The following is a 66,759-nucleotide window of genomic DNA, read 5'->3' as shown; positions in this document are numbered from 1 at the left end:
GGTGGAGCTAGCTGGTGGAGCTAGCTGGTGGAGCTAGCTGGTGGAGCGTGGAGGGCGGGAGTGGTGGGTGTTCAGAGGAGGTGGAGGAAGCTCTGAGAAGTCACTCAGAGTGGCATTCCGGGTACAAGCTCCGGGTTGGGGTTGAGGAAGGCGTTTAGAAGGTGATGCTCTTTGCGCAGCCCATGCCCCTGGGCTAAAGAAGCCGAGTAAAAAACAAGGAGGATGGTTCGCAGCTCCAGGACAGCTTCGGATCGTCTGGGGCCTTTTCGGAAGATGTGTGACCCCTTGTTTATCGATGCAGTTAGACTAGCAGGGAGATACTGAGGGTTGCTAATCCCGTCTCCTCATTCTAGACGCTCGGAATCTCTGATCCAGAAAGGAGATTTACTTGAGGTTGCACAGCTGTTTTGGACGGATTTAGGACGAGGGCTCGGTGTTCTTTCCCCTGTATCCTTTACTTCTTAACCTAAAATAACTAGGTCTAGACACCGGAGCCTTCCGGTTTCAGGTGGGAAATCACCCTTGTATAGCCACTCCTGTGTTCTTTCACCATATGATACTGAAGTCGCTGGGTGTAGTAATCCAGAACACCAATTCCAGATTTGCTTTTACTTTCTCTTGTTTCACTTATCCATTCCTCCCACACACGCCTCAGCAGGACTGTTTGACTAATCCCTCCCCGCCTTATCATTTGTATTAGGCATCTTTCTCATTTAATACCTATAGGTCCCTTGTTGATAGTGTTTTAGTGCATTTTTAAGTCAAAACATTGTAACAAATTAAAAGATGCCTTACTAGGACAATGACTCTCAATTCAATTACCTAAAGTTGAATCACCTGTAAAGCTTTAAAAATGCTGATGCCGAGGCACTACTTTGAGATTCTGATTCAATTCGCCGGCGATGCCGAGAAACAGTGAACCATGGGCTCTCAACTGAAGCTTCTGAAAGCCTGGTGTTAGACAAGTTCACTACTATCTGTGAATCTACTACTCAGACCCAGGCTGACTTGGACCTAGAAGGGAAGCTTTGTATAGTCTGTTTCTCTGCCTAGGCATGATGGTGAGACTACTCCAGACCCGAAAGTTATTTTTTCTTCCACAATTGATTTTATATCTGTAAATCTGCTTGTTATGGGATGCTTCCCTGCTTTGGTGCTTTAGTCAATTCAAGCCTGAGGCAATTACAGGATTATCCCTTCTTACACCACAATTTACGACATGATTATCGAGTTGTAGGGGCACCTCACTGTGTAGCTTCTATGAATACTTCTTTTTTTTAAAGATTTATTTATTTATTTGAGAGCGCGTGCCCCCGAGTAGGGGAGGATCAGAGGGAGAGGGACAGGATCTCAAAGAGACTCCACGCTCTGCTGGGACCCCAGGGAGGGCGGGGCTCAATCGCAGGACTCTGAGATCAAGACCTAAGTGGAATCAAGAGCCCGACACTTAACAAACTGAGCCACCCAGGAGTCCCTTTTTGGTTTTGTTTTAACCGTAATTCTTTAGTTCTGCCAACCATCTTGGTATGATTGCTTAGGGGAAGGGTAATGCTAGTCCCACCCCTTAATCACCTGAACAAAGTCCTTTGACTGCCCCCAACATTTCTGAAAGCTCAGAAAATGTCATTTTACAGTTACTATGAATTAGATATACCAATAAACTGAAAGAATATAAATAGCACGGGATATAGGGTCAGAAGAGGGTTCCAGTCTCACCAACTTGAATTATTTGGTTATTTTTACCCTATTTTCTCTGTCTTGAGTTTCAAGTATTCAGATGTTGGTCCTCTATCATTTCTCTTTCAACATCAGACCTTCTGCCTTACCTGGGCCTGGTGTCCTCTGAGCCAGAGATCTTTTGTTTTACCCTCTTCTAATACTAAATCTCTGGGCTTCTACTGGACTGGAGAAGGGATTCTGAGCATTTGATTCTTAAACAAATTGTCTATTATTCCTCCTGTCTTTAGTTCACATCAGTCTCAGAGTTACCTAGCACTTCCAATTCCTGAGCCTTATGCAGGGTTTAGCTATGCAAATCAGGTTGCTTCATGGCCTGCTTAGGATTCTTGTTTCTTAAGTCTGCTAAGGTAATTGTCAATTATAAGCATGTGAACAACTGTTCAACATCAAAGTGTAAATCAAAATAAATACCATTTTTCATCTATCAGTGACCAGGAAGGAAGGAGTTAAGCAGCAGATCTGCAATCCATTCTCTCCCATTATAGAGGAATACTCCTAGAAAGCAAGCAAGCATTTGATTCTTAGAAATATGGTAATAACAGACTTCCTGGTAAACAAACTAGTATCCCCTAGTAGGAGAGTTCATATCTATAGAATTCCTTTAGCAGGATAGCCCTGGACTGAGACTGTTGATGGTAAACACAGCAGAAATCTGTGGATTTGAGGTGCATGACTGGAAAATATCATGTAAGTTAGGTAACTTAGCATATAATGGAGATATGTTTCATAACTGAGTTGGTTCCTTCTGTGTAAGTGAGGAGACTGCATACCTTATTTAGAAACCACATCAATTATCTTGGGTGGAGGTGCATCCAAAGGAAGAAAGGACCTGAGGAGCAGCACCAAGAGTCCTGGACCTCTTCCTATTTTGTCTGTGCCCCTTGGTTACTGGTGTCTTTGAAATTAGTGAACCTTGAAATTAGGTAAGATCTCTGATTTCTGAGTTGTGAGTCTAATTTGAAACTTTGATCCTTTAGTTAGCTCAGTGGCAAAGATTAAAAAGTTTGACAATACAGTGTTGGAGATATGTACATGTGGTATTATGGGTAGGAGGCTAAGGAGGTGGGAAGAACAAGCTTTCTTAAACACTGTTGGTGGAAGTATAAATTGGTACAAATTTTTTTAAAGTTCAGGGTGACAATACATGTCAAAAATTTATACGAAGTTCCTTTTGACCTAATAATTCCACTTCTAAAATTTATCCCATAGATTAACTTACACAAATTGTATAAAGGCATTTTCTAAGAATATTCTTTAAAAGATTTTTGGAACAAGACTAAAAAAAAAAAGAAAGAAACTTTAACTGTCCCACAATAGGAAATAAGTTTGGTATATCCAATTCAGTAGAACAGTATACAGCCATTAAGATGAAGTAGCTCTACCTGCACTGACTTGGAATATCTCTGTATGTTATTGTAAGGTGAGAAAAGCAAGGTGCAGAACAATATGAGACTTTGCTTCCACGTGAGCATCACAAACAAACAAACAAAAAAACAAAAACAAAAACCCAGAAGGGCTGGGAATCTAGAATGGAAGATGATGTTATGGACTGAATTGTGTCCTCCCCACCCCCTCCCAATCCATATGTTGAAGCCCTAATCCAGAGTGTGACTGTATGTAGGTAATTAAGTTTAAATGTGGTTGGTCATAAGGGTGAGGCCCTAATCTGATAGGGCTGGTGTCCATATGTATGGGCACAGAGATGAGGCCATGTGAGGACACTTTGAGAAAGTGGCCTTCTACAAGCCAGGAAGAGAGGTTTCACGAGAAACCAACTCTGATGGCACCTTGATCTGGGACTGCTAGCCCCTAGAACTGTGAGAAAATTTCTGTTGTTTAAGCCATCTGGTCTGTGGCATTTTGTTATAACAACCCTAGCAGACTAGTAGAGAAAAGAAACCTTTCCTAATTGTGTGGTTATTTTGTGCCATTAGAATATTTTACCATGTGTATCACTTTTTTAATTAAAAAAAAAACATACACTAGAGATTCTCTTTCCCATTGAAATTGGGACTAGTTGTTGGCTGGTTAATTTAAAAAGTTGGTTAAAGTGGTAAAGATCATTTAAAAAGGCAGATATACTTAACCTTTTTTTTTTTTTTTAAAGATTTTATTTATTTATTTGACACACAGAGAGAAAGCACAAGTAGGCAGAGAGGCAGGCAGAGAGAGAGGCAGAAGCAGGCTCTCCACTGAGCAGGGAGCCCGATGCGGGACTCGATCCCGGGACTCCAGGATCATGACCTGAGCCGAAGGCAGTCGCTTAACCAACTGAGCCACCCAGGCGCCCAACCTTTTTATTTTGACTCAAATGTATCATTATACATTTACTCACTAATCTTTGAAATAGGGCCAAGACCTTTTATCTGAAAATGAATCTGTTGGTTGGAGGACCCCAGTGTCTTTATTATGAATTGCACTGTTTAAATTATTTACAATTTTCGGGGCGCCTGGGTGGCTCAGTCGTTAAGCGTCTGCCTTCGGCTCAGGTCATGATTCCAGGGTCCTGGGATCGAGCCCCGCATCGGGCTCCCTGCTCGGGTGGGAAGCCTGCTTCTCCCTCTCCCAGTCCCCCTGCTTGTGTTCCCTCTCTCGCTGTGTCTCTCTCTGTCAAATAAATAAATAAAATCTTAAAAAATAAATAAATAAATAGTTTACAATTTTCAGTTTCTTTTTTTTTCAAAATACAGCAAGAATTTTTAAAAGACACCTTTTTTTTTTTTTTTTTTTTAAAAATTTTTTTTTTTTATTTTACAGAGACAGAGACAGCGAGAGCAGGAACACAAGCAGGGGGAGTGGGAGAGGGAGAAGCAGGCTTCCTGCTGAGCAGGGAGCCCGATGTAGGACTCGATCCCAGGACCCTGGGACCATGACCTGAGCCGAAGGCAGTCGCTTAACCAACTGAGCCACCCAGGCGCCCTTAAAAGACACCTTTGAAAAAGTTTGAATGCCAAGTCAGTCTAGATTTTATACAATTTTTTCCCCAAAGTTTTATGCATTTTTCTTACCCACATCTAATTCTATAGTAACTTCTGTTCACCTTCAATTTAGTTTTCATAAAAAACAACTTTCTATTTGTACTTCATTAGTTTGAATATTTAAACTCCAGAGGTATAATAAGAGGTGTAAATATTTATATTACAAATACAAATTGACTCTAGGGGTGCCTGGCTGGCTCAGCTAGAAGAGTATGCAATTTCTGATCTCGGGGTTATAAGTTCGAGCCCCACATTGGGCAGAGAGTTTATTTAAAAAAAAAAAAATACAAATTGACTCTTGATAAGCATATAGCTCAACTGTTTTGGTGAGGAAGTACATAGGTGCATCATTTAGCTAACCTATTAGCCTCTTGTGCTCAGAGAGTCTCGTATTGTGTAAATATAGTTAGCTTATTTTACTTTTAATTTTGAAAGAATCTCAAACTTAAGAATATGCACAAGAAGTCTTGCAAATCCTTCATCTAGATTCACTGGTTAACATTTTTTTCTAATGCTAGTCTCAACTCCTAATTGAATTTCATGACTCACAGCATAAATGATACTGAAATAGTCCAGGCCAGTCTCTCTTTCTTCAAATAGATGAAGAAACAGGGCCAGAGAGTTTACATGACTTAACTCAAGGGGGTTGTTAACATTTCACTTCATTTGTTTTATTCTCTCAAAATATATAACTTCCCCACCCAATTATTTGAGTTGGTTACAGATATCATGTCTCTTTACCCCTCAATACTTCAATGGTATTTCCGAAGAACAGAACATTTCTTTTCATAACAACAATTCAATTAAAAAAATTTAACATTGACACAATATTATTTTCTAATAAAGCATCCATATTCTAAATTTGTCGGTGGTTCCAATTATGTCCTATGTGGCATCAGTGAGTGATTCTACACAGAGAGAATGAAGAGTAAATAGTAACAGAGCAAGCAGGCTAAGTGGAGTCTGGTTTTTAAAGACAGATTCTACTGTAGTTTTTGTTAAAAATTTGCAATAAAATGGGAATGTCCTCTGTGCTTCTCTCATGGAATTTTAGATGTGACATTATAAGATGGACTCATAGAGATGCTTTTTTTCTTCTCCTAACTCTTATTTGATATGACCTGTTATAAGAATTTTATCTTTGAGAAATTGCCTCCTATAAAGATGACAAGAACAGAGAAACCTGTGCAGGAATATGCTCTAATTGTGTTAAAAAATTTATGACTTCTCTGAAAGTTAAAAATGGCTAACATTTAGGGACGCCTGGGTGGCTCAGTCAAGTGTCTGCCTTCAGCTCAGGTCATGATACCAGGGTCCTGAGATCGAGCCCCGCATCGGGCTCCTTGCTCAGCAGGGAGCTGGCTTCTCCCTCTGCCTGCCTCTCCCCCTGCTTGTACTCTCACTCTCTCTCACTCTCCCTTCTGGCAAATAAATAACTAAAATCTTTAAAAAAATGGCTACCATTTATTAAATGCCTACTTTTATTTATTTTAAATATTTTATTTATTTGAGAGAGCGCATGCGTGCATGAGGGGAAAGGCTGAGGGAGAGAGAATCCCAAGCAGACTCCCTGTTGAACACAGAGCCCGACTGCGGGCTCGATCCCACAACCCTGAGATCACAACCTGAGCCGAAACCAAGAGTCAGATGCTTAACTGACTGAGCCACCCAACTGCCCCTAAATGCCTACTTTTAAAAGCACTATGCTTAATGATTAGCATGTTACAATTTTATTTCTGCACAACAACCCTCTGATAACAAGTGTCATTTTCCTAATTTTATCTATGTGGAAACTAAGGTTTTGAGATGAACTGTGTAACTTGTTGAAGGCAAGAGAATTGTGAAGCTGGGCACATTAGTAAATACTGCAGAGCTATATGTTTAAGGTGAGATCAATATTTTATCGAAATGGGCTGCATGATTTTCCCTTATAATAGAAATTAGGCAGTTTATTCTTAAAGCATTGTATAGATGGAATCCGTCAGGTCTAATGTCTTGTGATAATCTCATTTGATGCAGGAGGCTTTAGTCTGTTGATGGTCAACTACAATTTTAATTTCTTGCTCAAGATGGTTAATACTAATCTTGGGTGCTATATCAAGGTAAATAAATTCACCCATCAGATAAGTGACAGGCATTCTGTAAAAGTCTGGGGATATAAAGATAGTGAACAGTGTTAGCTGTCTTTCAAGACCTCACAAACTTACATAGAAACACAAGACTAAGCAACTATTAAAACTGAATGTATTATAGGGGCGCCTGGCTGGCTCAGTTGGTAGAATCTGTGACTCTTGATCTCAGGGTTGAGTTTGAGCCCCACATTGGGTGTAGAGATTACTTAAAAATAAAATCTTAAAAAAAATTTGAGGGCGCCTGGGTGGCTCAGTTGGTTAAGCGACTGCCTTCAGCTCAGGTCATGATCCTGGAGTCCCAGGATTGAGTCCCGCATCGGGCTCCCCGCTCAGTGGGGAGTCTGCTTCTCCCTCTGACCCTCTCCCCTCTCATGCTCTCTCTCACTCTCTCCCTCTCAAATAAATAAATAAAATCTTAAAAAAAAAAAAAGATTCGGGCGCCTGGGTGGCTCAGTTGGTTAAGCGACTGCCTTCGGCTCAGGTCATGATCCTGGAGTCCCGGGATCGAGTCCCGCATTGGGCTCCCTGCTCGGCAGGGAGTCTGCTTCTCCCTCTGACCCTCCTCCCTCTCATGCTGTCTGTCTCTCATTCTCTCTGTCTCAAATAAATAAATAAAATCTTTAAAAAAATAAAAAAAATAAAAAAGATTCGTTAAAAAAAATTTGAGTAAAGTTATAGATTCAAGTCAACAACGGAATATATATATATGTGTATACACACACACACACACACACACACGAATACTTTAGCAAATAGAAGAATTGCCTAAGGTGATCTAGTAATATCAAAAGTGAATTACTTTATTAGAGTTTAACAATAAATTAAAACCACAAGAGGAATCAAGCTGAGATGCTGATATACCTCAGGAAGAGAAGCCACCATTACTATTTCTAGGTATGAAGAGGCAAGGGAAGGGTCAACAGAACAAGGCAAGAGCCACAGTTGTAGGAGAGGGGCTGTCTCACAGGATGGTCATAGACAGAGGAATGATGCCATTGCTAAGACAGCTCAGACCTATTTCTCCTACCTCTCTTGCCAACTAAGTGAGCCCCATGCAAAAACAAAAGCAAGGTGGTCAAGTCTGCCCTTTTGTTTATATACACTTTTCTTTGGAGAGGGTATTTTAGCATTCTCAGAGCATGGGAATCCTCAGCTTCAACTACCATCTCTATGAAGAATCCCAGGAAGAGTGTATACAAAGAAAAGGGCACTTAGGGGAATGAGGGGATTAGAGGATAAGGAGAGCAGCCAATAAGAAGTGGTTAGAGTGGGGCACCTGGCTGCCTCAGTGGGTAGAGCATGTGATTCTTGATCTTGAGGTCATGAGTTCAAGCCCCACAATGGGGGTAGTGTTTACTTAATAATAAAAATTAGAAAAAGAAGTGGACAGCAGTAGACATAACAATGAAGACAGGGCAATGTAAAACAAAGAGGAATGGTTATTAACATCAAAAACTTCAGGGGTGCCTGGCTGGCTCTGTCAGAACAGCATACGACTCTTGATCTTGGGGTTGTGAGTTTGAGCCCCACGTTGCATAGAGAGATTACTAAAAGAAAAAAAAAAACTTAAAAAAATTTTTTTAAAAACTTCAGAGGCCCCACATCTGGCTGCCTGCTCAGCAGGAAGCCTGTTTCTCCCTCTCCCACTCCCCCTGCTTATGTTCCCTCTCTCGCTGTGTCTCTCTCTGTCAAATAAATAAAATCTTTAAAAATAAAATAAAATAAAATAAAAAAAGTAAAATAAAAACTTCAGAGAAATTGGTGGGGGTGGAGGAAGGTGGGAATGAAGGCTAGAAAAAAGCCATTAAATTTGCTGACTCACAATTACTGATTTTTTTTTTTTTTAAGATTTTATTTATTTGACAGCAAGAGAAGGAACACAAGCAGGAGGAGTGGGAGAGGGAGAAGCAGGCTTCCTGCTGAGCAGGGAGACCGAAGCGGGGCTCAATCCCAGGACCCTGGGATCATGACCTGAGCCGAAGGCAGACGCTTAACCAACTGAGCCACTCAGGCGCCCCAATTATTGATTTTCAAGGAGTATTTTAATGGGCGCCTGGCTGGCTCAGATGGTTAAGCGTCTGCCTTCGGCTCAGGTCATGATCTCAGGGTCCTGGGATCGAGTCCCACATCGGGTTCCCTGCTCAGTGCAGAGCCTGCTTCTCCCTCTCCCTCTGCCACTCCCTCTGCTTGTGCTCTTCTGTCTATCTCTCTGTCAAGTAAATAAATAAAATCTTAAAAAAAAAAAAAAAGTATTTTAATAACATTATGGATGCGGAATCCATATTGTAAGAGTTACTTTTTAGTGGAATTGCAGATTATAGATTCCACTTTCAAGAAATTTAATGGTAAAGGGAAATGACACACGAGTTGCAGTCCAAGCAGCAGTAAGATCAAGGTACGATCAGAAATAACCAAGTTATACTTAGGAATGCGGAGTAAGGAGCCAGGATGAGAGTGAGATTGAAATGCAAATCAAAAAGGAAACAAGGATGGGTGATGTCCCTGCAGAGGTATGAGGATCAGGGTTGGAAGAGCACCAGAGGTGAGTTCTGGGCAAGATGGAGACAGAATCCTTTCTTGGAGGCAAGAGGGAAGGAAGTGCCTGATGATAAAGCTATAGAGGTGATTTTGAAATGGAAAAGAGAGAAGTTAAGGGAAACTCACAAGATAACTTCAAAATGGCCAGTAAAACTCAAGCAAGGTCTTATGTGAAGGGTCAAGGAAGCAATGTTGGAGTTGGGAGTGTAAAGAAAATGGAGAAGGTTTGGAACTTAGCAACTCAGTGAACAAAAGGATGGCTCAGCAGCTGAGAAGATCCAGGCTAGAATCGTGATTTTGACTGCTCCTTTAAATCAAGGACGCAGTCTTAGATTCCTTTTTATTCTCCATTGTACCTTGCACAGGGCAAGTAAACAATAAATTTATTACCTGGATTATGCTTTTTAAAGCTTGCTTTTGAATGAGCAGAAAAGACAAAAGAAAGAAAATAAGGGAAGTGATAGTAAGAGAAAATATTTTAGCCTTCCCAGGGCATGGGAATCCTGGAAGTACTCTGCTTGCCTAATGACCTTTAAGTCACTTACTTTCAATACTGGTTTCATTTCCCAGGCAGCAAAAGAGGAAGAATAAGCTCAGCCTCCTTATTTTCTTCTAAGAATATCACAAACTCTTCATAAAATAATATTTACACATTCTCTTGGTCACCTTATAAACAATATAGACACTGTCCATTTTTATAGATTTGCTTTTTTCTGAACTGTTTCATTATTATTATAGATGGACTCACAAGAGTTTGGCCTACTGGCATTGATTTTCTTCTGGCATTTCAAGATAACAGGAGGGGAAAAAAGAATATGAGCAGTGGAAATTTGTGACTTATAAAAATAAAATGAAGAAATGAAAGGAAACAGAGGCAGCTTGATTACCTTAAACCTCAGTCAATATCATTGCCTTTAAATATTTCAGTAAATATTTATTTTGGGATTCTACAGTCATTTCAGCTCATCAGTATATCTGAAGTTGCATTTGAATTTCATAATGCATTTCTTGGAGGCACTTTATCTTTGTATCTTACTTACAAAGTGTAAACAAGCAAAGTAATTTAAACAAGTATTAACTAGAAGACAATTCCGAATCATCCATGGCTTGCCATGTCATATCCAATTTTTCCCTATGTTGTGGTAGATTGCATGTCTATTTTTAACATTAATAATAAATGAGTTTTCCTTCTGGCCCTGGTTATGTTGTTGTTTTGAGTTTATTAAGCATCCAACTCTATCCACTTTAAAAGAAAAAAAAATTAAGCAGAGAAATTCACAGCATCTTTTCTGTGACTCTGAATTCATCGTTATCAGCTTAGAAGGTATACTTTAATATTAAGCAGACCCAGATCTGAAACATGGCATATGAGATTATCTGTCTGGCATCAAACTCAATGATAACCATCCCTATGGAATAATTTTAAGAAAACTCTTTGGCAATCACTGAACCACCCTCCTCCATCCTTTATAGAAAGGGCAATAACAAGTTTTCCAATTATTTTCTAAAATGTCATGATAGTAAACTTAAAAACATACCTGTGCTTAGAATTATTTTGGAGAATTCTTGAGAAATTATTCTCGAAAAAAGAACTCATCTTTATGTTCTGGAGCATGTTTACTGCAACACAGTACTAAGAGTATACTCTTTTTTTTTTTTTTTAAGTTTTATTTATTTAAGTAATCTCTACACCCAACATGGGGCTTGAACTCATGACCCCGACATTAAGAGGCCCATGCTCTTCCAACTGAGCCAGCCAGGTGCCCTGAGAGTATATTCTTGAAGACAAATATATGAACTTACATTTTAAGTTTGGTTTTTTTAAATGTGTGTACCCATTCTTTGAGTCTACACTAGATCTTAGGATTCCGGCACTAACAACATGCTCCAGAGATGCAACTGAGGCATGCCCTAAGTCACTGTCAACATCCGCGTAGACAGACACATTTCCCCATTTGCTTCCTAACTCCCCAGGCTACTCTTAACTTCAGTTACTGTATTTTTGGTTCCAGAATTTCCATTAAAAAATAGATTCTAATCCTCTTGTGAAATTATCCATGTTTCGTCTATTTTTTTGAACATTTTAATCAGAGTCCTCGTCTGCTTATCTAATCCTAGATTACCTATGGGCTGGCTTCTACTGTATTTTTTCTTGGTTTTTGGTCATATAACTTTTATCTCTTGGCATACCTAATAGTTTCAGATACTCAATATTGATTATTGAGTATAAAATAGTTATGTATTAAAAATTAAGTATAAATTATTAAGTGTAAGAAATACTGTGTACATATGTGATATTATCCTTCTCCAAAGACGATTCACTCATCTTTGCTGACAAAGATGCTAAACAAAAAGCCTCTGAAAAACAGTGATTTTATCATCTCAGCCTCCTACAATATAGTTTCAGAATTCAGCAAAATTTTGGGAAGAAAACTATCTGAGTCTCCCAACTCTCCACTATTCCCTTATTCCTGAGATCCTGGCTCTCTAAGACTGCAGTTTTGTCTTTCCAGTCCTGTGAGACCCCAGAGTGTAACTGGTTTGCTTGTTTTGTTCCCCAACACTGGTCCTTGGCCTAGGTAAAGCCCAGATGTTCAGTATCTTTCCTTGCACCCAGAATCCATAAGCGCCTTCAGGGAAAAAGCAGCTGGAAGAGGTCAGCTCACCTTTTTGCAGTTCTTTCCCTGGAATCTTGGCCCTTCCAGTCTTATTGCTTTGCTTAAATAGTTCTCTGACTGCTTTATAGAGATGTTTCTGGTGTTTATCTGGTTTTTCTATTTATTTTTAGAGGGAGCAATGGTCTGCCTCAATTTACTCCATCATACCTGAAAGTGGAACTATACCTAAGGCACTCTTAAAAGTACTGTAAAGAGATAAGCTCATTTGCCAGTGACTATGCAAGAAAATAGAGGGTTTTCTAAAAGGGAGAGTTTCGTAGGTCCTTTCAGATACACCTCGGTAGTCAGAACTCACTATTCTTCATAGGCTCTGACCAGAGGGTGAGCAAGCGTGAGAAGAGGATCCTGGTTTCTTCTGGAAATGAAGGCACATTTATTTAGAGATACTTGAACCAGCTCCCCTTCTGCCATATATCGCAGATTTAGTGAAAAGATAAGAAGAATCTACTTTTGGGGCGCCTGGGTGGCTCAGTCGTTAAGCGTCTGCCTTCGGCTCAGGTCATGGTCCCAGGGTCCTGGGATCGAGCCCCGTATCGGGCTCCCTGCTCGGTGGGAAGCCTGCTTCTCCCTCTCCCACTCCCCCTGCTTGTGTTCCCTCTCTCGCTGTGTCTCTCTCTGTCAAATAAATAAAATCTTTAAAAAAAAAAAAAAAAGAAGAATCTACTTTTATATTTCTATATGTACATATTCTCTAAACTTTTATATGTATGATATATACACATTTATCATTCCTCTTTTCCTTTATTACAGTTGCGAATATTTTTGTTTTTCATTTTCAGTCTTTTTTTTTTTTTTAAGCAAAGAAGATTCTGCATCACTGCTCACACTCATTTCAAAGCTCAGGATACAATCCATGAAAAGTTGGGTCTTAGAACCACAGTCACACGTCACTGAATTAAAGTGACATCACAAATCATAGTTCCCTGCTTTACATGCTATGGTCACAAGTATAGAGCAGTTATTTAAAAGGAATGGAATGGGGGTGCCTGGGTGGCTCAGTTGGTTAAGCGACTGCCTTCAGCTCAGGTCATGATCCTGGAGTCCTGGGATGGAGTCCCACATCGGGCTCCCAGCTCAGCGGGGAGCCTGCTTCTCCCTCTGACCCTCTCCCCTCTCATAACTGTTTCTCACTCTCTCTCTCATATAAAAACTTAAAAAAAAAAAAAAAAAAGGAATGGAATGATGTCGTCAGAATACCTTCAATAGATATATTTCAAACTTTCTTCAGAGAATGAAAAGTTAAAGTGAAATAATAAATCATTCTCTAACAATGTTTTTTTAAAAGAATGTAGTCAGGTTTTCCCTAAGGACCTAGCCAGCCTTTCTGGTTTATTCTTTACATAATTATAGACTCAAGACAATACCAAAAGTACAGGAAAATTGTCACAACCATGAAGAAACATTTACAACACTCCTGTTAAGTGACAGGCATTGTGTACCAAGAACCTTTGCCATTCTGGTGAAGTCTAGGGACCTCTTATTAGAATAATGTTTCTAAATGCATCAAAATAAAATACACAGAATTGCAAAGGAAGGCAATTTATCATGTTATAAAATATTTTAAAAGCAAGATTTATGATACACTAAGATATGTGCTTTATTAATTCATTAAACAACAAAATCTAATGTCAGACCTAACATCTACCATGATTTTGAATTAGTAAGGAGCATAAACAATATTTTAAGATATCTATTATTGTAATGTGATACAAAAATCTTAGTGATTCCAATTGGTAATAAAATCACAGGTACAGCTACTACTGACGGTTATTTTGTGGAGATGGGTCTCCACTTACTCCATTTAGAGGTGAAAGAAATGCTAAATTTGTTTGAGGTTAGTGAAAATAAAGATGTAATTTTTTTCCCATCCAAGTTCACACACCCTCTGAATTCTATCCACAGATCCTCAAGGGTCCCCAGATTTGGAACTCCTGCTTTAAGTATTCCATCGTCTTCTACAAGGCATGAATGGCCCTGAGGGTACTGGGAAGTTCTGAGCAAAGAACAAACAACTACTTCTGCACCTGTTTGTCCCAGGCATGAAAGATCCTACTTGTTGGTAAGGTTGCTCTCACTAACTAGAATACAGGTGTTTTGCTTACTAATATGCACACAGCTCTGCCTTGCAAAGGGCCCTTGTACCATTCCTGAGAATCTTGGAGCTGGACTGGACTTGAAAGGTCATCTGGTACAAAAATGTCTGTCCCTAGAACTAGAGTTATTATGTGCCAGGCCCTCTGCCATATATGTTACTGCACCTGATTCTTGAAGCAACCCCATGAGGCAGATGTTATTATTCCAAGTTTATATAGACTCATCTGTTCATTCACAAAAAAGTATATTGGACACTTATTGTATAACTCTTAATAAACTAGGTGTGTGCCTTAAATATAAGCACAGAGTACAGCAGGAAAGAAAAGCATAAATTCTATATTGTGATAAGTACTTTGAAAAGAACAAACAAGTGGTTGAGAATGGACTCAAGGGGAACCTATTTCAAAAGACAGGGTTGGGGCGCCTGGGTGGCTCAGTTGGTTAAGCGACTGCCTCCGGCTCAGGTCATGATCCTGGAGTCCCGGGATCGAGTCCCGCATCGGGCTCCCTGCTCGGCAGGGAGTCTGCTTCTCCTTCTGACCCTCCTCCCTCTCATGCTCTCTGTCTCTCATTCTCTCTGTCTCAAATAAATAAATAAAATCTTTAAAAAAAAAAAAAAAAAGACAGGGTTGTCAGTGGGGATCTCTCTGGGGAGGTAACATTTAAGCTGAAACCAGAGAAGGAACCAGTCATGCAAAAAGCAAGGGGAAGAGTGTTCCAGGCCAAAAGAACAGCAGGAACAAAGGCTGTTAGGCAGGAAAATTTAACATTTTAAAAACATATATATTGTTTTAATTTCCTATTTTAAAAAAATTTTTAAATTTTTTTTTTTTTTAGATTTTATTTATTTATTTGACAGAGAGAGACACAGCGAGAGATGGAACACAAGCCGGGGGAGTGGGAGAGGAGAAGCAGGCTTCCTGCGGAGCAGGGAGCCCTATGCGGGGCTCAATCCCAGGACCCTGGGACCACGACCCCAGCCGAAGGCAGACGCTTAATGACTGAGCCACCCAGGCGCCCCTAAAATTTTTAAGTAAGCTCTGCACCCAAAGTGGGGCTCAAACTCATGACCCTGAGATCAAGAGTCACATGCTCTACCGACCGAGCCAGGCAGGTGCCCTCCCTCTTAACCATTTTAAACTATATAGTTGAGTAGTGTTAGCAATATCCACATTATTGTGCAACAGATCTCTAGTATTTTTTCATGTAAAACGGAAACTATAGCCATTGAACAACTCCCCATCTTACCCTCTCCCAAAACCTGGGCAATGAAAAATTCTACTTTCTATTTCTATGAATGTGACTACTTCAGATACCCCATACGAGTGGAGCCATATGTTATTTGTCTTTTTGTGATTAGCCCAGTATCCTCAAGGATGATCCATGTTGTAGCGTATGTGACGATTTCCTTCTTTTTCAAGGCTGATTAGCATCCTACGACGTCTATGCATCCACCCACACAGTGGATATTTGGGTTGCTCCACCTCTTAGCTACTGTGAATAGTACTGCTATGAACATGGGGGTGCAAATACCTCTTCAAGATACTGCTTTCAGTTCTTTTGGATATATACCCAGAAATGAGATATCTTGATCATAGGGTAATTCTATCAATTTTTTGAGGAGCCCCCATACTGTTTTCCATAGTGGCTGCCACATTTTACGTTCCCAACAGTGCGCAAGGGTTCTGAATTATCAACATCCTCCAAAACCCTTATGAGGGACCCAGCTTCCCAAGGCCTGCTACAGGAGTGCTTGCTACACATGCACATGAAGTGCAGTTCAGAGGTGACAGGCATCTGGAAGAGGGCAAGGCTCTGTATAGGCCAGGTCATGGGAGCAGGGGTGGGGGGGGTGTCAAGGCATATGCCTAACCTTCAATGGTAACCTGCTCAATGGTAATACTCCCTCCTGAAGGCAGAGATCCAAATTACTCAACTGCCTCCTTATGGAAGGGCTGGGGAAACTTGCAGGGGTATCCTTCAATATGAGAAACCCAAGACTTGATCAAGCAACAAGTCCAAATGCGGACTGATTTAAATTGGTGATAGTCCCCATTTGGACTTGTTGCTTGACTGGATCCTGGGCTTCTCCAATAATCAAGGCTACCAGGTGTCTCTAATTAGAGTATACTCTGGCCAGCCCCCGCTCCCCACCTCCCCTTGGCAAAGCAGACCAGATTCTTCCAGCCTGCCTTCAGGGGACATTCCTCATATGGAAGTTAGAGCCCACAATTAGCTATATGCCTTGAATCCAAAGAGCCCACACCATGACGTGACCTCTCCATGCCCTTGCCCTGTTCTAGGTACCTAGCTACCCTGACCTCTGCACCTGCACAGTAGGAACTCTGTCAGCCACCTTTGGACATCTGGGGCCCTCAAGGCCTGTGGAGTAAGGGGCAATCCTCAACACCTGCATTCCTTCATATGAGGAGGAAACCTATCTCCCTCTCCCCAAATCGCTGTGAGGCAGAAGCTGAAATGAGCTACAGTCAGTCCCCATGTGGACTGGCTGTGAGAATGGGTCCCAGGTTTCTCTAAACAAAAGGTTCCTAAGCATCTCAGAGCATACAACCAGACTCCTCCACCTCTGCCTTCAGGGCAATTAAGTACATTTGCTTAGGTTAAGGCACGGAATAGGTAGATTCCAGGGACCTGTGAGAGCCCCCTCTTGTGACCCAGCCTTGCTTGACGTTGTCCTGGTCCAGGTCCCTGGCTCCCCTGACCTATGCCACCTGTGCATGCAGTCCTCACTGTGTCAGCAGGTCTTTGTCCATTGGGGGCCCTCCAGGACTCTGGAGCTCAGACTGGATGGTAAACACCTCAGTAACTCCAAGGTGGAGGAAGCCCACAGCCCAAAAATCTTTATGAGGTGGCAGCTTTAAAGTGTTGACAGTAAGTCCCTATTTGGACGGGCTGCCTGGTGGGTTCCCAGGCTTTTCCAGGATTCCAGGCTCCCAAGCTGTCTCTTATTGGAGTACCCTGGCCCTCTATCCAGCCTTGATGTGGCAACACCATCAAGACTCCTCCAGCTCTGCCTTCTTGTGGAATATGGACATTTGTGTAGGTTAGGTCTTGGAATTAGGCAGATAACCTTGTATCCCCAAAAACCCGCTCCTGTGAACCAGCCTTAGGGTGGGGGAGAGCCCAGCCCCCTAAAATCACTCTGAAGCAGCCACTGGGCATGGACCTGTAGAGGCTGGCCCACAGGAACAGACTCTTGGGGGACAGGCCTATGCCTAGAAGCTAGCCCTTCCTGCACAGATGCCCATATTCCCCCTTAAGCAGAACTGGAGTATATTAGACTGCCTTGTCGGGTTGGGCTGGGCTGTTGTCTGATGAATTCTCCAATTCTCCAATAAGAAACCCAAGGCCTGCTGAAGGGATATGTATGGCACATATGGGCACAGTGCATTTAAGGGTGCCAGGGATCTTGACCAGGGTAAGGGTCTGGAAAGTCGAGATCACAGGATCAAGCTCTTGTGGAACAAGGTATGGGCATAACTATAAGCCCTAGCCTACACAAACACCCATAATCCTCATGAAGGCAGAGGAGGATGCTGGACTACCTTGCCAGGGTGGGCTGGACAGCCGGCTCACGTATCCTCCAATAAAAGATACCTGGAAGCCCTGGATGCAAAAGCAGCCCAGAACTGGATCAAGAAGGAAGTCCAAATGGGGACTGACTGTTGCCAATTTGCAGCTGCCTCTCAGTGATTTCTAGGGGTGGGCTCCCTCCAAGCTGGAGGCATGCAGGTGGTTAGGGGAGGTCAGTTTCCCAGGTTAGCCTGGGCTACCCACAGCCTGCTACAGGGGTGTGTACTGTGTATGCACGTGCAGGGGAGGGGGGGTGGGGTCAGGGTTGCCAGGTATCTGTACTGTAGCAAGGGTCAAGAGGCTGACACAAATGTAGATGTGTAAAGAACAAGGAATGGGCTTAATTTTAAGTCTTAGGCTATACAAATACACGTACTGCCCCTGGAGACAGAGTTGCAGCATACTGCATTCCTTCTGTCATTGTGGGCTGGGTGTCTAGCAGGTGTACCTCAGTAGGAGACACCTGGGAGTCCCATTTGCTAAAGAAGCCAGAGCCTGATCAAGTAGCAAGTGCAAATGGGGACGATCAGCAATCTGTTGCCTCAGTGTGATTATTGGGGGGTGGACTCATTCCTTCCTGGAGGCTATGCAGCTGGTTGGGTCCAGTCCTAGTTCTCTGTGACTCTAGGACTCTGCTGTCCAAAGCCTGCTGAATGTGTGCATACAGCATATGCATATGCAGTGCTATTCAGGGAAGCCAGGGATCTAGAACAGGACAGGGGTTGGGAGATGCTAGAGCACAGGAGCAAACTCTTAGGGGATAGGGTTTATGCCTAATTGAAAGCCCTACAGGCCAGATAGGGAATTCCCCATGAAGGCAGCCCTAAAGGTTATTCAACTGGCCTGCCATGGAGCATCCAAGCAGTCTGGCCAGGATATCCTCCAATAGGAGACACCTGGGAGCCCTGGTCACTGGAGAAAGCCGGGATCCCAGTAGGCAGCCAGTCTAAATGGGGACTGTTGTCCATTTGCAGCTGCTCCCTCAGAAGGATTTGGTGGGGGTTGGCTTCCTCCATGCAGGAGGCTATGTCGTGGTTGAGCTTGGCCAGAGATCCACAAGACAGTGTGGTCAGCACGTCCATGGGCTAAGCAGGTCAGGGTAGCCGGAAACCCGGAAAGGATCGAGTGCTGAAGAGGCCAGGTGACAGGAGCAGGCTCCTACGGGTACAAAATGTCAGCCTAATCACAAAGGTTTATCTACACATTGTGGAATATCCCCGACGATGGCAGAGCTGGAGTTTTTTTTAACTGTCTCATGATGAAGAGGCATGAACAGGCAGAACAAGGTATCCTCCATTAAGAAATACCTGGGAGTCTTACTTCTTAGAATTCTAAGCCTGGGGTCCCTTCAAATAGCAACTCCACATGGAGCCTGATTTACACTCATTTCAGCAGCTACCTCAGGGCAATTTTCAGTGGATGGGCTCCCTCCCCTTGCGATAATGCAGATGGTTCTGGATGGGTCCTAGACCCACATACTTTAAGAGTTCCCACTGCCTAAAGGCAGCTGATGGGGTACACACTATCCATGTGTCAGAACGAAAGGTCTGGGGGCGCCTGGGTGGCTCAGCCGTTAAGCGTCTGCCTTCGGCTCAGGTCATGATCTCAGGGTCCTGGGATCGAGCCCCGCCTCGGGCTCCCTGCTCGGCGGGAAGCCTGCTTCTCCCTCTCCCACTCCCCCTGCTTGTGTTCCCTCTCTCGCTGTGTCTCTCTCTGTCAGATAAATAAATAAAATCTTTAAAAAAAAAAAAAAAGAACGAAAGGTCAGGGTAGCCAGGAACCTAGAACAGGGCAAGTGTCCAGAAGACTGAGATGAAGGAACGGACTCTTGGAATTACAAGGTATCTGACTAATTGCAACCTAACCTACACAAATGTGCATACCACCACTGAAGGCAGAGCTAGAGTAACCTGGCCTGCCTTGCCAGGGCTGAATCTGATGGCTTGTTGGGGTATCCTCTAATAGGAGATATGTGAGAACGTTGACTGCTATAGAAGCCAGGGACCCTGGCAGATAGTCCACACGGGGACAGACGGCCACTCTTTTCAGCAACTGCCTCCAAGTAACTTTCAGTGGGTGGGTTCATTCCAATGCAGGTGGTTGAAGATGGGCCCTAGCTCTACAGGCCTGGAGGGCTCCAGCTGCCCTAGGGCAGCAAACAGGGATGTACTTAGCAAGCACAGGTTGCTTAAGTCAGGGAAGCCAGAAACGTGGGACGGAGTAAGTGTCTTCAAAGGACAGGACACAGATTGGGATAACAGGGGTACATGGGATCTGCCTATTATAGAGTTTAACTTACACAAATAGGTATTATACTCCTAAAAGTAAAGCTCGGGGAATATGGACTTCCTTGCCAAGACATGATGGCCTGGATAACCTCCAATAACAGAAACCCAGAAGCATTGCTTGCTGGAGAATCCTGGGATACCATTAGACAGCAAGTATCAATGGGACGATTACCAATTTAAAGCTCCATTGCTGAAATATTTTGGGTGAGAGATTGCTTCACCCTGAGGACATTCAGGTGGTTGAGATCTGGCCAAAGCTCCATAGGCCTGGAGTAGCCCTGGCAGCCCAAGGCCAGCCGTCAGGGCACAGAGAGCACAAACTCAGGATAGTAGAAGACCTAAAACAAGGCAATGTCTGGTAAGCACGGTCGGAGAAGAGGGCTATTTGGGGATAATGACATTTGCTTTATCCCAAGCCATAATTTCAAAAAATGTAAATATTCCCCTTGAAGACAAAGCAGGAAAACTCTAGACTCTATGCCAGGGCTGCATCTGGTGAGGTGGCCTGGCTATCTCCCAAAAGAATACATCAGGGAGCATTGATTACCAAAGAAGCAGAAAACCTGATCATGCAGTCAGTCCAAATGTGAACTGAATGTTTCATAATGGTTTCTGGGGTGTAAGATCCTATCACCTTGGAGGTTGAGCACATGGTTCTTCACTAAGAAGCCCACAGTCCTGTAAAGTTACAGCTGCAGACAAAGTGCATACTGGGCCCTCACCTGGCACCCAGCACAGGAGAAGTGCCTGCAGAGGCCAGGTAGCTGGTGCCTGCTTTCAGGTGTGTGAAAACTCTGCCTAATTCCAAGCACAAATATTCAAAAATATGAAAGATCCCAATGAAGGCAGAGCTAAAAGATCTGGATTGCCTTGCAAGGGCAGGTATGAGTAAGTCACACAGGATAACCTCTAACAGAGACACCTGAAAGCCTGACTGGGCACCTGAGGAGCCCAGGACACAATCAAGTAGTTGGTCCAAATGGGGACTGAAAGTTCCCAGTATCAAAAGGAGCCTAAGAAATATTTTTCAGGGTATAAGCTCTTCACACCCTGAGTCCATTCAGTTGCCAGAGATCATTCAAAACTTTAGGGACCTGGGATGTTCCCTGAAAACCAAGTCTTGCTAACAGGCTACAGACTGCCCATGCATAGGAGGTGGCAGCTGAGAGGAGCAAAATGACAAGACAGGCTTGGCTCAGAAAAGGGGGCTATTTAGGGCCCTTGGCATCTGCCTCATTCTAAGCCTTACCCTACATCGATGCTCATAGTTCCCCAGAAGGCAGAGCTGGAGAAAATGGCCTACCCTGCTGGACTGGGGCTAGAGCCTGGACCCCAGGCCCCACCAAGCATTGGTGCTACCTTCCAGTAGGACACACCCGGCACTACAGAGTGGTGGAGAAGCCAGCAACCCAGCCTGGGACTGGCTGCCTTCAGTTTCCAGCTGCTACCTCGGAAGGCCTCTTGGGGCCGGGATCCCTACGCCCACAAGGATCAGCAGGTAACTGCACAAGCAGGGGCTCCACAGGCCTGGAGGGCCCGTAGTGCACATGCACGAGCCGCCCAAGTCAGGGCAGTCAGAGGCTGGGAGGAGGGCAAGTGTCTGGAGAAGCAGCCGGGGAATGGGCTGTCCCGGCTACAAGGCATATATATAAATCCCAGATGCAACCTACTCCAGTGTGCACAATCGCCCTGAAGGGAAAGCTGGAGGACGACTGGACTGCCAGGTGGCCACCTGGGGCAGTGTTCAACAAGACACACCTGGAAGCCTCATTACTGGTAAACCTGGAGTCTCTGGCAGCCGGTCCAAAGGGGGACCAACTGCTGTCCAAAGAAAGCAGCGCCCTAAAAAAGGTTTGCTGGGTGCAGTGGGCTCCTACAGGACTGGAGGCTTGGCAGGTCCTTAGGGACCAACCACAACTCCCCTGCTGGAGGGCCCCAGGTGCAGGCTACCCGGATGCATACTGCACCTGGGCCAGCTGAGGAAGTCAGGGGAGAAGGGCCCTGGATCAAGGCCAGTGTCTGGTGATGCCAGGTCACTAGTGCAGCCTCTGAGGGGCTGGGAGGCACGTCTCATGCTCATGGCAAGCACCAACCTTTCAAATACACAGATTCCTTTTGGGGGCAGAGATGGAGGAGTCTGGACTTCCATCACCAGAGCGGGGACTACTTTTAAAAGCCCCAAACGGGAAACAATCCAAATACCAATGACAGAATGGAGAAATGAATGTGGTAATAGTCACATAAGGATACTACACCACACTATAAAGGAACAATGTACACACTATGGATGAAACAAAGATCATGTTAATGAAAGAAAAAAACACAAAGAATACATTTTTTAAGATTCCATTTATACAAAGAACAAAAATGGGCAAAACTAAGCTGTACTGACTGAAGTTAGGATATGGGTTATCCTTGACAGGAGGAGGAGTTACTGGAAGGAGGTAAGAGGTGGACTTTCTGGGGGGCTAAAAGTGTTCTGTGTTTGATGAGAGTAAAAGGGTGTGTTCAATTCAGGGAAATTCATCGAGCTACACACTTATGACAGACCCATTTTTCATTAAAAGAAAACAATTTTTAAAGGACCCATCCCTCCTCCCTCCCCAACCTTTTGTACCTCCTACCTTCAGGAGTCAAGATGCTTTTGACCTTCTGCAGGAAAGGCTGGTCCACAAAAGCTGGTGGTGGACAACTCATTCCCAGTGTTGGGTCCTTACTGTTGACATCAAACATGACGACATTGTAGTGGGGCCATCCTGGGAAAGAGAAGCAAACAAGTCTTTGTCTAAGACCATCTACTTTTCCCTGTGACCTGTGGTGGTCTCAGGTGGCTAAGTCAGAAGGATGACATGGAGGTTGTGGTTTGTCTGTGTAAGGGCACTGACGTCACTGTCCAGGGGAGTCACTGTCCATTAGGGTTCTGCTGTGAGCACCCCACATGACAGACAGGGCTTTTTTTTTTTTTTAAAGATTTTATTTATTTATTTGACAGAGAGAGACACAGCGAGAGAGGGAACACAAGCAGGGGGAGTGGGAGAGGGAGAAGCAGGCTTTCAGCTGAGCAGTGAGCCCGATGCGGGGCTCGATCCCAGAACCCTGGGATCATGACCTGAGCCAAAGGCAGATGCTTAATGACTGAGCCACCCAGGCGCCCTGACAGACAGGGCTTTTACTTGATCTTTTCCTCCACATTTAAAAGCACCTTCCATAAGCACACACATTCATGGGATCCGTGCTAGCATGATTACTACTTGGTTAAGAGTCCATCTATACCAGTAATATTCAATCCCAGCAGAACATTACGGTCACCTGGGAATATTCAAAATACTTCAATATTTCAGGGTCAAAAACCCTGGTGTGGGAAAGAACAGGTGGAAGGGGAGATAGGAAACCTCAGGTATTTTTCTTAAACTCCCAGGTAATTCGAAATACAGGCAGAATTAAGAACTATTGATTTAGGCAAAGCAGCTGCCTAAGTCTTTTGGAGCTGACCCAGCAAATGCTTGCAGGAGAAAATGTTCTCAAATTAAAGTTAGTGTATCTTTTCTAGTACTTGAACAATAGCTGGCTCAAGAAAGATTTTGCTAAATGGGTGAGAAAGAACTGATGAAGGATCAGATGCACTCCTTGCTATAATGGAAATAGTTTTTACAAGGGGTAAGCTTGCAATGCTACGGACTTTCAGCAAACTCTGAGACTATGATAATGATTATTCAATAATTAATAAATACTGACACAGGACTACTGCATGCCCATTACTGTGCATGGCACAGATCTCGTTTTGGTTTCTTAGAGAGCAGAACACGTTGGCTCGTCAAAGTCCAAGGATAACCACTGCCCACATTTGTAGCAGTGAGCCCTCCAATAATGTGGAAGGTGGCTGTTAGAGACGATTGCCAGGCTGTTCAAAACTGACTGATGGGCAGTAACGATGGCAACACATCACAGACTGAGTGCCTGCCATGAGCCTAGTGCAGTTTTAAATATTTCCCATGTACTAGCTGTGTTGGGCCTGGGCCCCCACACTGGCCCCAGCCTCAGAGAGGTAACCTGTGAGACTCTTGATATATACTTAAGTTCAGTTTGCAATTAAAATTCCTGCACCATCTGTCCATCCCAGTACCAAAGTACTCACTCTAGGAAGTTCAGTTTGCAATTAAAATTCCTGCACCATCTGTCCATCCCAGCACCAAAGTACTCACTCCGGGCATCCTGTTTTGCCATACCCTAACTGGGAGATGCTCTAATCCAGTGAGAACCAGAGGATCAGTTATGGAATGGGCAGACCAGGAAGGGTGGGTGGCCCGAGCTCCCAGGTTCACTTAACTGAACCAACCTGACTGACTTCTCCCTGAGGGACTCCTGCTCTGGTATGCACCAGTCCCCAGAAGCCTACATACAAAGAGGCAAAAGAAGCACAGGAGCTATTGCAGAACATTAATATGCCTTTTGTCCTAAGTCCTAAGGAAATAGTAGAGCAAAATGGAGCCCTAACTCCAGCAGCAGCACGGCCTCCAGAATTCCCACTGAGTAGCATCTGCTTCAGGGTTTCTCAACCTCAGCACTACTGACATTGGGGACAGATAATTCTTTGTCAGGGGTGGCTGTCCTGTGCACAGTAGGATGTTTAGCAGGATCTTTGGTCTCTACTCACTCACTGTCAGAAGCACCCTCACCCTGTGGTTATAAGGACCAAAGACGTGTGTGTAGACACTGCCCGATGCCCCCAGGTGTACAGCCACTGATCTACACGAATGCTGTTTGGCTCTCTCTCTGCTTCACCCGCAGCTCAAAGACTAAAAAACAGGGCGCCTGGGTGGCTCAGTTGGTTAATCGACTGCCTTCGAGGCTCAGGTCATGATCCTGGAGTCCCGGGATCGAGTCCCACATCAGGCTCCCTGCTCAGCAGGGAGTCTGCGTCTCCCTCTGACCCTTCTCCCTCTCATGCTCTCTGTCTCTCATTCTCTCTCTCGCAAATAAATAAAATCTTAAAAAAAAAAAAAAAATTAAAAAAAAAAAGACTAAAAAACAACTCCCAACACACACCCCAACTTTTCTTCCCCTTTTCCTCACCCGGCTACAGACCTTAGGTTCCTTGGGAGGATGAGGAAGTGGCAAGGACACAGAGTCAGAAGAGAACCAGGAGAAAAGACCACTGAGCTGTCAGTACCCCAAGGGCAGAAATGGTCGGTTTTATGTGCTGCTGTACCCCAGCCCCTAGCACAGTGCTGGGCACATGGCTGGCACTCTAGATTTACTGAGGCAATACATCAACCGATGAATGAACAAATCAATGGGGGAAAGACTGGGACAATGCTAATTGTTCAAGATGAATTCTAGAGGCCCTTGCAGGCCTGCCGACTTTGGATGACTCTTCTCTCAACACCCCTCCAAATTCTCCAACAGCAGTACCTTCTCTTCCTGCCAGGCTGGTAATATAGTCCAGTCCATCTGCAATATGGACCTTCATCCGGTCGCTCTGGGAAAAGCCAAACCACCGGCTGGCCACTTCCAACATGGAGGGGTCGATCTCCACAGCATCAATGTAGGTCTTCGGGAAATGATCGTGGACAAACAGGGAGAGGCTGCCCCAGCCAGTCCTACCACCAACAATGCCAGTGGGGTCTCTGCAATAAAGGAATAAAGCATCATTTGACAATCTGCTCACTGAAAGCTTTATACCAGCCTTGGGGAGGGTAAAGGAGGGAGCTGGATTATTGGCTCTGCCCAGGGGATACAAGATTTAGAGGCCCAGCCTCTCTGTCTCATCCCAGAGATTTAGGGGCAAATCTGACATCTGAAAACTCAACTGTGGCCTCACAATCCTTCTTTTACAGATCCAGAAGCTGTGTGTTATTATTACAGACCCTTAAAGATCCCAAAGCACTCAGCTGACATCATACCAAGAGTCCCCACCATAAGCATTATTAGACTTCCCCTAAGAACTGGGAGGGACAATGGCCAACATCTCGCTCATGATCACAAGGCAATGTAGATGCAATGCCCTCTGCCCAGCTTTCAACTCAAAGGCCACAGCTGCCGTCTCAGACACATCAACCAACCGAAGGCAATCCTTCCAAGTTCCAGAAATCACAGGAAAACAAAGGCCCAAATCCTAGTCCTAAGTACAGAGAAACCTCAGCAATCACAGGCAGGCAGAAGACAAGAAATAAGAAAGAATCACTGAAAGGAGACATTAAATGTAAGAGTAATATCTGAGGATTAAACCTAAGAACTGAGACTCCAGGGACATACATCAACACCAAGAAAGGCCAAAAGTACAGGATGTTTCAGTAACACATCCTCAGGACTTTGGGTGAACAGTTACAAGCCTAGACAGAAAAATGAACATTTTTGCTACTGTGGTCAGATCCAAACCTGTTATTAGTAATAAGGCTATGACTGTTCTGCCTATAATATAGATTTTTTAATTAAGTAGAAATTTAAGAAATAATTGCATCTGGTGCTCAAATAATGCATTACTGAAAGCCAGAAATTCTTCTCAAGCGCACAAGAATTTCTGGAGTCATGATTTTTAAATGTTCCTTCTGGTTACATGGGTAGACACATATGCAAACACTCATCAAACTGAACAACTTAAAATCTGTACTTTATGTATCTCATTAAATACATTTTATACTTTAGTATTTTAAATAAATGAATAAAGAAAATATTTAGACATCCACAGGTGCAGCCATTTTGAGATTACAACCTGAGCTTCAGGGAAAAGCTACTGGATGTTTATTAACTTAGAAGAAGATTGGGAAGAAGAAAACTATGAATATATGTGCATTTGTTGGTCTGTAACCGCTGTGCTCAAACCACAAGACAGCCGTCATCTTACACGCCCCCTCCTGTGGCAGGCAGCGGAGTGTCCCTCACCTAGGAGCAGCTCCGGGTTTCTGAGCAGGGCAAGGCCCGCAACCATTGCTTTGTGGTGTTCACAGCACAGGTAACTCTTGTCAATGGACTGCCCTGGGGCCGTGGGGAGGTCCTCTGGAGCGTCAGCAGGCCGCTGCTTCTTCCTGTCCTTTTTCCGTTTCTTCTGGGCTAAAGAGAGATAGAGATGATGAGGTCCTATGCTTGGCACTCTAGTCCGTGGAAAGCAAGCCATACCAGCAGCACTGTGCCGTAGCGAGCTTGATCAGACTCAAGAACCCACGCCACGAGGTGTGGAGCCTACTTTAAGAAAAAAAAAAAGGATCCTAGAGGACATGGCCTAGATCTACACTGTCCAATACCATAGCCACTAGCCATTTGTGGCTATTGAAATGTAAACATAAATTACAATTTAAAAACATTAAAGATTCAGTGCCTTACTTGCACCAGCCACACTCTATGTGCTCAGGAGGCACATATGGTTAATGGTTACCATATTGGGCAGCTAAGTGGATATTAAACATTCCCTCCAATGCAGAAAGTTCTACTGAATAGCACCGGACCAGGTGACCTCTAAGGTACCCACCAACTCTAAAGCCCTTCTGAAACATATGCTAGTGGCTGGCAGTATGGAGAAGGTGGGGTTCACCTGCACCCGTAACGTTTCTGGCTCACCTCACAGAAGTTTACTGAATTAATACAAAACAGATGCATATGGAGCAACGTACAAAAGGGATGGCCTCTAAACGGAAGGCATTAAAGTGATAACCACATCTATTTGGTAAACCACCACCCCAGCCCCTTATCATTTGAGACCCAGGCTTCGCTCAAGAACAACGTAAACCTCCATTCTGCTTATTGCCGTTTACACTTGAAGAGCCCAGATGGTAACAGGACAACTTGCAGAGCCATGTGCCTCTGATCACAGGTACCCAGGTCTGTCCTACATCTTGGCCAATCTCCCAGGTCAGTCTGACCACCCCAGATGGAGAGTCCAGGCCACGTCCACTTGGGTCCCACCAGTGTGCGGATGACACCTCACCTCTGTGAGACACATCCTTCAGCAACCTGGCTTCTGACTGCACCACATTCCTGTTGCTGAGGAAGATCAGCCGCCGGAAGTAGTGCTTGTCATCCCCCTGCACGTCCTCGACCACATAGCTGCCACTCAAGGGACTGCAGTCTTGGTGCTGAACGGTCCGGACCCCGATGTCCCCACCCACAGACAGAAAGGGCACCTGAAGATATAACAGAGATGTGGTCAACCACCAGCGCAATTAAGAACAATGAGAAATGATAATCGTTTCCCTTTGTGTGTGTATGAGGAATCCCCATACCAAGGTTCAGGACAGCAAGAACTTCCAAGATTTGCCATTCTATTAAAGAACTTTCCTGGGGCCTTTCGGCAGATCACAAAAGGTTTAATTCACTCTTTGGAAAACCAACTGAACACATAAAGATCCCCCAAACCCTTACTGAAATGCAAGGGTTCTCCCTCACAAAAACATGATGTTCTCCTTAGGAATCCTCAAAGGATTTTCCATAAAAGCTAGAGGGAACCCTCCGGAGGGAACTATAACTATGAGAGAAGGAATCTGAACAGGGATAAAGAGAACAAAATCCAGAGAGAAAGCAACCATTCCAAGTTTGGAGAAATCTCTCCCTTCCCCCAATTACTCTCATCTTTTTCCCCATTTTTCTAAACAGGAGAAAAAATTAGGAGAAAAATACATTTTCCCCCTAGACTTTTCCATTTCCCTTCCCAATCTTTGCTTCTATTTCTTTTAAAGACCTCCAAGAGTATTTAATAATCACCAGGGACCCCTGACTTTGCAGAGATGCAGGCACTGGAGAGGAGGTCCCAAATGACCTCCCCACAGGATCTACATCTCTTTTATGGACACCAACCCCAAATTCTGCCAGGAAGAATCAAACACACATTCATCTGCAAACACAAGACAGCATAGTGGGCAGAACCACAGGCTAGAACCTGCAAGTCTAGGTTCATCTTTTCAGATCTGTTACTACAGCAACGAGCCCCTAGGGACCTTGGCTTTCCTATCTACCACGGATAAAGTACCTGTAATGCACTCACCTGTCAACTGCCATCAGCAGGATGGAATGAGACAATGTCAGCAAAAACCCTGTTTCCTTCCCAGGAAAATACCAGACCAGCAATGCTAATATCCTGAAAACTAATCTGAGCTGTTTTGCCTCTTTTCCATTCTACACTCAGATAATGATGGTTCTAAGAAGCAAAATGCTCAAGGAAGGTCTGCACAAAAGAGGGTAAGGAGAAATAGAGTCTGAACAATCCACAGTATAAAGAGCTGGAGCCTGCAAGGTGGAGAGCATTTCATCTCTGTGGAGTCTCAGAGGCCCCACAAACACAGATGCTACTGGGGGTCTCAAAAGAGCAACCACTCTCCTTCTTCTCACTGCCTGGGGCAAGAGAACATAAGTACTGCCCACTTAGTTCTGAGCTGTTGACATGCCCTTCAGGAATAGACTAGGGGCAGAGACCCTCATCCTAGCTCCTTCTAAGACACCCTCTGCCTTCGTGGCTGCTAATATGACTTCTCTAGAGATCAATGAAAGCTGCTGCCAGAGCTCTGTTACCTGCTGCTGGGCGGGCATCCCGGCAGGAGCCAACTCCATGACTCTGGCTGACAGCTCGGCCTGAATGCTGTCCATGCCTTCGTACCGCTGGCCTCGGTGGAGGGCCACTGTGATCAGCCTCCTGAAGCCTGCACTGGCCGCCAGCTGCTTCCGACCCTCCTCCATGCCAAAGAGCCACTCAGTCTCGCGACCCTGGGGGACTGGAAAGAGGCACTTGGTGACACGGAGTCCAGGGAAGAGTGTTCAAGCCCCAACCAATATGACCTACATGGCAGAGAGTCAGCCCTGGCATAGGCCCAGCATCCCTTCCAACTGTGACCCACTGAGGGCTATCAATTCCCTAGTGCACAATGCCCTGAGCAAAGCAGCCATCAGACACATGGTAGGACCCACGTGACCATGTAAGGGGGAGAGGCAGGTACCTAGTGCAAGAAAAATAGCAATAATACTAACACTTATTATATGCCAAGCAAAATTCCAAGTTTACAAACAGAAACTAACTGAATCCTCACAAGAGTCTAAGATGCAGGTGGTATTATTATTCCCATTTTATAAACGAGGCCATTCAGACACAGAATGGAATTATTTTCCCAAGTTCATACAATTAGTAAATGGTGAAGCTGGGGCTCAAACCCAGGCAGCCAAGCCCCAGGCTCCGTGCTTGTATCGACTTTACTATTTGTTCCCATCAGTAGACAGGTAGGCTTATGGAATACTTGGGAAAATAGCTCACTTGTCAGCAAATTACCAGCATGATGATTTCAACATCTTGCCTTTGTCTAGAATATCCTACTTTTGAAGATCTTATTTATTTGACAGAGAGAGACACCGTTGAGAGAGGGAACACAAGCAGGGGGAGTGGGAGAGGGAGAAGCAGGCTTCCCGCTGAGCAGGGAGCCCGAAGTGGGGCTCAATCCCAGGACATTGGGATCATGACCCGAGCCGAAGGCAGACGCCTAACGACTGAGCCACTCAGGCGCCCTAGAATTTTCTACTTTTGAAAGCACTTCGTCATCCTATTTCTTTTGATCATTACTGAGGTAAATTGGGTATCATTTACACCCTTCACTAATGCCACTTCTGTTTATTAAGCACTTATCATGTTCAAGCACCACTCTAAGAGATTTATACTTCTCACACCTACACAACACAGTTAGCCATCCCACTTTATAGATGAGGAAACTCAGGCACAGAAAGAAAAGGAACATTCAAGGTCACATCACCAGGAAGGGACTGAGCTAGAACTGGAACCCAAATAGTCACTTTTTTAGCTACTACTCTGTACTGTCTCTCTAAATTCAGCAGAGAAGCACAGCCAACTTCCCCCAAGTCCTGCAGCTCACAGGCTACAGAGCTGAGACTCTGCTGCTTCCATGACTCCATGTTACAAAGTAACTCTCTACACTGTGAGACTTACCTAATTTATCCCTCTCTCTCCTCCCTACCAAACCCATTCTCACACCAAGCCTTTGCAATGGAAGATGTGAAGAAATAAGCCTCAAATCTTAAGCAGGTAGCTGGACAGCGCTATTCCCCCTTCCTCATGCCTGGGCTAGTCTAACCTCTTGAAGTGCTACGCCCTGCAAGATAAAACCGGCCACGGTGTACCCATCCACCAAAGCCCCAGCCCCTATGAGCCAGCCCCTCCAAGGAAGAGAGGGAGCAATCCCAACTCACTGATGAAAATGGCAAAATGATTGTCCCGCGATGGTTTCACAGTGGGGCTGTCCACCACGTGGAGGGTGTAGCGTGGCTCCCCCGTGTCCCCATCGCACAAGTCCAGAGATACACTCCCCAGCCCGGCCTTGCGGTACAGCTGGCTGCACAGCCAGGCATACTGCTGCCGCTCCCGCACCGCCTCGGCCAGCTGCTCGGCACTCTCCAGCCGCATAGGCTTGCCCTGCTCCTGAGCACATAGCTCAAAGATTTGAAGGGCAGAGCCAGAGACTGGCCTGAACTTGGTCATGATGAAGGCAAAGACAGGTAGGGAGAACCGAGGCTCTGCTTCCAACACCTGGTCCTGGCTGTTGGCCACCTGGTGCACCCTCACCATCCACCCCTCCCGGGAGAAGTGACCCACTGCTTTCTTCAGGATGTGAGCCTGAGCCAGGGAGATGCAGAGGTAGCGACCGCCCACCTGCAGGACACGGCCAACCTCAGCCAGCATCCTGTCCACTTGGTGCAGGGTCTTCTCCTCCTCATCTGTCAGGACAGCGTCCAGGGTGCCCTTGTCCAACACCACCTGGAACGAAGCATCGGGAAACTCCATCTGTGTCATGTCCATCTTCAAGAAGTTCATCTGGGGCCGTCGGCTGGCATTGCGTTCCTTCATTTGCTTGATGACCACCTCACTGATGTCGATGTTCACTATATCCTGAATGCCCACATCATACAGCTGTTCACTTAGCTCTGAGTTACCACACCCAATCACCAGCACCTGAGGGGAAAAAGCCAACAAGGTGAAGGAGATCAAGACAAAGGAATGACCTGCAGACACTTCCAGGAATCAAGTCTCATCTTGGCTATTAACTTTTCAGAAGGTGTAAAGGTTATTGTCAGCAGAGAGCACCATTACAGAGGTGATTCTAGGTTCCATCCTGAAATACTGCTGCTTAGAGAAACTCACCGGTGAAAACCACATTCAGTCACACAATGCAAGGTATGTAAAAATGGGTTTCCATTCTGCAAAAACAAGTTAATCCTGGTTGTTCTTTCTCTGAAGCAAGCACTGATTATTCAAGAAGTGATAGGAAGTCACAGAATCCAAATTGTTTTACTATTAAAAACCTACTTGTGGCATAACCCTACTCCACTCATGCCTAAAGACACACCTCATGGTATTCTATTTTCTTTTTCTGTTTGTTTTGTTTAAGTTGGCTCCACCCCCAGCACGGAGCCCAAGGCAGAGCTTGAACTCACAACCCAGAGGTCAAGACTTGCGCTGAGCTCAAGAGTCAGACACTTACCGGACTGAGCCACCCAGGTGCCTTTATTCTGCTATTTTCTGAAGCCAAGCTTAAAACACAAGTTGTTGCCTCCCTCTCTCTGGAGCAATCGCCCATTGAGCCTTCAAAATTTGGCCCCAATGTCACCACCTCTGGAAAAGCCTGGTGGGAAATGCATAAGCCTGGGACTGAATGGGGCTGAGTTTAAATTCCCATGTGACCACTCACTACATGTATGATCTTGGACAAGAAACTGACGCTCAGAGCCGCAGTTTCCAAATCAATACAATGAAAGAATCTTACAGAGTTATTATGAGATTTCAACTGCTGAAGGCACACACACACAGCACTCAGCATAAGTCTTGGCACTGAGAGCATCCTCCACGAACGTTACCTTCCTATCCTCTTTCTTCCCCACCTCCAGCACACTTCGTCTCCATCAAACCCCTAGCATTGAACTTAGCAGTTGTCACTCCTGGAACGTGCCTTAGGGTTCCTGTTGCTTACGAGCTGAGCACAGGGCCTGAAATTCAGCGTGCCAGAAACAACCACTCCGTTAACAGAATCATCTATCAGTAAAGCCACGGGTTTTCTCTGCTCTACAGACATGGACAGTGACAGAAACGCACACCATTGCTCGAGGAGCCGATCGCTAGGCTGGACTACTGAGTCACTCTTCCAGTGAGATTACTAAGTCAAGGATTGCTGGGAGCAGGAGGTCTCTTACCTGAAAACCTTTAAAAGAACATTTTAAAATTGCCTTTTAGCCGAGTGATGCACAGAATCCGGAAAATATGGGCCCCATTTGTTACTAAAATACGGGCCTGTCGCTACCCACCAAGTGCAGGGTTAAAGTGCTCGTTCCCACATTCCCGAGCACACACGCGGGACCGCCGCGCCGCGCTCACCTTCTCTCTGGGTTTGATGTATTTGTGCAGCAGCCCGCACAGCTCCAGGTAGCTTCCATACCACTCGAAAGCTCTCCTTCCTCGCTGCTGGAAGAACTTGTCCCAATAGTCCGCGGAGCCAAACTCCTTGCAGCTTTTGGGTAAGAGGTTCATATTGTCACTGTCCGAGCGGCGCCTTCAAGACCCTCCTACTCGCCCTCCGAGGTACCATCGGTTAGGCTTCCACACACGCTGGCGTCGGGCCCCTGCAGTGGAATTCTTCCCACGACCAATAACCACGCTGATTTATCCCCCGCTCAAAACCCAAAGGGATGACGCTCACACGGCAGCCCCACGCGCGAGACACTGAACCCAATAGACGCTCACCCGTCCGCCCGGCTCACAGCCCCTGCCGCACGTGCGGAAGCCCTCCCACTCCCTCAGAGCGGGGTTTCCGAACCCGCGATCATATCCGGGTGCCAGGCGTCGCGATTGGTCGGCCACGCAGACCCTCCCAGCGTCTCATTGGTCACCGCTTGTCGCTCCTGGCACCTCATTGGCCGAGACGCGCTCGCCACACGCAGGCGGAGTCGTCGCGGCGGCGGAGCGTTCCCCTGCATGCGACAAAGGGGGCGGGGCCATGTGCCTGAGTCCGGGCGGAAGAGGCCCCGCTGCCTCGTCTGCAGATTGCCTCCGAGCGCCGCGCGAGGGCAGCCGTCCCCGGTCGGAGCTTTTCCTCCGCGGCGGAGGCCGCCTCAACCTCCTGAGATCTGTGTTCGCTTTCGGTCCGAGCGGGCCTCGTGGCCACTTCTCATCTTGAAGGGCCGAGCGCGGCCGGCGGGGCACGCGGGGAGGACGAGGCCCCGGAAAAGAAAAACCAGCAGAAGGACGTGAGGCAAGGAATGAGTAGAGCCGGTCCTTAGCAAAAGAAAGCCATCCTAGCCAGGTTATCTTCTGCATCTCCCGCCCCACCCTCCCTTAGTTTAACCACTTGACTTGGATAATTGAGGTTTATTTTGGAGAAAACTGGCACTGGGCGGTATTTTTTCTGCACCAAAATGCGGGATTCCACTATTAACGCAGTGACGTGAAAATTCACAAGAGGAATAGCAACCACGTATACAGAGGTGCCTCCTCACCTGCTTCTCCCCCCAAAGCACAACATGCAGATTTCAAACTCCTTTTGACAATCAGCCTCCTTAGGTTGTCATTCCGGTGTCATCTATCAGTAGTTGCTACTGCTTACTTGATGTGTTTAATGAACAAACTGTACTTTCCGATGCCCGTCTTATCCTAATACCCTAAGGAAGTTCCTGTGACCGGCACATGTGCCAAATATGAGCATCGCTGGGCTTTTCACAACACTATGAATTGCGGAGGGAATGTACAGACCTAGCAGGGCACATGTGCGTGGAATGGGCATCTATAGTCTGGGCTATTGTAGACCTCACGAGCAGAGGTAGCCAAAAGGACTACTAATCGTTAAAGTGGACTTAAACTTTGGTTTAAGAGAGTAGTTCTCAAATTTTGGCATGCATCAGAATCACTTGGAAGACTTACTAAAACAGATTGCTGAGCCCCACTTCCAGAGTTTCTCATTGATCAGGACTATCCTGAGGTCTAAGGATTTGCATTTCCAGCAAGAGTGATGCCAATGATTGGTCCAGGACCACACTTAGAGAACTACTGTTTCAAAATATAAGAAAAGTCACAACGAATTTAGTTCCCACTCCACAACTTTGACAGGTTACTCTAAAAGCCCCCTACAAGCGACATCAAAGAAAATCTATCCTCATGTACCACCTGTTGAGTTCATATTGTTTCCTTTCAACAAAGGAACTGGAAGGAGCCTCCGAGGTGGCTTCAGCTACTACATCATGTAGAGTTCCTAATGAGTGAGATATGGATCCTTTCAGAAAAGGCTGATTGAGAGCTGAGGACACGGCTTTTGCCTGAAGTGCTTCACAGTACCAAAAGTAAAAACATTTAAACAACAAACAAAAACACACAGCCTCTGCCCTCTCTGCTGAGGATTTATTAAATTCATCAAACATTTAAATTGCCTAGGATGAACCAATCTTTGTGGTAAAACTAAGGATAACCGTGGTAAGCAAGGCAGTCACCTGGTAGACACACATCAAACAATTACAAAAATAATCTGTATGAGGGTTGTGGTGAATGCTGTGAAGGAGAAGTATAAGGTTCTATAACAGCAGATACCTTCCAGACCTCTTCTGCTCTGGAGGTGACCAGAGAAGGCTTTCCTGGGAAGGGACAAAAAGTTTCTATAATCTGTCAGTTTTGGTAAACACTGCACATCTGAACTTGTTCTAGTAGTTCAGCATGACATAGGTAAGAACCAAGCATTTCACCCTCTGAAGATCTCTTCAGAACCTTTGGCTCCTGCTTTTCCCTCTGTCTCTATTGTCCTTTCTCTTAATGAGTTGATATTGGAAAGATAGTAAGAAGTGATTTCTGTCATTGCCCAGGCACCAGCCCCTTATTTAACGCCTTTATTTTTTGCACTGTGTTTCAGACTAAGAGGATAAGTAATTTATCTATTGTCGCCTGTGTCTGCTCCCTTCTTACAGCCTAAGGAAGCAGTAACAACCACAGAACACTAAGCTAAAAGTTGCTACAGGTTTCCTAAAATGTATGAACCACTCTTGCAGAAATAATTTACATATAGCATTAGACTCTGTCTTTTAAAATACTTACATTTGAAACGTAGTGCTTTTGACTATAAAATATAATTAAGCAGTATCATTAGTATAGTTAGTTTAAGCTAATTAGGTATGAAAATGGTTTGTGTTTTCGGGGTGCCTGGGTGGCTCAGTCATTAAGCGTCTGCCTTTGGCTCGGGTCATGATCCCAGGGTCCTGGGATCAAGCCCCACACTGGGCTCCTTGCCCAATAGGAAACCTGCTTCTCCCTCTCCCACTCTCCCTGCTTGTGTTCTCTGTCTCTCACTGTCTCTCTCTCTCTTCTCTCTGTCAAGCATACATAAAATCTTTAAAAAAAAATGGTTTCTGTTTTATTAGGATCTCCAGAGTGGGGACCAGTGTGCTTTATAATGCAAAGTGAGTGTAGATATGGCCATTCAATGTCATGGGTTTTTTTCCCTAAAAATATAAATCCAGACCTCTAAATATATAATTTGCAACTACCAGTCTTACTTAATTTAAACATAAGGTTTTAGGAACAACATTCAATTAATTGATTTTGCTAAAATAATTGCAAAATGAGGCATAATAAAAGCATTTCTTGAGTATGGGGGACAGAGAATAGGATAGAGCTTGTGACAGAATAACATTTCCCCATAGATGTGTATGTCCTAATTCCCAGAATTTGTGAATAAATTAGGCTACATGGAAAGGGGAATTAAGTTTACTAAGCATCTGACATTAAACCGGGAGTCTAATCTAGATTATCCAGGCAGGCCCAATGTAATCACAAGAATCCTTAAAAGTCCTTAAAAGTGGAAGAGGGAGGCAGAAGAGGGAGAACCAGAGAGGCAGCATGAGAAGGATCGGTGCAGCATCGCTGGCTTTGAAGATGGAGGAGGGGGCTGGGAGCCAAGGAAAGGGCCTGCCGGCCTATGAAAGCTGAAAAAGCCAAGGATAAGTATTGTCCTTTAAAGCCTCCAGAAGGAACTCAGCCCAGTACACACCTTGATTTTAGTCCAGTAGGACCCCATCAGGCTTCTGACCTCCAGACCTGGAAGACAATAAATTTGTATTAAGTTATTAAGGTTCTGGTAACTTGCTACAGTAGCAGGAAATACTACAGAGCATAGTCAGGAGAGGGTATGTGTGGTCGGGTAGAAGGTTACGCTGGGAAGAATGCAGCAGAAGATAAAACTGGGAACTGAGGTGAACGGCACTTCAGTTTTGAGAAGTCTTCCATTCTGAGCATTTAGATTAAAGCTGTCAGGCCTTAAGAAGCCAAGGGACAACTAGGGTCATGACAGAAAGAACTGATAGGAGAGAAGTTTTCAGGAAGAACAGAAGCATCTGATGTCTGATCCTGTCTAGGGAATAAAAGACCCGAGGACTCAAAATGGCATCCACATTGGCCTCTGGATGACTGGGGAAATTGCCTATACAAAGGAACAGGGAAGGAGAAAGGAGGTCATTTGTAGAACTGTTGCTTGAGAGGAATTTAGAGGCCATCATGCTAGCCACAGCTGGCTACAAGCCAGTCTCCCCGCCCTGCAGGCCTGTCCCAGGGCTCATACCCTTCCAAGTGGACTTAGTGGTCCAGGCCATGAAAATACTTCATGCGTGGGGTGTAAAGCTGTTTAAAGGGAATCTCTCCTTGGTGTCCAGGGAGTGGCTCATCCAGTGCTGGAAGTAATTTCAGACTGGAAGTCTTTGCAAATGACTTTGTTTTCCACATTTGAGAAGTTAAGGATTGAATGTCTCCTGTGTCTTAGAAGAATGGAAGACAGGCATGACATTCTAGGGTAATGTACCATTTTATTAGCTGGCATCGGCACTTTCTTAAAGGTATTGTTGACCTGAGAAGTAATGCTCAAGCTGACATTGGATTCCTAAGATCGGGATAATCATAATAGTATTTTTTAGTTTGCATAGCACTTGTACTTTGCCATGAATTTCCTTGCACATTACCGTGAATTTGCAGGATGGACACACATGGACACACACACATCATTGAGGCAAAACTCTAATTGATTAAAAATAAATTTAAGGGCACCTGGGTGGCTCAGTCGGTTAGGCGGCTGCCTTCGGCTCAGGTCATGATCCCAGGGTCCTGCTCGGCAGGGTGTCTGCTTCTCCCTCCCCCTCTGCCTCCTGCTCCCCCTGCTTGTGCTCTCTCTCCCTCTCTCTGTCAAATAAATAAAGTCTTAAAAAATAAATAAATAAATAAATAAATAAATTTTTAAAAGTTACATATGATGGAGTGAATTTAGCCAGGCTGCCTCTGGGTATTATATTTAATTCCCAGGATTCTCTTTGTTCAATAGTTTCTTCTGTCCATGTGGATATCTGTGGGTGCACTGGTTTCCTGATAATGGGTGGACGGCATATCGACTTTTATAGGAGAAAGCAAAGGGCATAGCAGAGCAGGCAGGTTGTTTGCCTTTGGGGCCACTAGGCAATAACATTTTGAAAACTAGAAAAGGCAAGGGAATGGTGCCAAGGGTGATGTCCTGTGCCTGGTGCATCAGACCCCTACTGAGGAGGCTCCCAAGGCCTCTTTCTGCTTCTCGTCTTTGTTTTTTGCAGCCTGGATATTGGGAAAGATTCCAGGAGTACACCATCACAATGTTTTCTCCATAATTCTATTCTAAACTTCAGTTCTTTTGCGGGAAAAGAAAAAACAAACCTTGGAAAACCAAGCTGTTTTTTTCTAAACTCTAGCACTCAGCACATCTATCATGAGCATCTCATGTATCCCATTTTTATTGAATATTCTCTGTCCTCTGCATAACAGGGGATTTTTCTACCACCAAAGAGAAGGACTTTAAAATAGCACTTAATGAATAAAAATCCCTAAGTGCTCCACCCAAGATAGATTTGTTTTTTAACTTTCAGGTCGAGATCCTTGAAAGAAACCCGGAGCCCAAAATTCCCGGTAGTCCAACAAAGGAGTCGTAAAACTGAAACACTTCTCCTGCCCTGAGAGTGCAAGAGAGGTCTTCTCCAAAGAAGAATCTCAAATTCTGGGGCCAGAACTCTTCAGGGCCCTGAATCCATCTCGTCTTTCAATAGTAGATCTTTATGCTGATTGTTCTGACACAGAGAAGGAATGAGTTTTCCCCAGGATGTGGCAATTGCATCCAAACCGCAGCTCTAGTGTTTGAAGACTAAACAGAGAAATGGCCTCAGGAAACGTGGCCTGAGTATTTCTGGAGCTAGATGGCAGGAAGGGGCACCTAAATGGCTAAATGTAAACCCCTTTCATTATGCCAAACTATACAGCACAGAAGTAAGAACATGGGATTTGGAATCAAAGATCTAACTGTTTTTCAGTGTGAATTTGGTCAGACTTAAGCGCCTTCATAATGTCAAAATATATCTCTTTTTTCAACTGTGGATCAAAGAAGCAGGGGTTAGTGGTATTGGGCAACCAATAGATACTTATTGGACTTATGTAAATACATGCATTGTTATGAAAAATAAGGATACTTAGTAAGAGTTTCAGAATTCTGGAGGGATCAGGCTGGGAGAAAAAGATAAATGTTTCAAACTTTGTTGTAAAGAAACCCTTTAACCAAACTGATGTCCGTTATAGATATAGCTTCATGGAGAAGAGAATAGGGGTCCTCTCAGTCTGGAGAAGAAATAGGGGTCCTCTCAGTCTGGAGAAGAAAACATTAAAGCGATTATATTTCCATTAGTGTTTTAGAAATTTTGAATTATGTGTTCATAACTAAATTCAGTGTTTGATCTTAAACTTATAATATCTGTGTTCTAGCATATTTATCTAAGTCTTTCTCATGAGTCACTTTGAAGATGAAGCACTTAAAACAGTAACTACCTGTAAAAGACTTAAAATAGCAGTGGTTAGAGATCTCATGAGAATTCATTATGATGTAATTGACAAAGAAATTTGATTATTTCTGTGACACATAACATTCTAAGAAAATAATGAAAATTGTGACTTGTAACATTATACCAGGACATACCGGAATGTTAGGAATTTTACATAAATTTCTCAAACACTTATAATATATACTTAACAGAAATACATCATTAGGTGGGGCACCTGGGTGGCTCAGTTGGTTAATCATCTGCCTTCAGCTCAGGTCATGATCTCAGGGTCCTGGGATCCAGCCCAACATCTGGCTCCCTGCCCAGGGGGAAGTCTGCTTCTCCCTCTCCATTGCCCTGTCTCCCCCTGCTTGTGTACTCTCTCTCTCTCTGAAATGAATTAAAAAAAAAAAATCATTAAAGCTTATTGTCACTTTTTATTTTTTTCAATTAGCATCACTTTTTGTTTGACAATGCTTCCATGTAATTTGATATATCAAATAACCCTAATTAGTGTAAGATCTCCTTTTCTTTTTTTAAATTTTTTATTGTTATGTTAATCACCATACATTACATCATTAGTTTTTGATGTAGTGTTCCATGATTCATTGTTTGTGCATACCACCCAGTGCTCCATGCAGAACGTGCCCTCTTTAATACCCATCACCAGGCTAACCCATCCTCCTACCTGCCCCCAGAACCCTCAGTTTGTTTTTCAGAGTCCATCGTCTCTCATGGTTTGTCTCCCCCTCCGATTCCCCGCCCCATTCTTCCCCTCCTGCTATCTTCTTCTTCTTTTTTCTTAAAATATATTGCATTATTTGTTTCAGAGGTACAGAAGATCTCCTTTTCTATACGGAGAGGGAACAAATCTTTTGAGAAGTTCCAGGAGATTTCTGAAAATTCTTGTTTACTTTTAGGTCAAAAAATCTTTATTTAGAATTTGATTTGGGGAAGTCTGCTAAAAATCAAAAGGTTTTGGATACTTGATCAAACAGGATTATAGATGGCTATCAAACAGTTTTTAATTATCTAGTTGACCAAATGACAAGAAAAGATTTTGAAGGCAAATACAAAGGGTCACATAGTTGTAAGTGAAACTTAGGTCTCTTAATATCCAGAAGACTCGGTGTATTTGGGTAATCATACGTGATGGAGACAAAACATAGATCTTTGATTCACAGGTAGCTTACCTAAAGGTAAATAAACATTATTCATTATTTTCAATTTCTTATTTAGAACAGACCAGTATACTCCAAGAATACTTGTCCTTTTAACAGAAAGAAAACCAAATTTTAATTATGCACCAGTGTACTTTCAGGATTAAAACTCTCTCTTCAGGGGTGCCTGGGTGGCTCAGTCGGTTGAGCGGCTGCCTTCGGCTCAGGTCATGATCCTAGGGTCCTGGGATCGAGCCCCGCAGCGGGCTCCCTGTTCAGCAGGGAGCCTGCTTCTCCCTCTCTCTCTGCCTGCCTCTCTGCCTACTTGTGCTCTCTCTCTATCTCTCTGTCAAATAAATAAATAAATCCTTTTAAAAAACCTCACAAAACTCTCTCTTCCGCTTCAATAAATCCATTCCAGTCTTTGCTTGACTGCATTTAAATTCCCTTCTCGATATTCTTTCAACCTTACGCTTTTTGGAAATTACAGTGTGAGATTCATTTGTCTCTAGATTCATCCTGACACTGCTCTATTAGCCTGAGAATAAAAGAACAGGCAGGGGCAACAGGATCCCCACAATATTGTTGAAGAGGGTTGCTCTAAGTCAGGTAGACAGAATAAAGATTTGAAAAATGGGACATCTTCTGAATGGATGGCAAAGCTCTAGATATCCGGGGAGCCATCGGCAGCATTCCCAGCCTTGCAGGTAGTTACAAGAAGTGGAAGAAGCTGTTTTAAATCATGATTGCCGCTTGGCTGCAAACCTGAAGAGACAAGGCAACGAAGTCTGAGCCTGTCACCTGGTGAGTACAGTGTGGCCTTGAGAAGTCATCCCCGTGTGTGTGCAGACAGCAAGGGTGCTTGTGCTTAGATTGGACTTCCCAGCTGGCTGCGCAGAGTCTTGTTAATAGTTTACTGTGGTGTCAGAGTAGTGACTTTCAAGCGTGTTGGATCATTCCACAGCAAGAATATTGTGTATTTCATGGCCGAGCACACACACACACACACACACACACACACATCACACTTGTTTGTGTGCATGCCCTTATAAGTAACTGAAATAAAATTGCAAATTGTGTTTCTGGCAGATGGACTAAGTTAGTTGCTTGGTCAGATGACCAAGTGTTTTACTAAAGACTGTTTTATTTGCATGCTGTAAAGCTCCTTTAAAACTGTTTTTGAAGTCATTTTGTGTTTTACAAGCTTCTGCATATCAATCAAAGAATGGATTCCATTGTCTCCAAGAGCTCTGAAACAAGAGCTCTGAAATCCTCTTTTTTTGAAGGGTGCCCCTTAAAGGGGACTCATCTAAGTTAAAGCTTTCCCAGCATGGCCTTTACCTACAAGCACATGAATAAGCTGGTAGAGGTCAGAATTACCAGGTTTGTAAGTTTGGGTGATCAAGTTAAGCTCCTTAGCAAAGCCTAGAGGGTCTTCAAGGGCATCGGGCAATTCCTTCATAATAGTTTGCAGTTCAGCCTGAGTGCGAGGGCTACAAGAAACAGAGGGAGTTCCTAAACCTCCTTCATTAGGTTTCACCTTATAGGTGCTTGAATGACAGGGGGACTTGGGGGGAACTTCAAGGTTGTTATAGTTTGAAAGCTCAGCTCAGCTGGGGTCGAGGGGTGGAAAACAGGGAGAAGAGGGTGGAGGAGGAGTAGTGACTGTTGTCACAAGGGTTAGTGCAGCAGCTCAGGGAAGCTTTCTACTTTGGAAAGTCTCTGAGAAAGGTCAGAGTTGGCTTTAGAGAGCCTGCGGTTATTTTCTTGTCAGGAAGCTGTCACCAAGCCCACGCGAGTCCTCTCCTTGGTGAGTTACAGACCCTGCACCAGGTGAGCTGTGCACAAAGAAAACTTCATTTGCAGCAAATAAAGAGATGACAGGGAATGGCTTCCAAAGCCCTGACTCCCCCAGCAAGGGTGGATGGGTTCCTTTTATTTAGGGTGAGGATGAATATTCGGGTGGGGAAGCCTTGTCATTGGATTGAGAGGAGAGTATGAGGTCCTACGTGTGTCTTAAGGAGACATGCCTATACACACATTGTATGTTCTGTGAATGAGGCTGGTGCTCCCCTTTGGGCCGAGATTTTAGTATTCTAATGAGGAAGAGGTCATTGTTGGTCATTCACACAGACTTTCATACAGACTTTACTGGACCAAGTTGCAAGTGTTTGGGCTGAGTCCTTGGGACATTTGCAGCTTGGCACAGTTCAAAGTTCATTGTTTCCTCCAATGAGGACCAGCAGGGGGCCCATTATGTAATGTCCCCAAGTTTACATGTTAAAACCACTTGACATACAAGCGACACCATTTTCCTTTACCTTTCTCAGCAGCAATCAAGGGTCATGGGGTCTCATATTGGAGATACCCAGCCATCCGGGCCAATCCAGCTGTGGCAAGGCAGTGCAGATTGCCTTCAAGGGGAATATAAGCATGTAGGTAACTTGGGGCTTGGCATTAGGCAGGTGCCTTGTCACCCCATGGCCCTTTTCTGAGACCAAGCCTCTTGGGATGCAGGCCTGATCCAGGTCCCTGACGGCCCAGAACCTACAGACCCTGCCCATGTGCAGTCCAAATCCTGAAAGCCAGACATGGGCTGCCAGGGCCATCCAGGAATATGGAAACCAGGCTTCTCCCCCAATACCCTCCAGCCTCAAGGGTGGCTAACAGTCCTCCCAGAATAACTGAGCTTCCAGCTTCAACTGGAACTTCTGGGAGGTCTGTTGCTGGAGAACACAGTGACCCAATCAGGTAGCCAGTTCAAATGGGGGAGGCAAGTCAACAGTTGAAGCCAGAGCCTCAGAGAGTGTTTTGAGGTTGACTCTTTCCATCATGAGGCCATTCAGGTCATTGGGGTCCTCTCTGAAGCCCATGGGCCAAGACACCCTCTGGCAGTCCAAGGCCGGCTGCAAAGAGCACAATGCTCATGCACAAGCACTGGAAATACGGTGAGCAAGACATCTGAAACCAGGTGGCATAGGGAGAGGCGAGGTCACAGTGCAGCCTCCTGGAAGAACCTGGCACCTGCCTTATTCCAAGTCCCAACCTCCACAAATGCCCATAGTCCCAGAGCGCCTGGTGGTTCAGTCAGTAGACCATGTGACCTTGATCTCGGGCTCATCAATTTGGGCCCCACACTGGGTGTAGAGATCACTTGAAAAAAAAAAAAAGACAATCTTCAAAAAAACAAGCACATAATTCCTGAAGAGAGAACTGAGGACTCTGGAAACTTTGTAGGGGTCGACAGAGGTGAGGGAGGCACAGGATGGACAAAGGATCTTCCAGTAAGAGACACCTGGGAGCCTGGATTGCTGGAGAAGCCCAGGGCCCCAACAGGCAGGCAGTCCAAATGGAGACTGACTGTCTCCAGTTTAAACCCGTGGCCTCCAAACATTTTACCAGTGTGGATTCCCTCCAGCCTGAGGCCATTCAGGTAGTAAGGGTCCTCTCAGAACCAGAGGGGCCTGCAGCGCCCCCTGCAGGCCGAGGCTGGCTGCCATGCACCTGCCCGGGCCCCCAGGTCTGGTGATCCAGGGGCATGGAAGTGGGCAGCTGTGTGGAGAGGCTGGGTCACAGGAGCAGGCTATGTGGGGTCCCTGACCTCTGCCTCATTCCAAGCCAGATACCACATTCCCCTGAAAGCAGAGCTGGAGGAAACCAGTTTGCCTTGCCAGGGTCAGGTGGGGTGGCACTGAACCCTGCAGGGGCCTCCTGCCTGAGCCATCCTCCACCACGAGACACCTGGGAACACTGCTGCTCGAGAAGCCCAGGAACGGGTCAGGCAGCCAGGCCCACAGAACGATGACTGCCCCTAGTTTAAAGATGCCACCCCAAAGGAATTTCAGGTGTGGGATAACTCCACCCGAAGGGCTGTGCTGGTGCTCTGGGGTCAGGAGATGCTCTATAGGCCTACAGTGCCCTGACTGTCTATACTGGAGGAGGGACGTGTCCTGAACATGCACAAGGAGCATGAGCAGGGATGCCAGAAATGTGGAACAGGGCAATTGTCTGCAGAGGCCAGGCCATGTAGCAGGCTGTAGGAGGAACCAAGCTTATGACTCATTCCAAGCCCTAACCTACAGGAATGCACCTCTTCCCTCTGAAGGGAAAGCTGCGGAAATCTGACCTGTCTGGCTGGCGGCTGGTGCTTCAGTGACCTAGAAGCACCTGTGAGCAGGGGTTGCAGTGAAGCCTGAGAATACCAGGCAGCCAATCCAAATGGGGACTGACTGCTACTAGATCAAAGAGCACTTCCAAAAGTTTCCTGAGGGGTGGGGTAGCTCCAGGCTTTGTAGGAGTTTCTAGACAGACCTGATCTCCACAGCCTTGGAGAGCCCCAGCTGCCATGGGTGGGCTGATTAAGTGCTTTAGACCCTTGTGCCTGCCATGTCCACCAGGGGAGCCAGGGGCTGAGAGAGGGCAAGGTCTGGGGGACCTGGTCATTGTTGTCAGCTCTCAGAGTTGCCAGTCGTCTGACAACTTCCGAGACCTAACATACACAACGTGCCCATTACCCCTGAAGGCAGAGCTAAAGAAATCTATATGAACTGCTTAGGCCAGGAGGGATGGGCAGGGTCTCCTCCAAGCAGACCTGCCTGAGCTTTAAGGCTCTGATGGTAGATTTTGATCATTTTTTTTTTCTATGAGGATAAGATATTCCTATTCCTGGCCATGTGTCTACAATGATGCATACATACAATTTATTCTTGGATGTAGGCAGGGGTTCTATCATCATTTGTATAATTTGGAAAGATCCGTCAGCTTTGATTTAATCTGTATTATTCATTAATGACTTCTAAGACTTAAAACCTTCAGCAATTCTCATTTTTAAATTTGAAATTGGATGTATTTGGTAGGTGTATACATGTTTCTTTTCTCTAACCATGTTCTCCTTCTGGGTATGCCAAAATGACCTGTTTGGTGATGTGCCCACGCGATGATCCTATCAGTTGGCATAATTGTCTGTGCAGATTTTAGGTTCCATTGTCCTTCTTGTTTATGTATGTTTGTTTTGGTTTCCTCCACAGCCATGAATCACTGTGTTTTTTTAAGTTAAATTTTATGAATCTTTACCTCATTCATTTTTCTAGTGAGGTTGTATACCTGGTTATTAAATTTGATTATTTCAGAGTAGTCCTTTTGATGTGCAGAGACATGTGTGATGAATATGGAAATGTCCTCCAGTTCTATTTTCTGCCATATATCCTTACCCCACATGTTCTTATCTACAATTTTCTAGTCATTAGCCTGCCATGTTCCTGACCAAGGCGCTATTGCATTAGCCAATGAGTCCAAGAAAAGATATACCTCATTCTGATTTTCTTTAGTAGATTGTTCAATTGCCAATTTTACGGCTATTTGTTCAGCATATTGTTCTGATTCTCCTGAGCCTGATTTTGTTAGACCATGATTAGCCTTCAAGGTCGTAGCCTGCCTGTGTACTCCAAATGGTGTCATGGAGGCTGATCCATCTGTAAAGCATGCCTTGTGAACCAGAGTGGTTCCAATGCCCAACTGCTTGATTTGGATAGGCTCACCTCTTGGAAATTCCAGCAATTCCGCTATTGGAATTTCGTTAATGCAGAGGGTCTTCCCTCCATCTATACATCCCATTCAGAAATATACCATTTCCATGAATGTGTGCCACAGTTCAGGGTAGCCATGGACCTAAAACATGACAATGGTCTTGAGAGGCTGAGTTAGAAGAGTGGCTCTTGGGAAAAAGGGATGTGTGTATTTATAAGCCGTAAACTACCCAAAGGCCTATGTTCTACCTGAATGAAGAGCTCAAATGAATGGACTGCATTGGCAGGGTGGGGCCCCCCAGGTTGGCCATGGTATCATCTTACAAGGGACTCCTAAGAGCAGGGGTTGCTGGAGCAGCCCCCAAACCCTCAGGAATCAAGTCCAAATGGGGACTCACTGTACCCAGTACATAGCTGGTCCTTCAGAGTGATTTTAATGATGGATCCACCCTATACTGGAGCCCATGCAGGTGTTTGGAACCAGGCAGCAGCTTCACCAGCCTACAGGACCTGGCTGTCTCAGGCATTCTGAAGGGGATGAACTGTGTGTGCTTAAGCAACAGCTCAGAGTAAGGAGGAATCTGGAAAGGCAGGGATCTGGGGAGGCCTTGTCAAAGGAGCAGTACTTTGTGTATGCAGAGCATCTTCTTTTTTCCAATCCCTAACATTCACAAATGTGCATATGCCCCTGAAGGCGGGGCTAGAGGAATCTGGAAAGGTTTCCAGGTCAGGACTAGGCTGGATGGTCAGAGTCCCTCCGTTAAGTGACACCTGTTAGTCAAAATGCATCCTGCAGCCAATTTAAAACTGCCTCATCAAAAAGATTTTGGCAGGTGGGCTCCTTCTTCCCAAGAGGCTATGCAGGTGGTTGGGGACCAGCCTGAGCTGAACAGGCCTAAAAGGGCCCCAGCGGCCCAAGGGCTGCTGCTGAGTGCATACTGTACATGTGTGGGCCAAGTAGGTCAGGATCGCCAGGCACCCATTAAGAGAAAGTATCAGAAGAAGCCTGGTCATGAGAGTGGACTGTTGTGGGTACAAGGCATCTGTTTAATTCCTAGGCTGACTTACACAAATGTGCATAATCCTCGGGAAGGCAGAGCAGGTTGGGGCCAGTCTGGCTGGCTGGATATTTTACAATAAGTGACAACTGGGAGCCTTGACTGCTGGAGAATCCCTGGACCCATCAGGCAGCCAGTCAGGACCCATCAGCCAGACTGACTGTTCATTTTAAAGCTGCCTCTTTGGGGCGCCTGGGTGGCTCAGTTGGTTAAGCGACTGCCTTCGGCTCAGGTCATGATCCTGGAGTCCCGGGATCGAGTCCCGCATCGGGCTCCCTGCTCGGCAGGGAGCCTGCTTCTCCCTCTGACCCTTCCCCCTCTCATGTGCTCTCTGTCTCTCTCATTCTCTCTGTCTCAAATAAATAAATAAAATCTTTAAAAAAAAAAATAAAAAAAAAAATAAAAAAATAAAGCTGCCTCTTTGGGAAGATCTTCAGGGCATGGGCTCCCTCTGCCCTAGGGGCTATGGACGTGGTTGGGAATGGGCCCTACCTCCAAGTTCTGGAATGCTGGTTTTGCCCAATGGTGTCTAATGGGGTTTGTGCTGCACATGGGTAGCCTGGAACCTGGAGAAGTGTTAGGAGAGGTCAAGTCCAAGGAGCAGGCCATTGGGGGTTTCTGGCATCTGCCTAATTCCAAGACTTACTCTACATAATGCACATATTCCCCCTGAAGGCCGAGCTGGAAAAATCTGGACTGCCTTTTCAGTGTGGGGCTAGCAGAATAGCCAGAGTTTCCTTTAGTAAGAGACATTTGGGAGCCTACATTGCTGTAGAAGCCCAGACCCCATCAGGAAGCCAGTCCAAATAGTGACGGACAATTACCAGCACAACTGAAGTCAGAAAAATTTTTGGTGGTCGGTTTTCTCCACCCAGAAGGCTAGCAGGTTTTGGGGGACTGGCCTGAGAACCATAGGCCTCCAGGGATCCAGCAGCCATGGGCCAGCTGACAGGGTCCAGACTGTGCTTATTTATGATAGCCACTCAGGGCAGGAGAGCCAGGGTATTTGAATGGGCAATGTTGGGCAGGCCTGGGCACAGGAGGGGGTCTATGGACAGCACCTTACACAAATGTGCATATTTCCCCCGTAGGTAGAGCTAGAGGAATCTGGACTGCCTTGCCAGAGTGGGGCCAAGTGGAATTACCGGGTTACCCTCCAATATGAGATTCCTGGGAGCATTGATTCCTCCAGGAGCCCAGGACCCCATCAGGCAGCCAGTCCAAGTAGTAAATCACAGTTGCTCAGAAATTTTTCTGTGGGTCCAGTCTCTCTCACCTAGAGGCAAGCAGGGGTTAGGACCCTACCTAAACTCCACAGGCCTGGAGGGCCCAGGCAGCCAAGTCCTGCTGACAGAGAGTGGGTGGTCATGCATGGGTCACACAAGACAGGGTAGCCAGGGACCTGGAAAGGGCAATGTTAGGCAAGGTCAGGTCACATGACAGGGCTAAGGGTGGAGGACCTGACATCAGCTTAATTCCAATGGTTATTCTACACAAATGGGCATATTCCTGCTGAAGGCAGAGCTGGAAGAATATGAATTTGCCTTGCCATGGTAAACCTGGGTGGGGTGGCCGAGGTACCCTCCAATAAGAGACACCTGGGAGCTTTGATTGTTGCAGAAGCTGGTCCACCATCAGGTAGCCCATCTAAAAGGGTAGTGACAGTAGCCCATTTAAGGTGGAACCTCAGAAAGGTTTTCCAATGGTGGGATCTCTCCATCCTGGAAACTGCCAGGTGGCCGGGAACCTGCCTGTGCCCAATGGCCTGGAGGGCCCCAGCATCCAAGGGCCTACTGACAGGGTGCAGACTGTCCACGGGATGGGCTGTGCAGAGAGTGTAGCCGGGGACCTGGTACAGGGCAATGTTGGGGCAAGGCCAGGTCACAGGAAGGAGTTTTGGGGTAACTGGCATTTGCCTAATTCTAAGATATAACCTACACAAATGCATATATTCCCCCTGAAAGCAGAGCTAGAGGAATCTGGACTGTTTTTCCAGGGTGGGGCCTGGTGGGATGGCCAGGTTACACTCCAATAATAGACACTTGTGAGCCCTGATAGCTGGAGAAGCTTAGGACGGCCCCCAGGTAGCCAGTCTAAATGGGGACAGTCTGTCACCAGTTATACACTTCTGCCTCATAAAGATTAATGGAGGTGTAGGTCCCTGAGGCCGTGCAGGTGGTTGGGTCTGGAATGTCCCCTGCAGCCCAAGAGTGGCTGACGGTGTATGGATGTGCATGCACTTGCTGCTCATTCAGGTCGTGAGAGACAGGGATCTGAACAGGGCAATTTCATGCCAGGCTGGGTCACAGGAGGGGGCTATTAGGGTTGTCAACCTTCAAAATAGCTAATTATTTCTTTTTTTAAAGATTTTTATTTATTTATTATATAAATAAGGGAGAAGGGTGCCTGGGTGGCTCAGTCATTGAGCGTCTGCCTTCGGCTCAGGTCATGATCCCAGGGTCCTGGGATCGAGCCCCGCATCGGGCTCCCTGCTCCGCGGGAGGCCTGCTTCTCCCTCTCCCACTCCCCCTGCTTGTGTTCCCTCTCTCGCTGTGTCTCTCTCTGTCAAATAAATAAAGAAAATTCTTTAAAAGTAAGTAAGTAAGAGAGAGAGGGAGAGAGTGGGGGAGGAGCAGAGGGAGAGGGACAAGCAGACTCTGCGCTGAGCGCAGAGCCCAATCCCACGACCCCCAGATCATGACCTGAGCCAAAACCAAGAGTCAGATGCTTAACCTACTGAGCCACCCAGACGCCCCAAGTAGCCTATTACTTTTTTTAGTAAAATCAGTTTATTCAGGGATAGGAGAGGAATTGCAATTCAGGACAGCAAAACATGGCAAACCACAGGCATGTCTGAAAAGACAACCAAAAGGTCAGCATTTATTAGGTTTTAGGAGGAAACTGGAGAGGGTTGTTTTGTACATAACTCATTGGAGAACAAGAGTTTGAGATTATGGTGGTTTCTCATTGGCTCTAACGGATGGTTAGTGTGTTGTTGCCGGGGCAGGGAGTGATCTTCCTTTTTTCATAAAAAGAGGAGATAGATCATCTCAAAGCCCTGAGCCAGCATCACCCTATTTGGTGCCTCGCTTCTGCAGAGATCTGGCAGGCAGCAAAGTTTAAAATTGATTATACAAAATGAAATAAGTTGCAGAATAATGACCCCAGTTTAGATAGTAATCTTTTTTTAAAGATTTTATTTATTTTTGAGAGAGAGAAAATGAGGGGGGGAGGGGCAGAGGGAGAAGCAAACTCCCCACTGAGCAGGGACCCCCCCCAACACGGGACTCGATCCCAGAACCCTGGGATCATGACCTGAGCCGAAGGCAGATGCTTAACAACTGAGCCACCCAGGTGCCCCTAGTTAATGTTTTAAACTAGGAGCCCAGACCTGAAGAACCAGTTGAGTAACAGACCACGTGGGATTTGATGTAGCCAATATGCTTGTTTTCCAATTTTATGCGATTGGATTTATTCTTCCTAGGGGAATTTATCCATGTGCAACACGTGGTATTTGCTGTTGCACAAGCACCTTCCTGTTCAGTCAGTGGATAATCAAGGGCCATGTGATTATCTGAAATTGCTTTAGCCCGCAAGTGATCATTGTTAGGTTGTCACAGGGTTGTGACTAGCTCTCCTAACATGAGGGAGAGATTATTTATCATGCGTTCATGGGCACATGCTTCACTCTGTGGGAGAGAGGCTCTCCTTATGGAGGCAAATCCAGAGTCATGTGGGCCTCATGGAAGTTCCCATTTAAGGCAGCCGTAGAGGCTCAATGGGATGAGCCAGTGGGAGCCTTTTGATTTGTTACGGGTTTTAACAGGGACAATTAAATATCCCATTTGCTCTGACCCATGGCTGGAAACGGTACAAGAAATTCCAGCTGATGAGTCTAACGATAAATAGACTGTAGCTGGAGTCCTTCTACGCTCCATCTAATTCATTTTTGTTTGTGGTTGACAGCATTTCCCAGGGGCATATAAATGTTTAGATAGATGTGAAATCAGAGGTCAACGCATAATGGGATGACATACTGTAAGAGGCTATTACTTCTTAAAGGGGTTTCTAAAAATCCTCATAAAGAGGTGTAACCCTAATTGTATTTACCTTGGTTTTCGTGGAACAGATTGTATTTAGGAAAGGAAAAGATCGTGGGGAAGCAGGGGTTACATGACTGACAGGGGCGGAAGTGTTCATTTGAGCTAGGACGGGTTATGACTGGAGAAAGGTCGAAACTAGGTATGGGAAGAGCTGGTTGTAACAACTTAACCTGACAGGTAATATCCATAGGCTTGCAGGACTAACCAACAGTGGCATCTGGGACTGAAAAATTAGTTACAGGGAAGACCCAGAGGTCTCTGACATCGTGAGCAGATTGGAGTTTCTGGTGACAGGTCCAATAGTCAGAAGGATTTCCCTCTTTTGCAGTAGGCTGAGAAATGCAGGTAACAGTGTTTTCTCTCTAAGAGGGGAAAAAAACTAAGAAGCTGCAGTGAGTAGAGGGTATACAGACCTGGTCAAGGGTCTTGGCAAAGTTCTCTTCTTCAGCTATCGTCTCCTTCCGTTCCTGAAAATCTTTACTCAGAAATGTCCCAGGTGTCATCTGAAACTGAGAGCAGAGAGAGTCCAAAAAGAAAAGCAGGCCACTGCAGCTTGGTAAGTGGCAGTTTTCATAAGCAAAGGGAACTTACATACAAGACCTTTCTTGGGCAGCAGCAAGAGGAGTAGATCTCTCTACCCACCTGCCAAATCTTAAACATTTCTATAGAAGGCTTCCCTGGGTTCAGTCGCATATACCACCCAGATGGTCCCAGCACCACATCCCTGTCTCAAGGCTGTGTCTTTGGAGCAGCCCCTGAAAGTGGGGAAAACAAGTGAAAACCACACTCCAAAAATAGGGCGGGGCGTGAGGAGCCTCTGATCACCCAGGTCCAGCTCCTGGGTCACGTGGCAGTCACAGCTTCTTGATGAACTATCCCTGTCTTCCACCCCTCATGACTCACTTTTCCAATCTCACACGAACCTCTCTTCTGCACTGTGCTCTGTGTGTTCAGTAAGGGGTCTCACGACCATGGAAGTGGCTGCTTTGGCCCCATGGGTGGGGGGCATATGGCGCAGCAAAATACAGGCACATGTAAGAGAAATCCCAGAGTAAGACAACGATTCACAAGATCAGTGACAGATTTTTCGCCAAGAGCACCATGATCCAAACCACGAATTTATCAAGTCCACGAGGCTGGGGTTTGGGTCAGAGTGTTCACTTTTGTCCTCATGCAATTTAATAAAGACCATACATTAACAGACACATCAAGTACGAACACGCATCACAGATTGTTCGGATAATGGCACAAGAGCCTTCTTGTGGAGCAATAATAATGTCCAGGGCCATCCTATTTTGGAAGACAGTTTTTCTCATTAGAGACATGTTAATGATCCATAAAAACTGACTTTGTTTCCATTATTCAAGGCTTGTTGAGTGAATTTAGTAAGAGCTTCTAGATGCGCTATAACATCCTCCATGCAAATGGAAGAAATAAAGACAGTGGCCAAATGATCATCTCAATGCGAAACAGCATGTGCCCTCGAGGAGAGAGAGGGTGACAGCTTTAGAAATTTGACGCAGTTGTTCATACCATACGTGATGGCCAGGGGAGGCAGCACTGCCGTTCGTGAGTAGATGGACTGGGGATGGGATATGTTAGACAAGGACCTTACCTTCTCCCCTCTTTGAATGGTGCATATTTCATTGCAAGGATAGTATCTTGTAACAGGTCCAGCTTGCAGGAGGACAACAGGATCCCAGTGAAGATTGAGTACTTCCCCATCACCTGGGGTGCGAAGTAACACACATCCCAGTGAGATATCCTATTGCAAATTCCAAAAGATAACTCCTTTCCCAGCTGTGATGGGGCTTGGCGTTCTCAGCAGCATCGTGCTTTGATCCGTGGTGAGAGTCTGGGTACTGGCTGTTTCTCACAACGTCCGTACAGTGTTGTCTGCCTCCGCGGGAGTCACCAGTCTGGCATATGGGCAACAGGCCCTGTGGTTGATCATTCAAGTGTACTAAAGCTAGGGACAGTACTTTAGTCTACTGGACAAGGTGTTAGTAATTTAATGTGCTGCTTTATAATTTTTTTTCTTTTACCACCAACCCTGCTGCTCACAGGTTGGAGGGAAGATGGGACCTCCATTCAATGTCTTCTGCCTGGTCTTATGTATCATGACCCTTGAAATGTGATCCCCGATCACTGTCTATTTGACAAAAGTATCCATCCTGGGGAGTCGGCTTCTATAATTCCCTAATGGTGGCAACCTCATTTGCATGGTGACAGGGCAAAGCTTGGCTGGGGCCAGGTGCAGTCTCCATACAAACCAAAGCATATGTAAAATGCTCACTCAGAGAGAGGGGGCCAATATAATCAATTTGTCAGTCTCTCACCAACTGGGAATTCTGGTAGATGGTACCAGACTCTGTTGGCAGTTGCCTTGGGCATTGTTTAGAACTTGCTGCTACTGCCTTAACCAAGTCATTGTGCTTCAAAAGCAGTCCGGCATCCTTGACCACATGGCATCCTACTTGGGCAGTGCAGTGGCTATTTTTGCTGTGCACCCAATATGCTGTATCTATCTACTGAATGGTCAGCAGATGGGGCTCGTATGTGAGCTAAGACACTAGCTTTCTGGCTGCCGTGGGGTGTCAGTGCCTCATGAGCTGGGTCGTGGAAAACAGCAAGGACTGCCTTGGGCTCTTGCCGATGCCCCCAGATGTTTTTCCACACACCCAGACTGCATATGGGTTTATTCATAATCATCCACCCTTCGGCTTCCCATTGTTAGAGCCATAGTGTTAATCCCTCCCAAACAGCTCAACTGTCAGTGCAAAGGGCTAATGGCCAAGACCTGTGAGTAAGCAGCAGCCAGACCAGCTTGGAGCTAAGTCAGCCCACCTGGGGCTGTGGTTTGTTCCTGGTCCATCCAGATGGTGTCAGTGTTGGGCTGCACAGTGACTACTGTCCCGGTGGATGGATTTCCTTGACTAGATCCATCTGTATACCAGGCATCAGTGGGAATTTCCCTTGTCCCCTTTTTACAGGCTTCAGGAATGGAGGCAGGGGCATCTGGAAGATCTATATATTCCGCAGGGCCCGCTAGCACCCCCATTTCTAAAGACAGTGGGCTGGGTGGACAGGACACTCCTCTGCTACAAATAGGCATGGCATTTAGTCCAAGTAGGGATTTGAGGCATGGCATGGCAGAGGTGGGTCGCTGGAACGTTTTCTCACCCCTTGATAGGCAAGGAAGTTTTGTTTTGTTTTTTTAAAAGATTTTATTTATTTATTTGAGAGAGAAAGCATGAGCGGTGAGGAGGGGCAGAGGGAAAGGGAGAAACAGGCTCCCTGCTGAGCAGGGAGCCAGATGCCAGGCTTGATCCCAGGACCCTGAGATAATGACCTGAGCCGAAGGCAGATGCTTAACCGACTGAGCCACCCAGGCGCCCCTAAAGCATTGTTATTTTAAAGAGAAGCAATTAGGCCTTCAATATTGAAGTATATCTCCTTTTATCAGCTGTGGGTCAAAGAAGCAGGGGTTGGGACGCCTGGGTCGCTCAGCTGGTGAGAGGTCCAACTTGGTTTCAGCCCAGGTCATGATCTCAGGGTTATGGGATCAAGCCCTGAGTCAGGCTCTGCACTGGGTGTGGACCCTGCTTAAGATTCTCTCTCTTGGAGCTTTCTGCTCCGCGAGAAGCCTGCTTCTCCCTCTCCTACTCCCCCTGCTTGTGTTCCCTCTCTCGCTGGGTCTCTCTCTGTCAAATAAATAAATAAAATCTTAAAAAAAAAAAAAAAAGACCTGAGCTGAGATCAAGAGTCAGATGCTTAACCAACTGAGCTACCCAGGCACCCCCAAAAGACTTTATTTAGAATTTGATTATGGACAGTTTGTCAAAAATATCAAAAGGTTTGTACATTTGACCAAATAGGATCACAGATCATTATGGAGCTCTATTTAATTATCTATTTCACCTAAGTGACAAGAAAAGATTTCAAAGGCAAACACAAAGGTCACATAGCTGTAAGCAAAACTTAGCTCTCTAAATGTTCAGGAGACTCAGTTTACTTGAGTAATCAAAGACCTGACGAAGACAAAACAGAGAATTGTTATTTTCTAGGTAGATTATATTAAAGGTAAAGACAAATCTTTTACAGTTCTTTTTTAAAGATCTTACTTATTTATTTGACAGAGAGAGACACCGCGAAAGAGGGAACACAAGCAGAGGGAGTGGGAGAAGCAGGCCTCCCTTAACGACTGAGCCACCCAGGCTCCCCTACAATTTCTTATTAACAGCAGATCAATAATCTAAGAATTTTTTGTTAACAGAGAGAAAATCAAATTCTAGGTATACACCATTGTATGTTTGATAATAAAACTTTTTTTTAACTTAAACTTAACTTTTTTAACTAAAATCTTAGAAAAATTCTATATATTTTTTTACCTATTTTTCATATACAATTTCTTTCACCCATATAATTCCTAGTTTTCTGAAAACCAAACATTTTTTAATGACAATTTGAACTTTATTAGTTCAAATACCATTTTCTCAATTTCTAAACCTTACAAAGCTTATCTAGAAAAGAAATGATGGAGAGCAGTTCTTATAGAGTATTACAAATTACTCTGAGAGGTTAGTATAATTCCTCATGCATTAAAATAAAAGAATGTAAACTCCTTATATATAATATTATATATAATATAGTTATAATAAACCATATGCTTTTTGGAAAGAACAGAATGAGATTCACTCGTGTCTATAGGCTCATCCTGACATTGCTCTGTTAGGCTGAGAATGACAGAACAGGCAGGGGCAACTGGATCCCCACATTATTGTTGAAGAGGGTTGCTCTAAGATGAGTTGACAGAATAAAGATTTGAAAGACGGGACTTTTTAACTGATGGCAGAACTATAAATATCTGGGAAGCTGCCACAGAATTCCCAGTCTTATAAATAGTTATAAGACATGGAAGAAGATCTTTGAAAAATTGCTGACTGACCACAAATCTGAAAAGACAAGGCAACAAAGTATGAGCCTATCAAAGAATGATTACAGTGTGGCCTTGAGGACTTATCACAATGTATGTACAAAATAGAAAGAGTGCTGGTTCTGGTATTTGCCTTTTCAGTTGGCTGCACAGACTTTTTTTTTTTTTTTGCACAGACACTTTATTGCTCAATTTACTGTGATATAAGAACAGTGGCTTTCAAGCATGTTGGATCATTCCTCAGGAAGATAGCATGTATTATGGCCAAGCACATACCTACATATGTAAAATCACATAAGTAACTGAAATAAAAGTTTAATATACTGAGATGCATCTCCTATTTTGCATTTTATGAAATTATTCCTTTTTAAATTTATATATACATAATAAATTCATGATAAACCAGTTATATGGGGCGCCTGAGTGGCTCAGTCAGTTAAGCGTCTGCCTTCAGCTCAGGTCATGATCCCAGGGCCCTGGGATCGAGCCCCACATCAGGCTCACTGCTCAGCAGAGAGCCTGCTTCTCCCTCTCCCTCTGCCTGCCACTCTGGCTATCTGTGCTCTCTCTCTATCTCTTTGTCAAATAAATAAATGAAATCTTTAAAAAAAAAATAAACCAATTATATAATATAGATATAATTGAAGTTATATATTATTCATTTGTATAGAGAGATAATATAGATAATATGCCTATTCTCTTTTTTAAAAAGATTTATTTATTGGGTGCCTGGGTGGCTCAGTCATTAAGTGTCTGCCTTCGGCTCAGGTCATGATCCCAGGGTCTTGGGATCGAGCCCCTCATCAGGCTCCCTGCTAAGGGGGAAGCCTGCTTCTCCCTCTCCCACCCCCCCTGCTTGTGTTTCCTCTCTCACTATCTCTCTCTCTGTCAAATAAATAAATAAAAATCTTAAAAAATATATATATATTTATTTATTTGAGAGAGAGAGAGAGCACAAGCAGGAGGGGCAGAGGGAGAGGAAGAGAATTCTAAGCAGACTCCCTGCTGAGCATGGAGCCTGATGCGGGGCTTGATCTCACCACACTGAGATCAGGACAGGAGCTGAAACCAAGAGTCAGATGATCAACTGACTGCGCCACCCAGGAGCCCCAATAAAATGCATATTTTCTATTTAAATAAATGTTAATCTCAATTCATCCATGGTCTATGACCATGTTTTGAAAACCAAAAGGTTTGATAACTAAGTCCTTCCATAGTAGGAGAAAGCTCTCATGGAGTTCCATTGTTTCTCATCCTTCAAAGGGCTGCCTGCTGATTTGTCTGCATTCTTTTAACATTAATGCGCACAGTTCTTGGAAAATCAATTTACGCCTATAACACTGAGTGTTCCGACCATTTGGAGGTGGCTCATTTTATATTCTCAGCTCTCTTCCAATATTTTAAACTATATGAACTCTGTTTTCCAGGGAGCAGATATATATGAACTATCTTACATATATTAGCCTCCTGTACTAGATGAGGAAACTTATATGTCAAAAAATTTTTTTTAAGTTTATTTTTTTTTTTCTTTGTAGTAATGTCTACACCCAACTTGGGGCTTGAATTTACGACCCTGAGATCCAGAGTCACATGCTCTTCTGACTAAGCCAGCCAGGTCCTCCTATGTCAAAATTTTTAGAAAGGTATTTTTGTAATAAAATTTTCTTAATGTAGCACAAAACATGTTTATTAATAGGGGCACCTGTGTGACACAGTCAGTTAAGGGTCCAATTCTTGATTTCAGCTCAGGTCATGATCTTGGGGTTGTGAAATTGATCCCCATGACAGGCTCTGCACTCAGTGAAGAGTCTGCTTGAGATTCTCTCTCTCCCTCTCTTTCTGCCCCTCCACCCTCTCAAAAAAAAAAAAAAAAATAGCATGAGCTTCTTTGATTAGTAAACCCAGGTAGAAAAAGTTGCTTTGCTTCTCTGCATTATATTTAATGCTGATAACTCTAAAGACATGCCTGTTTTTATTAAATCAACAAACTTAAAATAGCATTTTTTAAATCAAAGATTATCTCAAGGGGCGCTTGGGTGGCTCAATTAGTTAAGAGTCTGCCTTTGGCTCAGGTCATGATCCCAGGGTCCTGGGACGGAGTCCTGCATTGGGCTCCTTGCTCAGCAGGGAGCCTGCTTCTCCCTCTGCCTGCCACTCCCCCTGCTCATGCTCTCTCTCTCTCTCTCACTCTCTCTGTCTCTCAAATAACTAAATAAAATCTTTTTTAAAAAAGATGATCTCAAATCATATGAATTTAGAAACATTTGTGTTCGTTGATGTGGGGTCTGGAGTGAATGGTCAAAAAAGAATTCTTGAGCTGTCTTGGGTGCAAAAAGGTGTTTTCATTATAGCACGAGGACAAGACCTGTGGGCAGACAGGGCTGCAGTTTTGCTGTGTGAAGCTGGTGGTTTTATGCTTAGTGCTCAAGAGGGAATACACCCGCAGGGAGTATTAGATCATAAACGTCTTCTCTGAATTTCTACTCGTAAAAATACTTTTACAAGATTTCTCTGGTGCTTATCATTCAGCTGGATATTAATTATCCTTGAGATATATAGGCAGTCAGGAGATCCTCTAAGAATGTGGCAATCAGCATGCATTTGATCCTTATTGGAACGAGGCAGGCTGTAGCTCAGCCTTCTGGGCTCAAGGTGAACATTCTTCTGCTTCTATCCCTCATTAGTGGTGCAGTGCAGGCTGGCGCTGTTCACCAGGGGAGGTGGGATCCTGAGGCCTCTCAGTCTGCTGAGGAACCACCTTCAGCCCCTCTTGGCTGCCACCACTGGGGAGGGGGAGCATGAACACTGGTATTAGGACCTGAAAGAGGGCGAATTGTGCCTGGGTAAGGTAAAGCCAGAGGAAACTCTGGTGGAGGTCCGTAGCAGTTCTGACGTGCAAATCTGTTGTCTGACCTGAGTATAGGGGTGAAAGCCTAATCGAACCATCCAGTAGCTGGTTCCCTCCAAAGTTTCCCTTAGGAGAGCTGGATCTCTCACAGGCAAACCCATGCAGTTTTATCCGGTAAAGTGAATGATTAGAGGTTTTGAGGCCAAAACAATACCAACTTATTCTCAAACTTTAAATGGGTAAGAAGCCCGGCTCCCTGGCATGGATCTTGATTTTCAGTACAAATACATATCGTGACAGTGGGACCTCAGGATTCTTCTGACCTTTTGGGGTTTAAGCAGAAGGTGTCAGAAAAGTTACCACAGGGATAACTGGCTTATGGCGTCCAAGCATGCTTAGCAAGGTTGCTTTTTGATCCTTTATGTCGATTCTTCCTATTTATGAGGATAGAAGCAGAAAAATGTTCTCCTTTAGCCCAGAAGGCTGACCTACAGCCTGCATAGTTCCAATAAGGATCAAATTCATGCTGATTGCCACATGCTTTTTTTTTTTTTTTTTAAGATTTTATTTATTTATTTGACAGAGAAGAGAGAGAGACTGCGAGAGAGGGAACACAAGGTGGGGGGAGTGGGAGAGGGAGAAGCAGGCTTCCCGTGGAGCAGGGAGCCCAATGCAGGGCTCAATCCCAGGTCCCTGGGATCATGACCTGAGCCAAAGGTAGATGCTTAACGACTGAGCCACCCGGGTTCCCCTGATTGCCACATGCTTAAAGGGTCTCATGACTCCCTATACATCTCAATGATAGTTAATATCAAGCTGAGTGATAAGCACCAGAGAAATCTTGCAAAAGTAGTGTTATGAGTAGAAATTCGAAAACATTTATGATCTAATTCCCCATGTGTCTCATCCCTCTTGAGCACTAAGCATAAAACCACCAGCTTCACACAGCAAAACTGCAGCCCTGTCTGCCCACGGGTCCTGTCCCTGTGCTACTTAAATAAACTCACTAAGTTGCACCATAAAATGTCTCAAGAATTTTCTTGACAGTTGTGCTCAGTGATCCTGGGAACACTGTAGCATCTTTCCTAGGAGCCCATGACTCCTGCATGTGTTAGACTCTTTGATCCATGTTTCAAGATGGATCAGGTGGGTGGCCCACATCGCCACTGACCCCTTGCACTCACTTTGCTATGCTTGTCACGTATGCTTGTCATGGCATGCCTCCTTGGAAACCTCCCAGGTTGATGGTGGACAGTCTGCCCTGACCCCCTGTTGGCGGTGGGGGGTGGGGGAGTGGTCACACCATGGGAAGGGCACCACTAGGGTGGAAATGCCCCCTGGGGTGACAGGGTTGGGATGGGTATCTCCTGCCCACCCCACGCCCTGCCCCACCCTCAGGAGTTCGCCTCTGGGGAGGAGGGACAGTGGGGCAGAGAAGGTGGTTAGAAGGGTCAGGAGGAAGGGGAGCCGGGAATGATCTGCTGGACCTCCCACGTGGCCAGATTGCCCAGAGGGGTTGAATCCTCCAGGCGCGCTGTTGGGACCCCACCCATTTACCTCTAAATGGTTCGCCCTCTTGAACTCCCTCTTTCTAGTTCGCCCTCTTGAACTCCCTCTTTCTAGTTCCACTGTCCCTTGCAGCACTTGTTGACTATCAGTCTCCTGCTGGTATTCAGCCTTAGATGGACTCTACCACCCGCTTTGGGCTGCATTCCCAAGCAACCCGACTCTGGGAAGACTGGGGCCTCGTGCGCCTAGGGCTGGGAGTGGGTCTTCCCTACCACATTTCCCACGCCCCACCACATTTCGCCACAGCCCAGCGAGTGAGGAATGCAGTGCTCCCGCCCTGTAACCCCCCCACCCCCATACACGTGGGCTCAGGGCATGCAGCATGGCAGGGACACAACCCAGGGGAAAGTGCACAGTGGCGGATGACGTCCAGGCATCCCACGGGTCGCCACTGGAGCACACATCCCCAGGGCATGGCCAACCACCACAACAGGACAAGACTGGGGTGGAGGGGGTGGTTCAGCCCCAGGCATGTGGCTGTGGGACACCAGGCTGGCTGGCAGGTGTAGGCGGTGACCAGCAGTGTTCTAGATTGCCTCCCCCTCAGCCCCGACCCACACCAAAAGCCAAGGCAAGGATGTGCCTCCCAAACCCTTGCCCGTCTTGCAGGAGGTGAGGTGGGGAAGATGAGGGGGTGGTGGGGTGGACAAGACAGGCACCCTGAAGGGACCCAGGGGAGACTAGCAGAGGAGAGGGGCATGGTGCCACCTTCTTCCTCAAGACGACCACTATCAGCTGCGGAGGCCCTGACACGGGCTCCCATATGCCCCCAGGTGCCTCCTCCCCTTCCTCCCCTCCTGAGAGCTCTCTCCTCCAGGACCAGCAGGCTGGCATGGCTGGAGTGACTCGCAAGCGATAAACCAAGGGCTGGGGGCCTGCCACTGGGGCTCTCGTTCATAATCCTCCTGCAGGTTCACCTATGGAAACCTTGTTACGACTTTTATTTCCTCAAGTTTCACTGTCTTCTCAGCATTTTGCCAAGGCCATGGGCTGACCCTGGCAGGGCTGATCCAAGAGCCTTACTAAACCATCCCATCAGTAGTAGCCACGGGCAGTATGTGCAAATGGCAGGGACCTAATGCTAGCTTTTGATCCACACTTACTGGGAATTCCTCATTCATGGGGATCCCATGGCCATCCCCGATCTCCACCCCTCAGCAGGGTTCAACAGGTTACCCGAATCTGCCAGCATAGCGTAGGGACGTGCTGGGCCAATGTAGAGCATGTGCAGTCCCCGACATCTAAGGGCGTCACTGACCTGTTACTGCTAAATCTTGGGTAGCTGAGCACCACTTGTCCCTCGAAGAAGTCGGAAAACACAGACTTGGGGGTTGCGTAACTAGTTAGCAGGCCAGAGTCTCATTCCTTACTGGAATTAACCAGACAGATCTCTCCACCAGCTAAGAACGGCCATGTGCCACCACCCACAGAATCAAGAAAAAGCTATCACTCTATCAATCCTGTCCATGTCCAGCCAGGAGAGGTTTCCCATGTGGAGTCAAATTAAGCCCCAGGCTCCATCCCTGGTGGATGGCAAGGGGCAGGGACAGGCCGTGGCTCACCTTGTGGCAGACCGCCCACCTGCTCCCAAGATCCATTGGAGCTGGAATTACTTCAGCTGCTGGCCTCCAATGGACCCTAGTTAAAGGACTTAAAGTGGCCTCATTCCAATTACAGGGCCTCAGAAGACTCCTGTATTATTTATCATTGCTATCTCCTGGTCGAGAGGGGGTAATTTGTGCACCTGCTGCCTGCTTTGGATGTGGTCGCCGTTTTTCAGCCTCCCTCTCTGGAATCAAACCTGGATTGCCTATCGCCAGTCACGGCAGGCAGGGGAGGGGGGGTTAGTGGTGATGGGGAGGGGCACACACAGGGGGAGGGCCTCCAGCACACAGGTTGATTTATGCAATGGAGACGCAGCTGGACCAGCGGGTAAACATACACAGGATCGCACCACCTCAAGCACGAGGCAGTCCCTCGGCCCCTGGGATGCTAGCCAGCCTCGGCACCCTTGCTGAGCCTCCCTCCAGCTGGCCCCACCGCTGGCTCCCTGTTCAGAACCAAAGATTCACAGCAGCCGTGTTTCAGTTTCGAAAAGGAAAGAAAACTTTATTATTTATTATAGAAACCTAATAGAAACAGAAGAGGAATCTACACATAGATGAAGGTAATAGTAGGCAATAAGTGAGAACAAGGCAAAATTACATCAAATCGGGTACTTGCAACATCCAACCTCATCAGCTGGGGAAGCCCAGTGGAAACAGCCAGGCTGGAGTCCCAACTGAGAGGCCTGGGTGGAGCGTCCTCCCCTCAGGTGAGACTTCCAACTGACCATCCCCATAAGGGCCATATTTATAGGGCAAATGACAGGGTTTGAAATTAAACATTTGTGCAAGGGGCGCCTGGGAGGCTCAGTTGGTTAAGCGTCTGCCTTTAGCTCAGGTCCTGATCCCAGGGTCCTGGGATTGAGTCCCACATCAGGCTCCCTGCTCAACGGGGAGTCTCCTTCTCCCTCTGCCTCTCCCCCTGCTTGTGCGCACTTTCTCTCTCTCTCTCAAATAAATAAATAAAATCTTAAAAAAAAAAGACATGAAACATTTGTTCACCCACATGCAGTTTGGAGCAAGCTACATTTCTGTGTTATCACAGAAATTGTTATATTTTCAAGGAGCCTGGGCTGTGTGTGTCTGCCTCCCCTCCCAGATTCCATTCTGGGGGCCGGCAGAGCCTGGAGCAGAGCGGATGTGTCTGCCTCCCCTCCCAGATTCCATTCTGGGGGCTGGCAGAGCCTGGAGCAGAGCGGATGTGAGACAAGATTTGTAGCTCTTGGCATCCAGAACAGAAGGGCCAGTTCTGACCTAGAGGCCAGATAATATATTTCAAACAACCAGGCTCTCAAGGTTATTCACACAGCAGGAGTCTCACAAACAAAGTTCCTTAGCCTGCCTGTGTACGTGCAGGTGCAGGTGGTCAGTTATGGGGGACAAATCATAGAAACAGCCATACAGAACACCCCCCACCTGCCATGTGACCCTCAGTGAAGGCTGTCTGAACCTCTATCTGTCTGGTCCATCACGGAGTTGACACCCAGGGGAAATGCCTGCACTCGAGGCGGCCTGACCTGCGTCCGTGTCACTGCCGGCCGCAACCAGGGGCAGGAGTGGGTGGAGAGAGCTGCTCCAGGTGCCAGTGGGTCAGGGCACATTGGGACAGTCCCCGCTGCCCGTGGCACGTGATGTGGGCAACCCTGGCACACACTCCCATGCAGGGGCCCCACACCTGAGGCCAGCCAGGCCCTGCTGGCCCGGCAGGACCCTCCCCTGACTCAGAGTGGGGTAGCGTGGGCCGCAAGGGTGGTCACATCAGCGGCCACTACCTGGGGAGGCAGAGCAGCAGCTGGGGGCTCTGTACCCCAAGGCACCCTCTGGGATTGCTAGAGAAGGCTCCCTCCCTGAGGCCACATCATCCCCACCCATTTGTATGCCCATCAGGCCTGTAAAAATGCCTTCAAAGACACCAGGGCCTGGGGGGCTCTGCAGCACGGGGAGCATGGGGCATCCTGAGCACTCACGGTCAGGGCCACAAGGCCCGTGATGCCACAGCCTTGCCCATTCGCTTCCCTGCGTGTGTCAAAATCTTATGAGAGCAAAATGCCCGTGCTGCCCGGAAGGGCTTGTGCTTCTAGCAAGCACAGGGGGACCAAGGCTCACACAGTCTATTCACAAAACAGGAGCCCTCAGGGGGCCAAGTGCCATGTCACCGCGCTCGGTCTGCTGTGATAATTCACACACCCGCGCACAAGCGAGCTGAGGTAACACACAGCACGCTCCCTGCCAAGTCAGTCCCCCTGGCACGCAGTGGGAGGATGAGGCACGCCCCGCCCCCCCCCGGAGAGGGAGTGAGCATGCATCCCGTACCAACTCCACCTTCACTCTTTGGATATGCCACCAACAGCAGTGGCCCAAGAGGGGTCACCGGGAATGGGAAATGACACCACCATCACTCAGCCTCAGGCGCTTGAGGGACAACCTGGAGCGCTCCAGGGATACCACGGAGGGCCAGGCACAACGTGCTCACACACCCAGGCCACGAGCAGTGTGGTGGTGGAACAGCCCTCCCGCCACGGGGAGGGCTACACGCAACGCAAGCCAAAAGGCACACGAGAGCGTCCGCTGTGTCTGGGGACCTGGTCCTGCTGACGCCATGAGGCAGAGTGTGGGAGGGCAAGGTCAGGCCAATGGGCAGGGAGGAGAGCGGTCCCACGGTCCCACTCACCATAAATGTCCACCGGTGCCTGATGGGGCTTCGGCCCAGCCCAGGAGAGCAAGGTCACCACATCAGTTGGTGCATACACAAGAGGCCCTGAGGGGAGACCAGCGAGGACAGCAACCTGAGGGGCCTGCTTCAGCAGCAGACAACCCAGGGAGGAAGACGCCTGGTACACGGCAGGAAGTCTTGCAGGGTGGGGCTGTCGTGACTGCAACTCGTGCCAGGGGTGCACAGGGTAGTGGACCCTGCCACCACCACCCCCTCCTCCCCCGTGCTGGGTGCCGGAGACCCCAGGTGGCACCGCAGCCTGGACTGCCTGGATGCATATGAGCCAGCACACAGGCCCAGGCAGGCGGCTCAAGCAAGGGCAGAGTCGGGCTTGGCATTGTGGTCAAGCTCAGAGCCCTACAGCTATCCAGAGGCCCACCTTTCTCTGGAGGCAATCACCAAAGGTGAGCTATCTGGCAGCCAAAAACGCCAATTGCAGGGGAGACAATTACTCGGTAGGGTGGCAGGGCCTAGACACGGATCGCCAGGCCCTCCTGGGACTGTGGCCCAGCTACTGGCCCCCAGCCCTACCCCATCCCCGCCAGCCCTGGAGCTCCCAGGGCCATCTGATCAACCGTAGGGATGTGGTACAGGGCAGATAGGACTGGGACTCGCGGGAGGTGGAGTGGGCCGGGTCCGCCCTTCCCGGTTCACCCATTTGGGGTCATCTCTGAATGGGAAATTGGAAACAATTCCGCGGAGGCGCTTCCAATTGCCAGGGACCATGGCTGGGACTGGGGACTCTTCTCCCTGGCCCTCACCGGATGGCCCATGCTTGTCCCGACTCCGGGTTGAGACTTGGAAAAAATTCCGCAGAGGCACCTCCAGAGGACTAGACCTCACGGCGGATCCTGGCTGTGCTGGGTGGTGCCCTGACTGGGCCTCCGTTCACGCCCAGGCCGGTCCCCACCCCCGCAGCAGGACTCAGAAAAATTGGTGAGAAAATCGAGCCTCACCACCGGGACCCCATGCGTGCCCGCTGCTAGCCCTATTGCGCCCTCCACGGGCCTCCCATAAAGCCTCAGGCCAGACCCCACCACTGACGCGGGGAAAAAATAGGTTACACCTAAGGCCTGACCACCAGGGCCACGGTGGGATAGCACCTAGGCGCCCGACACCCTCTTCCATTCCTCCGCAGCGCCTCCTGTCGGTCCCCGCGGTCCCCGCAGGAGAAGGGGCACCGGCGGGCGGGGTCCACCCTCCCCGCGGCCCCACAACACTCCTTGGGAGCGTGGCGGGTGGTCGCGACACCTCTCCCTCATAATCCTGGACATCCCATCTCTGGCAAGCAGATGATGAGCCGACACCTTGGCAGGAGCAGAACTATCATCACCCTAGCGTCGCCGGCCTTCTGTAACCCCACCTTGTGCACTG

At 46.3% G+C, this 66,759-nt stretch overlaps 1 protein-coding gene across 1 annotated transcript; it reads right to left on the bottom strand.

Annotated features, from left to right (window-relative positions):
• Window positions 1-17,457: 17,457 nt before the first annotated feature.
• LOC123325098 (eEF1A lysine and N-terminal methyltransferase-like) lies at window positions 17,458-33,822 on the bottom strand. The gene is given in 9 exon segments (XM_044916191.1): window positions 17,458-17,636; window positions 22,667-22,798; window positions 25,455-25,640; window positions 25,643-25,669; window positions 26,925-27,092; window positions 27,964-28,159; window positions 29,541-29,740; window positions 31,218-31,977; window positions 33,394-33,822. Coding segments are annotated over 9 exon segments (2,001 nt in total). The 5' UTR covers window positions 33,547-33,822.
• Between the last annotated feature and the right edge of the window lie 32,937 nt (window positions 33,823-66,759).

Source organism: Neomonachus schauinslandi, chromosome 6 (genome assembly GCF_002201575.2).
Source record: "Neomonachus schauinslandi chromosome 6, ASM220157v2, whole genome shotgun sequence".
Classification (NCBI taxonomy): domain Eukaryota; kingdom Metazoa; phylum Chordata; class Mammalia; order Carnivora; family Phocidae; genus Neomonachus; species Neomonachus schauinslandi.
Note: the sequence above shows the minus strand (reverse complement) of the source record. Positions and strands in the feature narration are given on the sequence as shown.